The sequence below is a fragment of the Panthera uncia genome (genome assembly GCF_023721935.1).
Source record: "Panthera uncia isolate 11264 chromosome E2 unlocalized genomic scaffold, Puncia_PCG_1.0 HiC_scaffold_19, whole genome shotgun sequence".
Classification (NCBI taxonomy): Eukaryota; Metazoa; Chordata; class Mammalia; order Carnivora; family Felidae; genus Panthera; species Panthera uncia.
In genome coordinates this window covers 12705510-12769876 of record NW_026057588.1, presented here as the reverse complement: position 1 = coordinate 12769876, position 64367 = coordinate 12705510, and the positions used below count along the sequence as shown (strand labels likewise).

At 46.7% G+C, this 64367-nt stretch overlaps 1 protein-coding gene across 2 annotated transcripts; it reads right to left on the bottom strand.

Annotated features, from left to right (window-relative positions):
• Positions 1-27004: 27004 nt before the first annotated feature.
• On the bottom strand, positions 27005-42219 carry LOC125915742 (cytochrome P450 2B11-like). Of its 2 annotated transcripts, none has more exons than XM_049621723.1 (9): positions 41951-42219; positions 38457-38619; positions 38161-38310; positions 36369-36529; positions 34395-34577; positions 33954-34095; positions 32215-32402; positions 31874-32015; positions 27005-28305 (listed from the first exon to the last, which is right to left on the bottom strand). In XM_049621723.1, the coding sequence occupies exons 1-9, from the start codon at positions 42119-42121 to the stop codon at positions 28115-28117; spliced, it is 1491 nt and encodes a 496-aa protein (XP_049477680.1). In that variant the 5' UTR covers positions 42122-42219; the 3' UTR covers positions 27005-28114. The 2 variants fall into 2 exon arrangements, with proteins under 2 accessions (XP_049477680.1, XP_049477678.1); XM_049621721.1 differs by having other exon boundaries at positions 34401-34577; positions 41951-42170.
• Between the last annotated feature and the right edge of the window lie 22148 nt (positions 42220-64367).

The window sequence follows — 64367 nt, the reverse complement described above, 5'->3', positions numbered from 1 at the left end:
CCTCCCTCCCACCCCCCATCAACCCTCAGTTTGTTCTCAGTTTTTAACAGTCTCTTATGCTTTGGCTCTCTCCCACTCTAGCCTCTCTTTTTGTTTATTCTTCCTTCCCCTCCCCCATGGGTTCCTGTTAAGTTTCTCAGGATCCACATAAGAGTGAAAACATATGGTATCTGTCTTTCTCTGTATGGCTTATTTCACTTAGCATCACACTCTCCAGTTCCATCCATGTTGCTACAAAAGGCCATATTTCATTTTTTCTCATTGCCATGTAGTACTCCACCCACACATGGTTATTATTAACCTTACTACATGTTGGGTGCTGTTCTGAAGGATGGAGGTCCACAGGGACCAAAGCAAACAGTTGCAACAACAATAAATAAATCAATGAGAATCCCTGTCCTCATAGCTGTCATTTGGACAGGAAGAGTCATTGATGGCTCCCAAAGTTCTTCAGGCTGGCACTTGCCTCAAGGCTTTTGCCCTCACCAAGGCATTTCCTCTGCCAGGAATGCTTCTCCCCACAGCTTCCCATGGCTGAGTCTCAGAAATCACCTCCTGAAAGAAGCCCTTCCTGACCACCCAATCTCCAGCAGCCCCCATCATTCAGTATCTTTTACGTTTCCTTGCTTAATTTTCTTCATGGTGTTTATCACTGGCTGAAGTCATTGTATTTATTTGGTGTGCTGCTTGCTTTTAGTTGGCTGCACCTGCTAGAATTTACAGCCTTCATGAGGGGAGGGACTTTGATTTTCATGTTCTTTGCTATACAGCCCCTGTACCTACATTAGCATGTAGTACGTGCTCACTAAAACTTTGTTGATTGGTAAAGACAATAAACTCATGTATAAGGCTCCCCCTGGACCACTAGTGGCTCTATCTGCCTTTCTCACAAGTATTAACTCAGTTAATCTCCACATGCCTTGGAGGAGGGGATTGTGGATGGGGAAAGTGAGACAAAAAGCTTAAGAAACTTGCTCCAAGTCACAGCACTGGATGATTCAAAGTCACATACAAATATGGAATCTAAGAAAACAAAGGTTAAGAACCAGATCCCAAATTATGGTGAATTAACAGAGTAAAGAATATCCACTTCGGGGGCGCCCGGGTGGCTCAGCGGTTAAGTGTCCGACTTCAGTTCAGGTCATGATCTCACGGTTTGTGACTTCGAGCCCCGTGTCGGGCTTTGTGCTCACGGCTCAGAAGCTAGAACGTGCTTCATATACTGTGCTCCCTCTCTCTCTGCCCTTTCCCCACTTGTGTTCTGTCTGTCTGTCTGTCTCTCTCTCAAAAAAAAAAAAAAAGGAATATCAAGCTGGAAATACTTTTAGGAGGGAAACTTCCTTTGTTAGATTTCACCAGAATATTACAGTGCGAGGTGCTGGGGACACAGCAGTGACCCCGGCGGCCCAGTGCCTCCCTCACCATGTCCCTAGTCGGGGAGACAGCTGTGTCCAGGCAGGCAGCCATCTCCCAGGGCCTGGCTCCTGTTGACACATGCTCAGGGACACATACCCCAGCCCCCAGCTCTCCCAGCCTCACATTTCCTGAGTGAGAGAGGCCTGCCTGGGGAGGTTGGGAGTGAACCTCCCACTCAGCTGAGCAGATACCTGTGAGAAATCTGGGGGAGTAAAGAGATGAAGGAGAAGGACAGGCAGGGAGAAGCAGGAGGCAGGAGGGCAGGGAGAAACAGAGAGAGGCTGGTTGTCCAAACTCCCTGAGAGCTTACCATCTGGGTGGTGACCCCCTGCCTGTGTCTCCCAGCCCAGCCCTGACCCCTCTGGACTGTCGCTCTTGCGGGGGGGGGGGGGCAGGTTTGTCTCTCCCACCATGTGCTCTGTGAGGGCAGGACACCTGCTGTCTCAATCTCTGCTGTGTTGCTGCCCCTTGAGAGGCTACTCCACAGGAAATACTAAGGGATAACTTAATAGTAGCAACATTCCAGGTGAGAGGTGCAGCAGAGGCCTGAGTTGGGGCTCTAGAGCAGGGCAGGGGTGAAGGTGGCTGGCCCTCTCTTTTTCTTCTCCCCCTCCTCCTTTTGCTTCTCTTCCCTGCTTCCTCTCACCCTCCCCACCCCCCAACTGCCCCATCCCTCTCACCCATTCCCGACAAGGCCTGACTTCTGATTTCATAATCTAAGTTTTGGCTCCTGCTGTTGAAACTGTTTCCTTTGGAAACAAAACAAGCACCAACCTTGGCCGAGGCTGGCCCCTTCCCCACCCACTCACAGATCTGGCCTGGGAGGCGGCGGGGTGGGTGTGACTGCAGCTCTGGCCAGAGGACCTCGGTGGGGCCCGCCTGTCAAGCGGGTCACCGTGGGGCTCGTGCGCCCCCTGCGGGAGGAGGGGCTGCGAACGTAGGGCCCAGCGGCTGCGGCGGTTGGGCTGGGGCTGCAGGGATTTCCCTGAGGAACAACCACCGTCTCTGCTGTGCGGTGAGGTTTTAGAAGGAAGGCCAATACCCGACTTTTTCCTCTGGGGTCTGCTTCCCCCAAGTGAAAGAGGCTTTGGGTACCAGGGCGGAAGCCGTTCGGTGCCAGGAGGGTAATGGGGAAGAAGCACCAGGTGATGTGACTACTGCAGGACCAATAAGTTTTTTTTTTTTTAACTATAATCAGTTTTTTTTTAATGTTTATTTTTGAGAGAGAGACAGAGACAGAGAGTGAGCAGGAGAGGGACAGAGAGAGAGAGAGAGATGGAGACATAGAATCCAAAACAGGCTCCAGGTTCTGAGCTGTCAGCGCAGAGCCCGATATGGGGCTCAAACCCATGAACCATGAGATCATGACCTGAACGAAGTTGGTCGCTCAACCCACTGAGCCACCCAAGCGCTCCAGGACCCAATAAGTATTTTTTTTTTAATTTTTTTTTTAATTTTTTAATGTTTATTTATTTTTGAGACAGAGAGAGACAGAGAATGAACGGGGGAAGGTCAGAGAGAGGGAGACACAGAATCTGAAACAGGCTCCAGGCTCTGAGCTGTCAGCACAGAGCCTGCCGCGGGGTTCGAACCCACGGACCGCGAGATCATGACCTGAGCCAAAGTCGGCGGCTTAACCGACTGAGCCACCCAGGCGCCCCTTAATTTTTAATGTTTATTTATTTTTGAGAGAGAGAGAGAGACAGACAGAGCATGAGCGGGGGGAGGGGCAGAGAGAGATATAGAAGGAGACACAGAATCCAAAGCAGGCTCCAGGCTCTGAGCTGTCAGCACAGAGCCCGATGTGGGGCTCAAACTCAAGAGCTGTGAGATCATGACCTGTGCTGAAGTCGAACACTTAACCAACTGAGCCACCCAGGCGCCCCTTTTAAAAAAAATATTTATTTATTTATCCTAATAAGTTTTTAATATTTTATTTTTTTATTTTGGCAAAATACACATAACATAAAGCTTGCCATTTCAACTACTTGGATGTGTGCAACTCAGTGACGTTAACTACAGTCACAATACTGTGCGGCCGTTACCACCACCTAGTTCCAGAACTTTTTCGCCACACCAAGTGGAAATCCCATATCTATTAGGCAGCCACCACCCAGTCCCCCTCCTTCCTCCCCAGCCCCTGGCAACCGCTAGTCTACACTCTGTCTCTATGGATTATCTACTCTGGACATTTGGTGTAGATGAAAGCCTATACAGGTGACCCTTCAACAGTGGGTTTGAACTGTGCGGGTCTGCTTATATGTGGATTTTCCCCCAAATAAACATGTGTGGATTGCTTTGGATGTGCTAAGAAGTACATTGAGGACATGCCTACCACCTGCTGGCTGTCTGTTCTGTGTCTGCCATATTGATATGTGCTATAACCACTTCCTACACCACAGAGGGAGGAAACTGGAGAGAGATTCTGAGACCTGGTACCGTTTCAGGAACTTCTAAGGTCTGGGGGACTTTTCAGATGCTGCCAAGTTTCTTTGGCCTGGACTGTGATGTCCCAAGTGGATTCAGGTGAACCCAGGTGAGATTCCAAGGGTATCCCTGTAAATGTATTTTTTCTTCCTTATGATTTTCTTTTCTTTTAAGTTTATTTATTTATTTTCAAGAGAGAGAGAGAGAGAGAGAAATAGAGAGAATCCTAAGCAGGTTCCACACTGTCCACTGTCAGCACGGAGCCCAACATGAGGCTTGAACCTATGAACTGCAAGATCATGATCTGAGAGGAAATCAAGAGTTGGATGCTTAACTGACTGAGTCACCCAGTCACCCCTTCCTTATGACTTTCTTAATAACATTTTCTTTTCTCTAGCTTCCTTTATTATAAGAATATAATATATATTGCATATAACACACCAAATATGTGTTAATCAACTGGTTATATTATTGGTAAGACTTCTGGTCAATAGTAAATATTAGTAGTTATGTTTGGGGGGAGTCAAAGTTAATTATGGATTTTCAACTACAAAAGAGGTCAGTGCCACCTACCCCCTACGCTATTCAAGAGTCAACTATGATATGTGGTCTTCTGTGACTGGCTGCTTCTTCTTCTTCTTCTTCTTCTTCTTCTTCTTCTTCTTCTTCTTTTTAATGTTTATTTATGTTGACAGAGAGACAGACAGACAGAGCACAAGCAGGGGAGGGACAGAGAGAGAGGGAGACACAGAATCTGAAGCAGGCTCCAGGCTCCAAGCTGTCAGCACAGAGCCCCATGTGGGGCTTGAAGTCATGAATCGTGAGATCATAACCCGAGCTAAAGTCAGACGCTTAACCAACTGAGCCACCCAGGCTCCCCTCAATTGGCTTCTTCTACTTAACATGTTTTCAAGGCTTTCAAAATGTTTCAGTGTTGGAGCATGAATCAGAATTTTGTTCCTTTTTATGGCTGAATAATATTTTATTGTATGGATAGAACACATTTTTGGTGCTGATGGCCAATTGGGTTGTGTCCACCTCTTGACTGTTGTGAATAGTGTTGCTACAAACATCCATGTTAAAGTTTTTGTTTGAACATCTATTTTCAAGGACCTGACAATTTTTTAAATCCAAAAGGCTAGAAAAGAGGACCAAACTGCTATTTTGAGGAAGCCCAAAGTTTTCTGACTGTAATTAGCATTAAGACATGTTTTAGTCCTTTTTCTTTAGGGAAAGATGCTTCAGTGAGCCCTTCAGTTGTGCAAAAGGAAAGCCAAAGGCTCATTAAGGATCAAAAACATATAAGCCAATGAAGAGGAAACATGTTCCATAATATTTACCCCCTAGGGGAGTCTGGGTGGCTCAGTTGGTTAAGCAATCTACTTCCACCAGGTCATGATCCCATGGTTTGTGAGTTTGAGCCCCATGTCTGGGTCTTTGCTGACAGCTTGGAGCCTGGAGCCTGCATCAGATTCTGTGTCTCCCTATCTCTCTCTGCCTCTCCCCCACTTGTGCTCTCTCTGTCTCTCAAAAATAAACATTAAAAAGAATTTTTAAAAAATAAAAAATTAAATGAACATTAAAAAAATTTAAAAAATAATATTTACCCCTTAGATGTGGGGATTCCTGTGACCCATGGTGATGGATTAGCTTTGTCGTCCCCACCCTCCTTCAAGGCAGAATTGCAAGCCCAGTGGCTGAGAGTGTCACCGGCCCCCAGCTGTCAGCCTCAGGGTCCACCTCTGCTCAACAAAGAAGGAGACCCTCTGAGCAAAAGGGCATGTTCACCAGGATAGCAAAGATGTTGGCTTTGCATTAAAACTTAAAAACAAACAAAAAAAAAAAGAAAAGAAAAGAAAGAAAAACTGGAAAAAATGAAATTGTATATTTAACTAATGGATGTGTAGAGTAACACTTGTTGGCAGTGACCTTCTGTTGGGTGAGTCAGTGAGTAAATTTCACTGATGTTGACATTAGCCTGTATGGTGTTATTTCAGTGTCAGCTTTGTTTTCTTCTACTTTGGAGCTAATGACAACTGCCCGTCTAGTTTCGAGTGCAGGAAAATAGCACCAATAAATCCCACCTTTTTTTCTTTCTTTTCCAGCATCGTGTTTGTTTCTGTATCAGTTGTGTACAGCACCCCTTCCTGTACGTTGCCTTTTTGCTGGAAAATATTGCACGTTGAATCAAACTTTCTATACAAGTTAGGGGGAGGGTGCACCTCACCCAAGGTCATGCCTTTTCTGGGGCAGCCCACTTCAGCGATTGATGGAGATGCAAGACAATTCTGATGAGCCATATTGCTCCAGAGCACCCATGGAGTTAGCTGAGGCTGGTATGGAATCAGCCACAGAGCTAACTTCTTCCTCCACCCACTCCTGCTTCCTGGTCTCCCTTCTATGGGTGTTGGTTGATGCCAACAACACTCCCTAATAACTATCCTACAGACCAAACTCCATGTCAGAGTCTGCTTCCCAAAGAACCCAACCAGCAACAGCCACGTACTGGATGAAGACAGTCATCTAAGTGTATAGAAGTTAACCATGTGGTGAGCACCCATTGTTGTAGATGTGCTAAGAAGTGCATTCAGGACATGCCTATCACCTTCTGGCTATCTGCTCTGTATCTTTCATGCTGTTATGTGCCACATCCACTTCATACAGAGGAAGAAACTGGAGAGAGAGTCTGAGGCCTGGTACCATTTCAGGAGCTTTTAAGACCTCTGAGACTCTTCAGATGCTGCCAAGTTTCTTTGGTCTGGACTGAGATGTCCCAAGTGGATTCAGGTGCATCCAGATGAGTTGCCAAAGATATCCCTTCTGTGCCGTTTTGTTCTCATATCCTGAGCCATGCAAACTGTAAAGCCATAGTAAATATGAAACAACAGAGACTAGGTAAACTGGGTAGAAATGATACTGGTGGAAACTTTATTTTGGGTCTCTCCTGAGGTTGCTGCCTGGGGCTAAATTGATCCGAAGGCTTGGCTGAGGCTGAAAGATTCATTCCTGAGTCCACTCAAGTGACTATAATACTACAGAATAAGGAATTTATTATAGAAATTAGACCTTACAAAATGGGGGGACTAGCTAGAAAGATAAAGATCTGAACAGGGAATCAAGAACCAGAGAAAGCTCATTAAACAGCCCTGAGACAGATGAGTGAGTCAGAAATCTGGATGTTAGGCACATCCATTGTTAGAGAAAGACCACGAAGGGGGAGGAACTTCTCTAGAAGCTTATTGGCTTTTTGGGCTACCACTTCTGTGAGTTCAAAGTGAGATGGCTGGTGGTGGGTTTGGGGCCATTTTTGATCAGCAGGACCAGCAGTTGGGAAGGACAGTTGTATGTAGAAAAATAAGATCGAGGACAAATCAGAACCCTTCACCAATTCTAAATCTGTCTCCCAATGTCTGTGACTTATGGCAGTCTTCAAAGAAAAATGGCTGCTCCTTGGTTTCCACCTCAAAAATCCCATACATCCTTGCTTCTTGCTAATTCTAACGTGGAGCCAGGCAAGGATGTGAAACCAGGCAGATAAAAAACGCACAACATAGGAACTAAAGCACTCGCTGAAAGTGGCCGGGCAGGAAGAAGGCACCTAAGTCCTTGATTTCATGGTGCCCTAGACACATGGAGCTGTCATCCTAGTCTTGGACTGTTTAAGCTGTGCATTTTTCTTATTTTTAATTTTTTTAATGTCTCTTGGATCTATTTGGAACCCTCTTGCTGCAATCCCAACAAAAAAGGAAAGGACCTAAAGAAACATAACAGACTGATTATGTGACTTTGGAAAAGTCCCTTCTAGATATCTGAGCCTCAGTTCTCCTAAGTCTAAAAAACAGAAAATGTTTCAGTATTAGGAAATGTATTAATGTAAGCCATTACATTAATAGGTCAAAGGGGAAAAAGACCATATGATCTTAGTGTGGGCCAGGCAGTGTTCCAGGCACTACAGATACTGCAGAGAGTGACATCATAGTGTAGAGGAAGTAGACTATAATAAACAAGTCAATACATACACAAGGTGTTGGCTAGTGAGTGGGACCAAGAAACTAAAACAGAGTGGGGCACCTGGGTGGCTCAGTCAGTTAAGCTGCCGACTCTTGATTTCGGCTCAGGTCATGATCTCACAGTTTGTGAGTTCGAGCCCTCCACTGGGCTCTGCGCTCACAGTGCAGAGCCTGCTTCAGAGCCTGCTTCAGATCCTGTGTCTCCCTCTCTCTGCTCCTCCACTGCTTGTGCCTGTGCACGCTCTCTCTCTCTCTCAAAAATAAATAAAAATTGTAAAAAAGAAAAGAAAACAGAGTAAGAAAATTAAAAGTAATTTAATTAGAGGGCTACTTTATTTATTTTTAATGTTTTTAATGTTTATATTTAGACAGAGAGACAGAGACAGAGTGTGAGTAGAGTAGGGGCAGAGAGAGAGGGAGACACGGAATCTGAAGCAGGCTGCAGGCTCTGAGCTGTCAGCACAGAGCCCAACATGGGGCTCAGACTCATGGAGTGTGAGATCATGACCTGAACTGAAGTCAGCTGCTTAACGGACTGAGCTACCCTGGCTCCCCTAGAGGGCTACTTTAAATAAGTTGATTCAATCTTCTAAAGAGAGCATTTATGCAGAGGTCTGGAGGATGAAAGTGAAGCCAGTTGAGAAATAAAGAGGAAAGAGAATCGCAGGTAAAGGGAGCAGCAAGTGTAGCAGTCCTCAACCTGAAAGGACTCCTGAGGTTCAGGAAAGAGAGAGGCCAGTGGGACAGGGGTGTGTTGATTGACAGCTAGGTCTGGAAGCCACAGTAGGGTGTCTGGGTCCTCATTGTTTGCGGCACTCAACCACTCAAAATTCAAAATCCAGAGAGGACTAAGTACCTGGTGGACCTGACTTGGGTCATGTGGCCAGGGAAACTTGCATGGGGCAACTTGATCAACCCCCAAGTAGATTTCATCTAGTGGGGATGTTGAGATACCCAGAGCTAAGTACCGGTGCTGCTATCTGAAGAAGGAGGAGCGGAAGCTGGGAGGGCACAACGAAAGCTATCAATTGTACTACATCAATGGCACAAGAGCTCCACCCCCAGTGAGAACAAAATACATACTTCTTAAGAGGCGCAATTATTGGAAAATGATGTCAATACAAATCTCTGCTTCCTCCTAGCTGTCTGTGATGCTGCCACCTCGGCAGATTTTGTACGTTTGTTTCTCCCTCTGTCCAGGCGCCCTTCCTTTTCTTTCCATATCATTCCTTCCTCTGCTGCGTCAGATGCTTGGAGAGGTTTGTGTGTGTCCCCATTGTTTCAGGGCTGGGAAAAGCAGCCACAGTCCCGAAAGGCAACCACTCATCAGCACCACGAACAGCGGCCCACAAACCTCCTATTCCTATTCTCTCCCAAACCTTTTCAAGGATGTCGTGATGGATTTTAGACACGCCTATAAATGCTTTCACACTCCTCCAGTCAGGGAGGGAGTCTGATGCCCCTTCTCCTGAAGGTCTGACTTCCCCACTTGCTTCTATGTGAGCTGGTGGATGAAGGGTCTGACTGGGCTGGTGATTAAGCCAAGCCCACCCAGGATAATCTCCCTGTTGAGATTGAGTTAAGGAAATGCAAGTAAAAATACAGAAAGTACTTTCATGGAACACATTATGGGAATTAAGGCTGTATCTCTCAATATCTCCCTGGGGACTCATAGCTTCCTGTTTTGCTTCCCTCAACATGCCTACTTGAAGGCTTTTGTGAACCCACAACATTTGGCTTGAATGTGTTTCTGGCTTTCCCTGGCATCGTGACTTACTCGAGCAAAGTGACTTTGGGTTCATAGTGTTGGAAAAGTGAATTGGATTGATCTAAACCATGGATTGACTCCTTGTCCTCTCAGCAGATGAGAAGATTGTCTTTTTGAAGATTGTCTTTAAGCCAAACAACTGTGGACAAGACAGTGAGGTAATGTAGTAAAAATGATATGACTGCCCAAAACATCCCTTTGGAAGGCACCAGGGGTGGGGAATAATTTCAAAATGTCCCTTTGGCCAGATTTTTGTCAATCTCATTGACCACCCATCCAGCCTCTAGAAAGCTGCCTTCTTTTGGTGCAGATGTGGAATCTCTGGACAAGAGAACAGGGTCACATGATGTAAATCACAGAAACTAATGTAGAAGGAATCAACCAGCTCTTTTCTCAAAAGCAGATTCTGAGACTCTGATGGCTTCCTTTCCAGAACACTTTTCCCAGTATCTTCTGGACTCTCTCCTAAGTACTGACTCCTTCAGGGCTCCTGAAACTGTTGTAACAAGAAAGACCTGGGGGCAAGAGGTCTACAAGGATGGACTCTGGCAGAACTCATGTTGCTGAAGGCTTACATGAATGTTTGAATGTGTGGATTAAAAAAATATTAACAACTTGGGACCCCTGGGTGGCTCAGTCAGTTGAGCGTCTGACTTCGGCTCAGGTCATGATTTCATGGTCCGTGAGTTCAAGTCCTGCGTCAGGCTCTGTGCTGACAGTTCAGAGCCTGGAGCCTCCTTCAGATTCTGTGTCTCCCTCTCTCTGCCCCTCTCCTGCTCACTGTCTCTCTTTCTCTATCTCAAAAATAAATGAACATTAAAAAATTTAAAAAAATATTAACAACTGGATGGCTTAAGAAGAATAGATACTCTAAGTAATGTACAGGGCAGAGCTGGTAGAAAGTGTGAGCCCTTGAAGAAGAGTCACTCTAGAGATAAGAAGTGGTAGAAGTGTTTGGTACAGGGGATAGGCATGACTCTGATTCTTAAACAGAGAAAAATGTTTTGGAAAGACATAAATGAGTCATAGATTCCATGGCTACTGTCTCTCCTTCCTTGCCAGTGACTCAAGACTCAAACTCCAAGGAATGACCGCTTGATGAATATAGATTGGATCACATGCCTGACCTCTGGCTATATGGTGACTGGGTAAGGGAAGAACCTTACTCCCTGAGAGAGACTGATTTGTTCCCAAATTTTCACTCCTCTGTTACAGGAATATACACACCCACATTCTTTGCCATGTACCTTTGCAACACCTCCCATTGTGGACAGAATATATAGACCCCTCCATGTTGGACTTGACCATGTGACTTGCTTTAACCAATGGGATGCAAACAGATGCTTTAACTCTGCTGCCCAGGTTTGATAGCTTCTTATGCTGCTGTCATCTGCAGGAGAGGAGCAGGAGAGGAGCAGGAGAGGTAGCTGCTTCCCCATTAGCTTGGGCCCCAGAATGAAGGACTCCAGACTTTCAGTTGGATTCAGGTCTTAACAAACAGATTTTCTGGCATATACATATAAAATCTATTATACACATGCATAATACATATATATACATAATAAATATGCATTATACATTATTTATATTATATATTATTTACATAATATGCATTACCAAACCATACGAACATACCTGCTACATCGCCTGGCACATAAAAGGTCATTTCATTCATTCATTCATTCATTCATTCATTCATTTATTCACTCACTCATTCATTCACCATCTTCCTGAGTGTCTTTGTCACTCTATTACCCACTATTCCCCCTCCTTCTGGTCTTGCCCTTCTTTTCCTTGGCCCCTCCTCCTCTCCTTCTTCTTTCCCTGATTCTTTCCCTCACATACTTCCTTTGCTCCTGTGTCTGTCTCATCATTCATTCGCTGACACCAGTGAGGTGGCCTGTGATTCAATTCCATTCTGACACTGATTGCCTGGCATTCGCGTCAGATTCCACAGGTTTAAGGGCTCCATCCCACAGGACTGTCCCCACTTCAGATTCTACCTACAAATTTCAGGTATCCCCAAGCCATCCACACTTCTGCCTAGCTGGCTACAAATTCAGGGCTTCCTACAGCCCTCTCAGTAGTTCACTAATTCACTAGAACAACTCACAGAACTTAGCAAAACACTATACTTAGGACTATAGTTTTAATATTATTATTCTAAAGTTTTTTAATGTTTAGTTTTGAGGGGGAGGGAAGGGGAAAAGAGAGAGACAGAGACACAGAATCCGAAGGAGGCTCCAGGCTCCAAGCTGTCAGCACAGAGCCTGATGCAGGGCTCAAACTCATAGACCGCGAGATCATGACCTGAGCTGAAGTCAGACACTTAACTGACTGAGACACCCAGGCATCCTCATCTCATTTTCTTATATTTAAAATTTGTCTATTTGTTTCCCATAGGGAGACTGAATAAATAGGGTCCACTGCTGTTCCCTGGTCCAGTAGGAAAAGTCAGTCCCCATCCCAAGACCCTAAATGTGGAGAGTAGATGTGGTCTGCTTACCTCGAGAGAAGGGGATAAAGATGGGATCCTCCTTGAATGTCTCTTCCTCATCGAGGCTAAGAGAGATGATGTCTCACTTCTCACAGCAGTGAAGACATAAAGGATTAAGCTAGGGGTAGAGTATATCCTGGGATTGAGTGATCCTAGGAGAGTTACACATGTCTCCTTCCCAAAGACAGCCTGGCAGAAGACCCTCAGTACACTTTGGTGAACAAAAGAGACTCTCATTGGAATAAAGACCCTCATTCCAAATTTTCCTGGCCCTAGCTAGTCTTGTCTTGGGGGTGAGTTATTGTTGAAACAAAGACTTCTGGGGAAGGCAAAGCACTTGAACAAGGGGAGAGATTACAGGGTCTCTGGATCTCACAAGGAGCAGCTTTAGTTCAGAGATTTTTTTCTTGGTGGCCAATTTCATATGGGTGAGCTGGCCAATCACCTTGTAAACCTCTTTCTGTGTTTCCTCTGGATGAAGTAAGTGTCAGGGAACCTCACTGACAAGGAGCAGCTTTCCAAGAAAGCCTTGGAAGGACTGGTGAATCTGGGAAAATTGGTACTAAACAGGGGAGTCATTCCCATTCCATACTCTAACCAATAGGACCAAAAGCCAGGTCTCAGACATCCACTATTTAGTGGGACCATCAAGTGTCATACGGGTAAAAAGTCCTATATGGACATGACTTTAATTTTTAATTCCAGCTCGTTTTTGTAAACATGCATTGTGATAGAGTGGGGAAGTTGTGAGGAGTCCGGAATCCTGGATTCCAAGTTTTGCCTACCCCATTGATCTCCTTTGAGATATTGGATAACCACCTCCCTTCTTAGATCCTAATGTCTGAGATGTTGGGTTGGTCTAGATAATATCTTCCAGAATCAAGACTAGTTTATGATATTTATTCATCTGCCAAAGTTATTTTAAGAGTCAAGTGTGGGGGCACTTGGTGGCTCAGTCAGTTGAGCATCCGATTCTTGGTTTCAGCTCAGTCTGTGATCTCACTATTCCTGGGTTTGAACCCCGCATCAGGCGCTGCACTGACAGCACAGAGCCTGCTTCAGATTCTCTGTCTCCACATCTCTCTCTCTGCCCCTTCCCTGCTTTCTCTCTGTCTCTGTCTCTCTCTCAAAATAAATAAATAAACTTAAAAAAAAAAAGCGTCAAGGGGCGCCTGGGGGGTTCAGGATGTTAAGCATTCAACTTTGGCCCAGGTCATGATCTTCCAATTCCTAAGCTTGAGCCCCACATCTGGCTGTGTGCTGACAGCTCAGAGCCTGGATCCTGCTTGGGATTCTGTGTCTTCCTCTGTCTCTGCCCCTCCCTTGCTCATGCTTTGTCTCTCTCTCTCTCTCTCAAAAATAAATAAACATTAAAATTTTTTTTTAAAGTCAAGTGTTACGATGACTTCAAAAGTGCTTTGTAAACAGGAAAGCACTTTGTAGACACCCAGTTTGTTGGAGGAAGTATTTTGCAGTGCTCTGTGACTGAAAACCTTTGCTCTAACTAAGCTCCCTGCCTCTTCCTATTTATTTCCTAAGTTTGTCAATTCTGCTCTCTCTTCATAGCGCTTATCACTGTCTGCCATGATTTTGTTTTTTTATTTTCTCCCCCACTTGATGGCAGTTCCACTAGGGCAAGGACGTCTCCCTGGTTTGTTGCTTAACCTTCACCTTAGCACACTGTCTGCTCCAGGTAGGCACCAAATGAACATTTATCAGATGAAAGCTGGAAGGCTTATAAACTACTCCCCAAGTGCTTTGGAAACATTTAAGCCTTCATCAAATGCTGTTCTATTTTGACCTGTTCTATAGGTAGAAGGAAAGCCCTTCGTGAATGGCAGCTTTTTTGTGAATGTTACAAAGGAATTAATAAATATGAACTCTGTAAAATGGAAAATCACTTCATAACAATGCACCCTGCCATTCTGTTGAGGTCTTTTGTAAAGAGAAAATGTTTTTGTGTGTTACCAAATGCTGTGCAAACCACATACAGTGTTTACAAATACTCTTATCACTTGGGCCATTTGGAATCTTTGTAAATGTTAAGGTGCTTTGTAAATGTCAAACTATTTTTAAAAACTACAAAATGCCCTGTAAACAACAAGGCATTCTGTATACTACAGAATACTCTGCAAATCTCAAACAGTTTTGCTGAAAGCAAAGAATATTTTTAAACGCAAAATGATCTGTCCACGTCAAATTGTTTGGTAATTAATTACAAAGTGCTCTTATACTGCAAAACACTTAATAATTTGGAGAGATAAATACATTGCTATATGCTTCATAATAAATTATTGACAAGAAGCAAAGTCTCTTACACAGTGTAAAGTGAGGTGGGAAACAAAGGCAAAAGAAAAAAAATTAAGTATCCTTACAACTTACAGCCAACGGACAAGTCCTTGAGACAGGCAGTGACCTTCATCTGGGATCTCAGCTGCCTGGATGTTGACCCTTTGCTAAGGGTAAGCGGCAATCTTAGCTTAACATTATCCAGACCCCTGCCTCAGGGTCCTGTGTCTACTTTATTTTTTTTTTTTTTAAACGTTTATTTCTGAGACAGAGAGAGACAGAGCATGAATGGGGGAGGGTCAGAGAGAGGGAGACACAGAATCCGAAACAGGTTCCAGGCTCTGAGCTGTCGGCACAGAGCCCGACGCGGGACTTGAACTCATGGACCATGAGATCATGACCTGAGCCGAAGTCGGCCGCCCAACCGACTGAGCCACCCAGGCGCCCCCCCTGTGTCTACTTTAAACATAATAGAAATACCTTTGAAAACATCCTTTATCTCTACCTTCTCTAACAATCATTCTCCAAGCATATGGCCCACTGATACACATCTGAAGGGTCTCATAATTGAGATTTTACTAAACATTCATAAATGACCTTTTCCTAACTATAGCTAGCCCCCTCAGAGTCCTGGAAACCTTGTTTTACAAATACCTTCGAGGCTTGTGATGTCCCTAACCCTCTCCCAACTTGAAGGCACATAATTGCCCTCACAAACCCCAGTGCAGCTCTTTTTGCCCATAGGTCCTGTCCCCGTGCTTTAACAAAACCACCTTTTGCACCAAAGATGTCTCAGGAATTCTTTTTTTTTTTATTTTTTTAATGTTTATTTATTTTTGAGACAGAGAGAGACAGAGCATGAACGGGGGAGGGTCAGAGAGAGAGGGAGACACAGAATCCGAAACAGGCTCCAGGCTCTGAGCGGTCAGCACAGAGCCCAACGCGGGGCTCGAACTCACGGACTGTGAGATCATGACCTGAGCCGAAGTCGGACGCTTAACCGACTGAGCCACCCAGGTGCCCCAGGAATTCTTTCTTGACTGTTTGCTCCAAACCCCGACATTTCCACATCATAAAGTACTGAGCACACTAGATAACAAAGTAATTTGTAAATATCTGCATGTTTGTTGATGGTAACCTGCTTTGTTATGTGTGTGATTTGTTGGCTATCCAATGTCCTTTCCTTCCCTTCCTCTTGAACCTGGGTGGAATTCGTAGTTGCACTGGCCAGTAGAATGCAGGGGAAGTGACACTGCCAGACTTCCAAAGCAAAGTCCTAAAAGGCAAGAGTTTCCCACCTGGCTCTCTCTGTGCTCCACCCTCCATTCTCTGATTCCCCGTAAGACTGGTGCCAGGAGCCCTGATCTTGCCCCTGCTGGAGAATCCCTGGACTGTTCCCTCAGCCCCTCCCAAGAAACCTCAATCCCACACAGCACAGCCATGGGCCAGAGCCCTTGGAGGAAAGATCAATGCCCTGTTTTCCTCCTAACATTAGAGTATAGCTTCCCCAGCTTTCCTTCTGGCCACCTGCTCTGGTTGAGCCTGAGTCTTGCTGTCTGGCACTCCAATAAGGAAGGGAAGGAACATAGGTTAGCTCCATGTGTGACCTCAACCGCGACCTATCCCTCAGCTGTGAAGTTGTAGCTCAGACTAAGGATCGTAATCTGAGATGTAGTAAGTCTCTCACCCACCTCAGACCCCCAGCCTCCCTTGTCCTGAGCACTGGGACCAAGCAACTGCCTGGGGTTGAGGCAGAGAGGATGGAATGGGAAAGGGGGGTTACTTTTCCTGACTGGAACCCCCCTACCCCCACATCTATTGTCTCAAACATAGGAACTAGCTACCTACAGGCCATCTCTCTCCATGGCACCCTTGGGAGTCGTCAGGCTCCTATGTGTCCAGCTCTGCCCTCAGGCCAGTGACTTTGCCTCCTGGAGCCTCAACTCGAAGGTGAGGATTTATTTACATGGCAGTCACTTCAATAACACTCATTAGATGCCAAGCTCCTCTGTCAGTATGGTCTCATTCAATCTTCAGTACTGCCTGGGTCTTCACAGACACCCAAAGGCAGAGAATGAAAAACATCTGCTTTTCATTCCCGATGAAAAGTAAAACAAATGCAAGGCCACCCTGTATTCAGTGTCCACAGTGGCACCGTTCACATGAGCCAAAAGGAGAAAACAATCCATGTGCCCATCACTTGATGAGGGGATAAACGTTGTGTGAGCATGAAATTAACTTGTTGGCCTTAAGCCAAGATGTTCAGGTTGTTCATCACAGCCTCACACACCCTAACATAGGCCACAACTTTCTGCGGGGCCTCGGTCAAGTCCCCTGCCCTCCTGGGCCTCTCTTATTCCAGCTCTAGGGGACAGCATGATTCAACACTAAGACACCTACTATTTTTTAGACAGATCAAAGGAGAAAAATAATTTGACCATTATGACAGGAGCTGAAAAGATATTTAAGAATACTCAAACTAAGGGCACCTGGGTGGCTCAGTCAATTAAGCATCCGACTCTTGATTTCCACTCAGGTCATGATCTCATGGTTTGTAAGTTCAAGCCCTGCATTGGGCTCCGTGCTGATGGTGCAGAGCCTACTTTGGATTCTCTCTCTCCATCTCTCTGCCCCTTACCCACTTGCACTCTCTCTCAAAATATTAAAAAACAAAAGAATACCCAAATCAAATCCTGATCAAAATGTTTAAAAATGAAGAATCTGATGTAAAATACAGGGGAGCAAAGGTCTTTCCTTAATTTGATTTAAAATTGAGAAAAATAATTTGGCTATTGTTGAAAGTGCTGCTATAAACATTGGGGTACAAGTGCCCCTATGCATCAGCACTCCTGTATCCCTTGGGTAAATTCCTAGCAGTGCTATTGCTGGGTCATAGGGGAGGGCACCTGTTGGAATGAGCACTGGGTGTTGTATGGAAACCAATTTGACAATAAATTTCATATTAAAAAATAAAATAATAAAATAGAGAAGAATATATAATAGAATAACCATAAAATATATGGAAAGGGTCATAGACAGCATTAAGCTTAACAGAGAAAAAGAAAATATTCTTTTTTTTTTTAAGCTCATATATTTATTTATGAGAGAGAGTGTGCACATGAGCAGGGGAGGGGCAGACAGAGAGAGTCCCAAGCAGGCTCTGTGCTGCCAGCACAGAACCTGACCTGGGGCTTGAACATACAAACTGTGAGATCAGGACCTGAGCTGAGATCAAGAGTCAGATGCTTAACCGATTGAACCACCCAGGTTCCCTGAGAAAATATTCCTTCTTAAGGTTCAGAACAGTCAAGATTTCTCACTATCACTACTATTATTTAACATGATTCTGTAAGTGCTAGCCCATGACATTAGGGAAAATCTTATGTTATGATTTAACATAAGAAAAAATTAAGTCAAAATATCATTATTTTCAGACGTTAACACCAAGAGAATAAATTTAAAAAAAAAGTATTATAGATAAAAGTAATATAAAGAAATTGCCCAGTTTTGACAAAAATATCCTACCCCCCAAAAGCCCACTGAACTTCTGATATACTAATTAAAACAATTTAAAATACTATGTTAAGGGGCACCTGAGTGGCTCAGTCAATTAAACATCCCATTTTGGCTCAGGTCATGATCTCACAGTTGGTGGTTTGAGCCCTGCATCAGGCTCTGTGCTGATGGCTCAGAGCCTGGAGCTACTTCAGATTCTGTCTTCCTCTCTCTCTGCCTCTCCCCCATTCATGCTCTGTCTCTCTCTGTCTCTCTCTCTCTCTCTCTCAAAAATAAATAAACATTTAAAAATTTTAAATACTATGTTAAAAGAGTGCTACGGCCTGAATTGTGTCTCCCCCGCCACACCCCCAAATTCATATGTTGAAGCCTTACCTCCCAGTGTGATGGTATTTGGAGAAGAGGCCTTCTTCTTCAATGAGGTCACAGGGGTAGGGCCTGTATGATGGGATTAGTGTCCGTGTAAAGAGAGGAAGAGACACCAGAGACCAGAACTCTCTCTCTCTCTCTCTCTCTCTCTCTCTCTGCCTTGTGAGGACACAGCAAGGAGGCAGCTGTCTGCAAGCCAGGAGAAGAGGCTTCATGAGAACCCATCCATAGTGACACCCTGATCTTAGACTTTCAACCTCCACAACTGTGAGAAAATAAATGTCTGCTGGGTAAGTCCCCCACCCTGAGTTATGTCTATGTCATCCTGAGCTCGGTAAGACAAAGAGGCACTTTGAACTATAGCCCCAATCTCCTCCTGTGTTTCTTAGAAAAAAACTTCGCAAGAAATATGTAAAACCTAATTAAGAAAATGAAAGTCCCACTTGCCAGCAAATGGTATGACAGTGGCTTCAATGGACACATTACTTTTTTGTTGGGGATATCTCAAATTTTAAAGTTGTCAAAGCTATCTAAATTAATCTGCAAATTTAAATTCATCCTGGTAAAACCCTAGTGGGATTTTTTGAGACCTTGACAAAATCATTTAAAAGTATACTTGGAAGAACAATGGGGTGCCTGGATGGCTCAGTTGGTTAAGAGTCCAACTTCAGCTCAGGTCATGATCTCGCAGTTTGTGGGTTCGAGCCCCACATCAGGCTCTGTGCTGACAGCTCAGAGCCTGGAGCCTGCTTTGGATTTTGTGTCTCCCTCTCTCTCTGCCCCTTCCCAACTTGCACTGTGTGTCTCTCTCTCTCAAAAATAAACAACCGTTAAAATTTTTTAAAAAAATTAAGCTTGGAAGAACAAAATGTGTTACAGGAACCATATAACTATCTGAGAAAAAAGAGGAATGGAGGGGGACTAGCCCTTGTAAAATATTAAAAGATATTATATGGGTATAATAATTCAACTAGTATTGTAGCGCTAGAAAAGACAGATCAGTGAATCAGTGTCAATATGAGTCTGTATAAATAAGCACAGAATAGACATAAGGAGATTTAAAATTTTAGCATATGATCAATTCCAAGTCAGTGGCTAAAAGTTGAACTGTTTGATAAGTGAATCAAAGCACTTGTACAACCACAAGAGTTAATATCCCTTATATTTTTATGCCCTAAGTCCTTCCTGGGCCTCATTCTAGTCTGGGGCTTGGATTTTAACTGGCTCATAAGAAGTAAATCAACTAATTTTCCTCTTTTCCCTTCCCTACTGTTCTCTTTTTCATCTTACCTTTCTTTTATATACCTATTTATCTATCTATCCATCCATCCATCACCTACCATTGTGTGTGTGCATGTATTTCATAAAAAATTTGGATTATCTATCTATCTATCTATCTATCTTCTATCTATCTATCTTCTATCTATCATCTATCTATCATCTATCTATCTATCCATCCATCCATCCAACCATCCATCACCTACCTTTGTGTGTGTGCATGTATTTCATAAAAAATGTGGAAGGACATCCTCTGTAATATTAACACATCTGGTTTTTTAGAGCTCCTCTCTACTTGCTAGATGGGATTCTTCCCAACTCATAAATCAGTTAATAAAGCCACTTAGACTTTTTTTAAGCCTGATTTTGGTAGTGAATTACAGATGATTTTCACTTTCAATTTTATTGCTTCCATGTTGGATACAAATTAGAAAAAATAATAAAGTTATTTTTATTTTGAAAGAAAAGCTCAAATGCCTTTCTCAGTTCCTGGTACATAGCAGGTCCTCAATAATGGATCATTCATGTGTCTGCTCTTTGTCTGTACATGTGTGAGCATGTGTGTGTGTTTGTCTTTCACCTAATCTCCATCATTAGTTTAGTCTCTATCTTCCCCATTGTGCTCCCTCCTTTTCCTTCCCTCTCACACTGCCTCTGTCCTTGGATATTTCTTGCTTTCTCTTTCCTTCAGAATCCTCATCGTTTTCAAAAATGTTCACCCGGTGTTTGGAGCTGGACAAAGGTAGAAAGTCACACAAGGGAGAGGTGGAGAGCAGGTGGGGATGGGCCCAACTTACCTAGGGAGAATGGAACAAAGGTTTCTTGCTTCTTGAAGTTGCCCTCTGCATCCAGGAGGTGGCCAGGGTGGAAGGCTTCTGGCTTCTCAAAGTGGAATGGATGATGGAGGACAGAGTTCAAGATGGGATACAGGGTTGTGCCCTAAGAGGGTGTCAAAGTCAAGAGGACCCAAGTGGGTATCAACAAGGAGTGGCTGACTCACTTATGGTACATCCACAGTTGATAATAAGCCTCATCCACTCATGGCTCTACAGTTAGTGGTTGATCTATCGAAATAACGTTGCCCTATTTGGCTAATAGTTGTGTCCCGATCCCTCTAGCTATCCTCGAAGACTACCCTCTTCCCCAAATCTCTTTGGACTTCTCTATAACCCATCAACTAAAAGATTCACATCTGGATCACCAGAAGCCTCCAAAGACCCAACTCAAATACAAGAGGCAGGATCTACAGACATACCTTGGAAATATTGCAGGAAGGTGTATGCAGTATGTATTCATATAAACTTAAAGAAATCGTGGAAAGAGAAACATCAAATTTTGAATGTCTTCTCATGAAGGAGGAAAGTAGGAGAGATGACAAAATAGCTTGTAAAAAAAGACAGCTCTATTGTACAACATATTTCAAGAGGTATTTTTTCAGTCTTCCTGACATCTAATACAGTAAAAAAAAAAAAAAAAGCACAGAAGAGAGAGGACATTTCTACATTTCTAAAATCTCCCTTCTTCCCACAGAAATCTGGAAATAAAAATTCTCGTTATAGTCCAACAACCAGAGACATGAATCATAAGACTGCATCAGGATTATCAGGATCCTGCCTGTCTCAGATGGTATCTCCAGAAGTGAGTGTCCTTGATGACAGAGCGGGGGATGCCAAGGGGCATGACGTCACCGAATCTCTGAATTTTGCAGATGACAGCATCTGTATAAGGTATTTTTGCCAAATCTTCCAGGGCTAGAAGCGGTGTGAGTCAATCACTCTGTCAATCTCCACCGGACTTTCTCTAAAAATGATGAGAGTGGTAGGGTGGGTAATATCAATGAATGACCTTAATAGTGGGTTCAACCAAGTCACCCAAAACATGACCTACAGACTGTGGGGGGAGGGTCTTGTGAACTTTTCTTAAGGTGTTATGTTATTGTTCCTTCTCAATGAAAGCATGGAGAAAGAAAGTCAATGGCCTTGTTGTAGGGAAATCTTGTCTGATGTTTCCACTCTAGTTATGAGTGGGGATCACGTGGGTAATGATGGGTGGGTGGAAATTCATTCAAACTTTGGCCACTTTTTTTTTTTTAACTAAAGATGGATTATGGCTGAAACTGGTGTCATATCCTTTTGTCCCAGTGATTTGCTATGTGATTTTTAGATAAGCCACTTCCCCACTCTGACCTTGAAATTGATTACCTGTGAAATAGGGGAATTTGATTAGATGAGAATTTCTCCAAGTCTGATCTGCAGACCACCAACATGAGAAACAATTGAGGGGCTTTTTAATTAGTAAATCAGCAAGCTGCTCCAAAGAATCAAGTTCTTTGTCAAGTTCAAAGTGTCAATCTCAAAGCGTTGTGTCAAGAGCCATGTGCTTTAAGGGGGCACCTGGGTGGTTCAGTCCATTGGGCGGCAGACTACAGCTCAGATCACAATCTCTCAGTCTGTGGGTTCAAGCCCCGCTTCGGGCTCTGTCCTGAGAGCTCAGAGCCTGGAGTCTGCTTCCAATTCTGTGCCTCACTCTCTCTCTGCCCCTTCCCTGCTTGCCCTCTGTCTCTCTCTGTCTCTCTCAAAAATAACAAACAAAAAAAAAATGTTTTTTAAGAAGTTTAAAAAAAAAGAGCCATGTGCTGTTTTAGACTGCAAATGCTTTGTCAATAGTACTCTTTGTGACTGGGGCAAGCTTCATTAACCAGAAAGCATTTTACAACCACCTTACGTATTTCATAAGTACGAAAGTACCTTTCAAACCATGGGTTGCTTAATTGAATGAAAAATATTTTGTAAACTAAATTATGCTGTCAACTTCAAAGTGCCTTGTTAGCAACAAAGCTTTATCATAAGTTACCAAACTTCACAGGGGTGAATCTTATTTTTTGGACTGACCAGGCTAGAAGTTGTATGTCTTACCCATCACGTGACCACCTTCCAGCATGGCTGCAAGACCCTCCACCCTTTCTGGCCCTCAACCACCATAAGCCCAGCTCACCTAAAACATCGGGGTTCTTAAGAAGGAGTAGAATCCCAAACTAGAGAGTGGTGCTGGAGCTCTCTGTGCCAGCAAACAACAGTAAGACCGCTGTGTAGACGAGATTCTTACAGTGGAACTCACTCTCAGGATTCAGGAAATCCTGGGGAATAGCAAAGGACATTACTTAACATCTCCCCTTGCAAAGATACCCAGCTTCTGGGTCTTCTTTTCTTCTCACCCACTCCCCTGTTACTCTGTGCCAGTTTTTCTATTTTTCTTATTTCCTTTTCTCTCTATCCGAGGTCAACAATGTAGCAAAAAGTGTGGGCTTTGGAACCAAACTGCCTAGGTTCAAACTCAATCCCTACCATTCCCTGGTTGGGTGTCTTTGGATAAGGAACTTAACCTATCATGTAGTTCATCATCTGGGGTTATTTTGATACTAGGTATGTAAGTACTCAATATATGTTAGGGATTGATATTTTTTGGTTTTCATCTTTTCTGTCTCTGGGTGTCTTTGCTTTCCTTGCAGCTGCCCATCCAGGAGTGATATTGAAGATGTTTAACAACCAGTATGACACTTGCCAAACCAATCAGAATATACGTGGGCCCCTGACCAATCAGAACAGACATGGACCTCCGACCAATCAGAACAGACAGGGGCTTCCGACCAATCAGAAAAAACATGGACCCCTGACCAATCAGAATATACATGGGTGTCTGGCCAATGGAGCAGACACGGGCCTCAAACCAATTAGAACAGACAGGGGGGTCTGGCCAATCAGAACAGACATGAACCTCCGACCAATCAGAACAGACAGGGGCTTCCGACCAATCAGAATGGGAGAAGGTGGAGAAGGGTCTTGAAGACGCCCTGCAGGGGCAGTTGCTATCTCATAACAGGAATTTCAGGAGAGCCTAGGGAAGCTGAGGAGGGAATAGGGGGTGCGAAGGGGGATGGACTAGTGGCTTTCTTACCAACACATAGGAAGTAGTTCAGCATTTGAACAATGCATACATCATATCCAAACATATTAGCTCAATGGCAGTAATGTGCCCATCACCCTCTTTCCCACCTGCCCCCCATCCAGCTCGCCCTTGCCTTGTCCATGTGGACCAGGAAGGAATTAATGAAGTCCTGCGGGGCCCTGGGGTCCAGCCTCTTGATGTTCTCAAGGACAAAATGTTCCATTTCTTGAATTTTGTTGTACACTCGAGTGTGGGTACCAGGAAAGTGTTTCAGGATGCCGGAAAGGAGTTCACACATCTCCAGGGAAGAAGCAAGGAGTTCCAAGAATCTGTTCTCTCTAGGCTGGTGCTACAAGGGTTGAGGCTGTACCTGCACAGCACAGCAATATCCGACAGGCTTAATTCATCCCGTAGACTTCAGGAATGTGCCTCCCAGTTGAGCACTCACACAAATACTCTCAGTGGCACGTGAACAAGTGCGTTGTTACCTCTGCTGGGATTTCTCTCACAGGCCACCCTCTCCTGAGGCCTGATTCCTACCTCCAGTTGGACTCATTGCCTCACTTAGAAGGGTGTAGAGGGTAAGTGTGTGCACAGAAAACCGATCTCGATGCCTTCTTGCCTCAGTGTTAGGAGAAAAAGCATCTTATTCCTTCCCAAGTTCCACCCACCCCAATTCCTGGCCCACCATGGAAACTTTGGCCTCACCTGGTTGTAGAAAGAGCTGGCAAAAGTGGAGAGATCATTCATTCAGTGTAGCAGCCTTAAGATTCTGAGGTCCTGGTACTTAAAGTACTGGCCAAAGATGATGGTACAGATGATGTTGGCCATGGTGGAGTGAAAGAGGAAAGTGGGATCCAGATAGGTCACAGGGTGATGGGGGTGGGCGGTGGGTGGAGGACTGCATTGTCCTTCTGGAAGGCTCTGACCTGGCTGGTGCCTTCTTAGCTTGGTTGGTTTCTTTCTCTTTCTCTGGGCCAGCCTGGCTTTCACTATGTCTCTTATCACACATCTTTCTGGGCATTTTGCACTTTGTGTCTCATGGTTTTCTTGGGTTCTGTCTTGGTGTGACCTTCTTGGTGCACCTGTGTCTTTGTCTGGTCTTGTGTTTGAGTCTTTGTTTGAGAATCAGCCCCTTCTACTCTGTTCTCTCTCTTTCTGTGTCCCGTCTGTCTTTGTGGCCCTGTCCTTGGCCTCACTGTCAGTCTTTGTTTCCCCTGACTCTATTTCTCTCCTTACCTTTTTCTAAGTCTTTTCCTTATAGTTTCTACTTCTGGATTGATCTTTGTCGGTATCCTGGGTTTTTCCTCTGTCTTGCTTTCTCTGTCTGCTTTCTCCACCTCTCTGTCTCCTTCCCTGTTTTCCTCATTATTTTTCTCTTTTTCTGTCTCCTTCTCCCTTTCCCTGAACTTGTCTCTGCATCTCTCTGTCTCTGGATCTCTCTGTCCCACCCTCTGCCTGCCCCTCCAACTCCTGAGCAGTCCCCAGGGCTCACCCTGGGATTTCCTCAGTTCTTCCACCAGACACTGAGCCTCATCCTGGATTCGTTTCTCAATGCTCTGCTTCCCTATCCCAAAGTCCCTCATGGTGACCTGAGAGATTTGTTGAAGGACCTTCTAAGACTTTCCATTAGCGAAGATCATACCTGATTGGTGGGTCATGGATGGAAGATTGGGAGGACACGTGGGATGTCCCCTCCTCTTTTCCCCAAACCCACCCCTATGCCCCACTCACCTCTTCCCCTGAGGATGGGATCAATGACGGCGATGTGCCCTCAGCCAGGGAAAGCTTAGCCTGACCCACCAGGGCCTCCCTCACTGCCTTGTACCCACACAGGTTGATGACTGGCCGTGGTCCCAGGTAGATGGTGAGGGCATCCAGTACTTCACCCGCAGCTGTGGGGGCAGGAGGCAGATCTCACTCTCTCACTCCAGAGAAGAGTGAGGAAAGAGTCTCCACCCTCACACCTGGATCACATGTTCCAGCCTAACCTAACCACCACTACTCCCTCCCCACTGCATCCTTATCAGGGAAGCATGGACACTGAATGCTGTGGCGTACTCCAAGCCTCGCTCATGTGCCCTTGCCCCAAATGTCCTCCTCTTTCAGCTTTTACAAGAACTCTGCCAGGTTTGAATTTTAAAAATTACAGAGAATCCTCACACATAAGCTCTAGTACCTCTCCCTTCCCACCCCAGCAGAACCAGAGCTCAAAGCCTCATGTCTATCAGAATTTTCTCTCTCTGGTTTACCTTCCCTGCATTCCTTCTTATAAGAATTCCAGAAGCTTCTCTCATGGGCCCGATCCCAGCTGGGAGAAGTCAGTCCCCAAGCTGGCCTGCGAAGTCCCCCCACAGTTTGACCCTCAAGTGCCTTCGTGCCCTTGAGCTGTCTCCTGTCCACCCACCTCCTGCATTCCACCCGCTTTCCCCATCCCATCTCACTGCCTGTAAGGACTTGAGAAAGCCCTTGGGGTTTATTTGCAAAAAGTTCCCCAGGAAGGGCAGAGGCCACAGTCCCAGAGGGACTTGACTCCGAGAAGCCGGGCGACCCCAGAGCAGCAAGGGGCTGTGACTGCCATGGTCCCGCCTATGTCTTCCTTCCATCCTGCTGTCCCTCTTAAAAGGTAGGCTGCTCTGTTGTGTGTCACCTTCTCTTTTCTGTGATCGTCGGGGCAGATGTGCCAAAAATCTACTTTAGCACAGCTCTTGGTAACTCCCCAGTGGCATCAGGGAACCCAAAGATGGCAGGTGCTGCAGAGGCCAGGAAGTTTAGCCTCTCTATTGGATCCCCAAACTGGCTTCCCATTGGCCCCTGGCTGGCCGGAGGTATCTTAGCAGGCAATGCCCTTGAACCTGGGGTACCTTCTTGAGGGAAGGGCGGTGGTGCCAGCTGGCAGAGCCTGGTGTAGGATGGTCTACTGCAAGGGTGGCTCTTGGCTGATTTTCTTAGAGGGTGGCATTGCATCATGAGGGATTGGAAATCGCTAGAAGACCGAACTGAGGCATCCTGAGATCGCTGGAAAGAAGGATTTGCTATGGGCCTCAGAAGAGAATGAGAAATGAAGAAAAAGATAAGGTCTGATGGGGGAAACCTAGCTCCATGTTGGGCGGGTTTGAGGCTGACTGATGAACCATTCATTCATTCATTCATTCCTTAGCAAATATTTGCCTTCTTGGGCCTGGTTGTGAGGCGAAGAAGTTCTCATCTTCTAGAAGGATCCCTAGTGACCTGACAATAAGTGGGTCTCATGTAAGATGGCATGGATCACCATCTTCCCAGGGGATGTCAGGATTTGGATGTTTGTTTCAGTCTCAGGGGATTTGAAGGGGAATACCAGGGAATCCAAGGCACCAGGGGAGAATCATGCAGCTGAAGGGGCTGAGGAGGCCCTTGCATAGAGGGACGGAAGTAGGGAAATTCAGTAAGAATGGGGATGGCAGTGTACAAGCAATGGTCTATAATGTGGATGAACCCCAAAATATTATGCCAAGTGAAAGAAGCCGGACACAAAAGAGCACGTATTGTATGATTCCATTTGCATGAATCACACGGAATAGGCAAATACATAAAGACCAAAAGCAGATTGGTGGTTGCCAGGAGCTGAGGGGGAGGGGGAATGGGGAGTGACTGCTAGTGGGTACGGAGTTTTCTTCTTGGGTGATGAAAATGTTTGGAACTAGATAGTGGTGGTGGTTACACAACATTGTGAATGAGCCAATGCCACCAAATCATGCACTTTAAAACACTTAGTTCTGGAGTGCCTGGGTGGCTCAGTTGGTTAAGCACCTGACTTTCACTCAGGTCATGCATGACCTCGAGGTCTGTGAGTTCCAGCCCCCTTCAGGTTCTGTCTCCCCCTCTCTCTGCTCCTCCCCCACTTGCATTCTCTCTCTCTCTCTCTCTCCCTCCCTCTCTAAGTAAATTTTTAAAAAGGGAAAACACTTAGTTTTATGTTATATGAATTTCACAGTAATTTGAAAATATATTGGAGGGGGGGTATGACTAGGTGAAGAATTTGAGGTGGAGAGCCAGGGAGAGAGTGTGAACCTTGCTCCCCCACTGCGAGCCATATGATAGGACTTCAGACAACTGATGCCATTGTCTAGCCTTTGTTTACTCATGTGTAAAATGGGCATGATCATTGTATCCGCCCCATGGGACTACTGGAAGGAGGATTCCAGGGAGGTCACGTATGCACAGATCATGGAGCGCAAACATTTGCTAAATGGAGACTGTGGTTGTTCTGAGGAAGGGAGAAGTCCCTGGGGGAAGCTGTGGCCTGGGAGGCACAAATGCAAAGAGCATCTGAGTCAAGTCTCCCGTCTTAGCCCCCAGCTTCTATATATACACCACACTGGGAACTCTGTTAACAAAGGAAAGGAAAACACTTCCATGAGTCTATGCAAGAGCTGCAGAGTGATGGTCTGAGATGAGGCTGCAGAAAGGACTCTCCCACAGAGGCAGCAACCGAGGAGGGGGGAGACACTGGCTTGTGGTGGGTCTCTCAGCAGCAGGAAGACCCAGGGCCAGTCAAGGAACTGGCTTCTGCAGAGCTGGGAATACTTCCTGATCCTGGGATCCTTTGAGGCCCTTCTCTCAGTCCCCTCTGCGGGACCGAAAGCTGATCTGGTATACTGGGGGCACTCTTCCTATGCCACTCTCCTGGGGTGTGAGGTCGATGTCCTCGGGGGCCACAGGGCTGGCCACAGAGAAGTTCTGGAGGATGGTGGTGAAGAAGAGGAATAATTCCATGTGGGCGATGCCTTCACCAAGACAAATGCGCTTCCCTGTGAACACAGAAGATCACCAGTGTGGGCACAGAGCCGATGCACATCCCTTGCCCGGTCACATCCCAAAGCCCAGACATCTGTGTCCATCACCAACAGATTTGTATGGGACTGGCCTTCAACCTGCAATCCAGGGTGGTGTTTTAGGGGGTCCCGAGCCCTTTGAAACCAGGGGCTAACGTTTGGGTGGAGGTGCCTTGCACGTTTTTCCAGGAGAGTTTGTAGCTTCTGTGAGATTTCCAGAGGCTTCAGTGGCCACTTGGAGAACAAACACTCACTTCAGGTTAGATGTGTGTGTGTGTGTGTGTGTGTGTGTGTGTGTCTGCCTCCACATGTGCATGTGTGTGCGCATTTCTGACAACATTTTTAATGTCCTTCATCTCTAATATGAGGAGGATGGTACTTATTTCAAAGGACTATTATGAAGGTAAAGAAATTAATATTTGTACAAATTCTCAGACTAGCACCTGGCCTGTACTAAGGATACTATAGGTGTAGATATTGTTTGTGTTTGTTTCTGGGTGTGTGTGGTAAGAAGTGTGTGTGGGGTGGGGGGGGGAGTGTGTGTCTGGTGGGGAGTGTGTGTGCCTGTGGTGGGGAATGTATGTGTGGTGGGCAGTTTGTGTGGGAGGGAGTGTAGGGGGTGTGGGGGGGTAGTGCGGGTGTGTGTGGGGAGGAAGTGGGGGGAATGTGGAGGGCAGTTGTGTGGGGAGCGTGTGGTGTGAGAGCTGGTCAGGGGTGTGGGGAGGGGTGGGGGCAGAGAGTGTGTTGGCCCGGAGTGGGTAAGGGGGAATGGGAAGGGAATATGGGGGGGGGGACTGTGGGGGGAGTACGGGGGGCAGTGTGAAGAGGAGTTGTGTGGGGAGTGGGGGAGGGCCAGGGTGTGAGGAGGGGTGGGGGTGGGCAGTGTGTTGGGGGGAGTGTGTAAGGAGGAAAGGGAGGGGTAGGAGGTATGTGTGGGGGTGTGTGGGAGGATTGTGTGGTGGGAATGTAGAGGGGAGTTGTGTGGGGAGTGTATGTGGGGGGAGAGTGTGAGGAGGATTGGGGGGCAGGGAGCACATGGGGGGAGTGTGTGCGGTTGGGAGCATGAGGGTGTATCTGGCACTGTGTGTGTTTGTCTATATCTGGGTTGTCATTTTATCTCAGTCCGAGAGCCACGGGCTTCAAAAGTTTGGGGGAAAAACCAAACTACACTTAAAATTGTGAATGGAGCGGGGCACCTGGGTGGCTCCCTTGGTTAAGTGTCTGACTCTTGATTTTGGCTCCCAGGTCTTGATCTCTGCATGAATAGTACGGAGCCTGCTTTGGATTTTCTCTCTCCCTCTCTCTCGGCCCCTACCCTGCTCAGGAGCCCATGCTCACGTGCTATTAAAATAAATAAATGAATAAAAAGAAGTGTGAATGGGTCTGCTTCCTTGGATTCTCAGAGGTGTGAGAGCCTCCAGTAGGTTATGAAGCACGGGCTTGAAGAGAAATAAGCACAAAGGGAGTAGGAACCCCAGGAAGAGGCACCGAAAGCCTCCTTTACCTCAGTGGCTCTTTCTTTTTTAATGTTTACTTATTTTTGAGAGAGCTCTCTCAAAACACAGAGTGGGAGCAGGGGGGTGGGGCAGAGAGAGAGGGAGACAGAATCTGAAGCAGGCTCTCGGCTCTGAGCACAGAGCCTGACCCAGGGCTCGAACTCACCAAGGATGGATCATGACCTGAGCTAAAGCCCCACATTTAACTGATTGAGCCACCCAGGCACCCCACCTCAATGGCTCTTGATCTGCAAGCCGACCACCATGGCAAGGCCATTCAGATATTTCCTAGACCAGTCAAGGTGTCAGACATTATGCCTACGTGGACATCTCTGGGGGAAATGTCTGTATCTTTTTGGCACATCACAAGTTAGGTAACATGGACTTAGAGATACTCAGAGCAGGGCTCTAGACTGGTTCTCCTGTGACTGGTTCTGTGACCCAGTTCTTTCCAGAACAGCCTGACTCCTACTGTCTCCCTCCCATCCTCTCTTCCAATCCCAATCCCTGGGACTGTCCACTGGGACACCCTTCACTATCCCGTTGCCCTAACATCTTTCGGCTTGGTTTGTCGTTCTTTCCACTCTTGGCAATCTTGCATCAGTCTTTTGCTCTGATTGACCTCCCATCAGACATTGCTCCTCTGTCTCCTTCCTCTTTTGCCCACTTTCTTCAACCTTAAGCTCCCTGTCTCTGTCCATTTGGATCTGATTCCATCTGAAACTCTCTCCCTCCCCCTCTCTCTCTGTCTCCTATTCTCTCTTGTTTCCCCTTCCTCACTGTATTGTCTCATTTTGCACTCAGTCTCTGTCACTTGTCCCCTGTCATTATCTCTCTCTGTGTCTGTCTTTGTCCTTCTCTCCATTTTTCTCACTCATTCTTTCTTTGTCTCTCTCTCTCCTTCCCTCTCTACATCTCTGCCTCTCTCTCTAACCTTAGAACAGGACTAGTGAATGGGATCATGGGCCCCACCCCACCATCCCACAAGTCCCCCAACTCTCACTTAAGATGAAATGAGGGAAGCCATAGCACTGGGCAGAGCCAGGGGATCTGGGTCACTGGGGTCACTGATGGAACTCAAGACTAGGGTCTTGGTTCGGGGGTCCTCCTTTCTCCCAAAGGATGAGGATTCTGGGCACTGGGGTTTTCTCAAGACGGGGCCACATAGTGCAGAACGGGGAAAGAGACAGGTCAGAGCATGTCAAGACCCACTCCTGGCTCCCAGTACCAGCAAGATAAACCCAAACTCCCCCCAGCTTCCAAGGCCCTCCAGCTGAGATCTTCACCCTTCTCCCCTTTTAGAATCCACACTCCAGGCTCCCTGGGTTTGTTTCTCAAAAACGCGATGCTGTCTCCACCTTCGGGCTTTGACTTGCTGTTCCCTCTGCCTGGAACACTTCCTAGTGGCTGATTGATACTCACCCCTGAGGTCTTAGCTTAGAAGCCAGTGCTTCGAGGAAAGCTTTTCCTCACTGAACCACCAAGAGTAGTCCGTATTTCCTCTTTGTGTTCCCAAAGTCCCTTTCACAGAATTTATCACAGTTATGATTACTGATAATAATCATCATCACATCCATGAGCACCGACTTTGTGCCAAGCAGTTCTAAGCACATTGCAAGCATTAATTAAGTTTAATTAGGTACTATTTTGTGGTCAAATGATAAATGCCCATCTCCCCTGCTGGGCTGTAAATTTCCCAGGGCAGAGACTGTGTCTCTATGTGACTTGCCCAGTGCATCATCTTCAGCCCTCAATAGAGCACTGAGCTCAGAGTAGTGCTCACCAGCTATTTTATACCAAGGTGTATCTCTATACCAAGGCAAAGAGAGGTTAAAATACTTTCCCAAGGCCCAGCTTACTGAGATGTGCCTTTGGGATGTGGTCTTCTTAAGCCCTGTCTAGGGTTGCAGGGAAGATGAAGTGGGTTAAAGGTAAAGCAAATGGCATATAGTAGCTGCTCAATGAACCAAGATCTCTCCTGGACTGTCTCAAAGAGAGAGTGGCCTTTCACTCTGGTGTCTGGGAAAGAGAGTGCAGGCCTGGCTTACCCATGGAGAAGGGGATAAAAGCGTCATTCTTCTTCAGTGCCCCATTGGCATCCAGAAAGTGGTCAGGGTTGAAGGCATCTGGTTTTTCAAAGTAATGTGGGTCATTGAGAGCAGAGTGCAGGAGGGGATATACTTCAGTGCCCTGAGGGAGAGTCACAAGGTCAACAGATACTGCCATTCCTTTCCTCAGCCCACCCTTAAAAACAAAACAAAACAAAACAAACAGACAAACAAAAAACCAAGAGGGCCCTAGTGATAAAACCAAAAACAGGTCAAGTGCAGAGATTAAGAGAACCCAGGATGCCCACACAGGAAAATTGTGGGAGCCCAGCTGGCCTCACCTTGGGCATGAAGTACCCTCTGAAGTGAGTGTCTTTGGTGACCATGTGGGGAATGCCAATGGGGAGGAGGTCACTGAATCTCTGAATCTCATGGATGACTGCGTCAGTGTATAGCATTTTGGCTCGATCATCAAGGGATGGAAGGCGGTGTGGGCCAATCACCTGGTCAATCTCCTTGTAGACTCTCTCTGCACAGAAGAGTGGGACCAGGGAACCTCATTGTAAAGAGACATTTCAGCAGGGACACTGCTTTGTGTGGGCTAATGAGCCAGGAAAAACCTGTAATAAAGGATTAGGTCATTGACACCCCTCAGAGCAACCAGCCTGGAGGAGGGGGAGGTGAGGTGGGGGGGGGGGACAAGAATTCTCACCCTTTGAAATCTATTGAATGTTATGAATCCTCTTACCACAGGCACATGTAAACACACACACACACACACACACACACACACCACAATTTTGCACAGAATTTCACATAAGAACTCAAGGCTATAAACTTGTCAAAATTCTCCCTCTAAAAAGACTGGAGAGGAGCCTGGGTGGCTCAGTCAATTAAGCGGTTAAATGTCTGACCTCGGCTCAGGTCCTGATCTCAAGGTTCATGACTTTGAGCCCCACATTGGTCATTACAGAACCTGCTTTGGATTTTTTGTCCCCTCGGTCTCAGCTCCTCCCCCATTCACCCTCTCCCCTCTCCTCCTCTCTCAAAAATAAATAAACATTGAAATTTTTAAAAACAAAAAGAGTAGAAAATGACCTAATATTTATTGTGTGTGTATTATAGATGAGACACTGTGCTAGGTACTCAGGAATATAACCATGAAATAGATCAACAGATTAACCCACAAACACCTGGATAAATGAATACATAAGCCAGTCGACTTATGAATGGAAAGAGTGACGAATGGAAGAACATTAGTGAATGGATGTGTGTATTTGTTTACCAATCAATATATGAATTATTGGGTCATTAATTAATAAATGGCCCACAGACAAATAAGTGAACCTGATTAACCAGGAAATCAATTGCATAAATGAATGGATGACTAGATCTATAGAGCAATAAATAAATAAATAAATAAAGTAGTGAAATAACAGGTATCAAAAAGTGATGAAATAGGTATAAAAATAGATAAAATAAAATAGGTATAAAAAGGAACAAGTAGATGGAGGGACTGAATGACAGATAAATAATCAGTGATGAATTAACTGAATTAAATGCATAATAAATGGATGAAGCGTGGATTGAAAGACCGATGGAAGAATTAAGGAATGAAATCTAGTTCATAGGGCAGATGGATGCATGCATGGACAAACGAGCCAATGAATCAATGACAAGTACTTCATTCATTAATCCCTGTTTCAAAAGATCAACAATTGAATCAATTAATGCAAATAAATAATGGAAACTAGGTCCTTGAATCAATCATAGGTGAAAGAATCTGAGTATACAGGTAATAAAAACAGGTAACAAATAAAAGGATAGACAAATGGATGGATGGGTGGGCAGAGAGAGGAGTCTGCCTTTACATGATGGGAGAACACACCGACAGATTGTTCATCCATCCACCGGCGGGGCTGCCTTAGGGGCTCATTCAAAACCTGCAGCGCTCCTGGTATATATAGGAGGTGAACACTTCCTCCCTCATTCAGGAAGGATCCCAGCTGCACTTTTGCAGCTCCCAAAGGGATGAGAAGCCCCCGCCCCCTGCCTCGATCGGTGGTCCCCGCCCACCCACCTGTGATGTGAGGGTACTTGAGCATGAGCTGGAAACCATAGCGGAGCGTGCTGCTGGTGGTCTCCGTGCCGGCGAAGAAGAGGGAGAGCACCGTGCAGATGAGGTTCCGATGGTGGAATTCGCTGTTGGGGTCGGACTTCTCCTGAATCCGAGCGGTAGGGGGCGTGTCAGGGGAGCGGGGGGGGGGGGGGGGCTGTGCGGCACGCTCTTGCCTGGGGGGGCCCTCCCCTGCTGCTGGGTCTCACAGCCCCTGTACCTCTCTCCCTCTCTCCTCCCAACTTTCCCCCTTTTTCCTCTTCCCCTCAGTTTGTTCCTGAGTCTCTCCTCCCTTTCCCAATCTCCCTCCCCTCTTCCCCACTCCCTTCCCCCTTTCCCCGCCCTTCTTCTCATCGCCGCCATCTTTTCCTCCCTCCCTGCCCCCTCCTGTTCCCCTCCGCCAACCCCCACTTTGTCCATGCGGATCAGGTAGGCATCTATGAAGTCCCGAGGGGTGCTGGGGTCCAGGGTTTCACGGTGCTTCTCCACAGCGTCCTCAATGAAGGCTATGATTTCCTGCACGTTTTTGTAGATTTGCTTGTGTGTACCTGGAAAGTACTTCAAGAAGTTGTAGAAAAGCTCGAACACCTGCAGCAGAGAAGGGGCTGTGAGGTCCTCCTGGGGTGGAGCCAGGGAGTCACAGGGAGGGGAGCCCTCCTGGGGCCTGGGTAGGGCAGAATCTCATCTTGCTCTGCCTCTCTGTTTCTGTCTCTGCCTCTCACTCACTGATTCTAAGTCTCCTTTGATCTGTTGTTCTCCCAGTTTTCTCCTTCTGTCTCTTCCTCCCTCATCCTCCCGTCCTGTTTTGGTTGCTGCCACACCTCTCTCCTTGGCGCCTCTCCTTACCCATGTGTGTCTCTTCTCACTTGTCTCTCTGCAGCTACTTTTTTCTTTTAAATCATCTCTACACCCAGTGTGGAGCTCGAACTCACGACCCTGAGATCAGGAGTCGCCTGGTCTACTGACTGAGTCAGCCAGGTGGTTGGCTCTCTGTGCTTCTATTGCCTATTTCGCCCAGTGGATCTGTTTGGCTCGGACCTCTCTGACTCTTTCCACCCCTCACGTCTCCTTTGCTGCACCAAACATTGATACCGTGATGCATACACAAGATGAGCCTACTGCCTGCTTAAGACTATTTATTTTGGAACATATTTCTACTGGATTGTCTAGGATTAATGTAATACCTACCTGTTGCAAATAATTGCAAATAAAAAAAGGTGGAAACAGAGAGGGCAATGCAAAATTCTTTGTTAATTAAAAAAAAATTTTTTAAGTTTCTTTATTTCTGAGAGACACAGAGAGAGAGAGCACGCCAGCATGAGTAGGGGAGGAGCAGAGAGAGGGAGACACAGAATCCAAAGCAGGCTCCAGACTCCGAGCTGTCAGCACGGAGCCCGATGCGGGGCTCAAACACTTGAACTGAGAGATCATGACCTGAGCCAAAGCTGGACACTTAACCAATGGAGCCACCCAGGCACCCCAATCTTTCTTAATTTTTAGCGATAACCATTGATAAACTCTCTAGTCAATCTCGTTCTAGATTTTTCTCTCCCTGTGGTTGTCTGTGGGAAGAGAAAAGTGAAATCACCTGCTGCACCTGTTGCAAATATTCACTCTGGGCCCCATCCTAGCTTTTTGGATCAGACTGTCTAGCAGGAGGTCATGGGAGTTTGTGACTAACCATTAGGAACAGTCCTACACACAAATCTGACATACACTCCTGGGTACGAACCATAATGAGGCATACTGTTCTGCAGTTTAATTTTTTAAACTTAATGTACAATCGGGGTATTTCCAGATTCGTTGAGAAAGAGAAACCACACTATTTTGTTTTAAAAGAGGAGCATATTACTTTATAATCTGGGAGATATTTTTACAAAGACCAAAAGTGGGCGGGGAAATGGGGAAAATGAAGAAATGTGGTCCCTTATTTTCACGTATCCTTGAATTTCTTCAGTTGAGGAGATTTGCCAAAGACAGAGGTGAAGATTTGCAGGAATCAGGAACAGAAGAATAGAGAGCCTGACAGTCTGAGTCCTATTCTCTCCCTCTGTCTCTGCCACTCTGCCTCTCAGAGTCTCTGATCTCTGCTCTTCCTCATCCCTTTCGCCCTGTCCTTCTCTCTCCTCCTCCAAACCCTCATGTCTTGGTCTCTCTTGCTGACTCTCTGACTCTCCATCTCTGTCTCCTCATCCTAGCTCCCCATCCCTGTCTCCCATCCCTCCCGCCCTCTACTGCTCAGTGTCCCTGTCCCTCCCTGCTGTCTGTGCCCCCCTTCCAGCCCAAAGCTGCATTTCTGGGACACCAAAGCAGATCACCCCTTTCCCTGTGCCCTAGACATCCACCTCACACACCAGCCTCCCACACCAGCTCCCTGACCTGGCTGGAGAAGGAGCTGAGGAGCGTGAAGGTCTGGTAGAACAAGTCCAGCAACCGCAGGAACTTGGGATCTTTGTAGCTAAAGCGTGTTCCAAAGACAATGGTGCAGATGATGTTGGCAGTCATGGAGTGGAAAAGGAAGGTGGGGTCCTGGAAGGCTCCTAGGAGGAGGAGGCACAGGTCATGGGACACGGACTCAAACAAAGGCCTTGGGGGCACTTGACCACTGCCCCATCTCCATGTGACTGCCCTCCCTGGCTCAGTGGTGACAAAGAAGCAGGAGCAGGAACCGCTAACATTCACTAGCCCAGATAATGGGCCAGCCAGGTCCTGTTCTAAGCACTTCATGTATTATTTTACTAAATTCCCACCACAACCCTGGGGGGAAAGTGCCGTTCTGTTATTGGGTCGTCAAACTATGGAGGCTGTGTGGTGGGTCCCTCTCAGGCCTCAGCTCTGACCCTGGGGGCAGGTAGTTAAGTCCCAGGGGCAGATGGGTGCAGGGCTGGTGTTCAATCACATGTGCAAGTTGAAAAGCTCTGCTCTCCCTGTCCCTTGTCTGTCATCCCCTCCCTTCATCTCTTCTCTCCACCTCCAGGGCTCTTTGGTCTCCATGGAATCGTTCTGCACTTGACAGCCGATGTCTGTATACATCCTGACCTCCCTGGATGGGAGGGGAGCAGGGACTGTGCACCCACCCAGAAGTGTCATGGCATCAGCCTCTCTCTGCGGGTCTCACCTGTCCATCTTCTCTTGCTCCCCTGCACACCCTTTCCTGAGCTTGTCTGTCAGTCTCATTTTCTCTACCTTGGTTTCTGTCTGCCTTGGTTTCTTTTTGCTTCTCCCGGTCTCTTCCAGTCTCTCTCTTTGTCTTCATCTCTCCATCTGTGTCTCTTTTCCCTTCCCTATCTCTCTCCATCTGAGTCGCTCTTTTTCCACCTGAGTCTGTCTTCATGGTCTGCTGCCCCTAGTCCTCTATTGCTCCCTATGTCTCTGCCTCTGCCTCTCCCTCCCAGCCTGTACATTTACGTCTCAAAATCTCTTACGAAAGGACCCTGTCATCTTTATGTCTCATAAACACCCTTATATGGAGAATCCAAAAGTAAGTAGAAGTGCTTCTCTCTTTTTTTTAAGTCTATTTATTTATTTTGAGAGAGAAAGAGAGAGAATGAGTGGGGGAGAGGCAAAGAGAGAGGGGGAAAGAGAGAGAATCTGTGCTGTCAGCGCAGAGACGGACACAGGGCTCAAACTCACAAACCGTAAGATCATGACCTGAGCCGAAATCAAGAGTCAGATGCTTCACCGGCTGAGCAACCCAGGCCCCCCTCAGAAGTGCTTCTTTGACAGCCCATCCCAGCTGCCTGAGGGCAGGACGCCCCAGCTGCCCATCTTGCTCGCTGACAGCTTGTCAATAGTCCACTCAAGAAGAATAAAAACCCACTTTGGCATTTTCAAAGTGTCTATCGTTTTCCCCTTTCTCTCTTTGCCTGCTTTTATGTAAGTGTTATTTTTGCCTTTGCAGATACAATTCACCCATGGGTTGGTTTCCCTGAACCCAAGTAAATAGCGTGCTAATACATAACCAAGTTTATGTCCTTGAGTTACTCTCGACACTATACACCCCACATCTCTTCTGGCTCCCTGTGTTCCATTCCTACCCATCTCTGTCTGTCCCTCTGCTGGATGGTCTCTCAGGGTCATTCTCCATCTCTGCCTCTCTTTCTCTGCCCACAGATACACCTCAGTCTTTCTGTTGCCACACACCCAGCATACCCATTCCCCGGGGACTCACCCTGGGTTTTCCGCAGTTCCTCTACCACACACTGAGACTCCTCCTGAATCCGCTCCTCTATACTCCGCTTCCCCATCCCGAAGTTCTTCATGGTGGCCAGAGAGAATCGCCGAAGGAGCTTCCAGCGTTCCCCGTTGGCAAAGATCACACCTGCAGGTGTAGGGAAGGCATGGATTGCCAAGAGGGTTGTAAGGGGACTCTGGGCCCCTCTGCGCCCCTTATCCCCCCTTCCCAGACTCACCCTCCCCAATTTCCAACTTCCATCATTCCCCTCCAGGTGCCTTTGAGGTCCTTACCATGTCCTTGGAAGATTCGTTCTACGGTAGAGACTCTCCCGCGGCCAGAGAAGGCCTCAGCTTGGTCCACCAGGGCCTCCCGTATGGTCTCTATCCCACACAGCATGACCACAGGCCTTGGCCCCAGGTACACCGTGAAGACATCCCCGTATTTCTCTCGGAGCTGTGAAGCATATCCACGCCCAAGGTTACTGTTAGCCAATGTGCACCCATGTGGCCATCCCAGTTGTTAAACCATAAAAACACTCATGTATAGATTGGCAATTAGCTACTGAGTACCCCAAGACCCTCCACCCCAGGGTGCCTTCCCCTTCCCAGGACCCAGCAACTAAAGGATTAACCCATGACCCAGACAGAGTCTGCATGGTTGGTGCCCTAAGCAGTACAGATGGTTAAATATCTCTTACTTCTGCCTATACCCTTGAGTCGAACCAAATCTCCCCAGCATTGAAACTGAAGGGTCATCCTTCCTGTGACCCAGCGTCAACCTGCTGTCTGCCTCCTGACAATGTCCCCAGGGAACTACCCTAAACCGCTTGGTAGACATGAAGAGAAAACAACGGCTTCGGGGATGATTGTGACATAACATCAGCACAGGCATTTGCAAAACTGCTCCGTGGTATTTACTGAAGCTAAACACATGTATATTCAATGACTCATTAACTTCACTCCCAGATGCACGCCCAACCAAAATGTGTATGTAGGTTCACCAAAATACCAACAACCTGATTCGCTGAAGGATTTTTAAAAAAAATTTAATGTTTACTTGTTTTTGAGAGAGAGAGACAGAGCGTGAAGAGGGGAGGAGGAGAGAGAGAAGGAGACACAGAATCCGAAGCAGACTCCAGGCTCTGAGTGGTCGGCACAGAGCCCGATGCGGGGTTTGAACCCACAAACCGCGAGATCATGACCTGAGCCGAAGTCGGAAGCCTAACGGACTGAGCCACCCAGGCGCCCATTGAAGTTTTTCAAATAAAATTCTCAGCAACACTGATAGAGAATAAATATATGGCGATATAGTCATGCCATGGAATAATTATGCAGCAATGAAAAAGAACCCGTGCTACAGCCAAGACTTGAATGAAACTCACAGGCGTAGTGTTGAGTGAAATCAACCAGACACAAAAGTGCCATATGTCCTAACTCTATTTCTATGAAGTCAAGATAGTGAGAGGGTGGTGACTGGAAGGGGACTGGAGGGTGGTTTCTGGGGACAGGACGTGTTGTTACTTACCTATATGTCAATTACATGAGTATGTCCGCTTGAGAGAATTCGTTGAGCTGAACGTTTACGACTTGTGCACTTTTAGGGGTCATGTTAAGCCTCACTAAAAATTGACTTAAAATCATGAAAAGATTAAGTTTACTGCAAAATCTCTCCCACTGATCTCTGCAGAGCCTCCTTACTGGTGTCCCTACTGCCATTCCCATCCTCCTATAATCAGCTGGCCACCCACCTCACCCCAGTCTGAAGCCAGAGTATTCCCTATGAAAATGTAAATTAATTAATACCCCTAACTGGCTCCAAACCCTCCAATACCCCCCACTGCGCTGAGGGTAAGATCTGAGGTCTCCACCATGATCCACATCGCCCTACATGAGGTGACTACGTCACCCCTCTGCTTGTCCTCCCCCTCGCCCTTTCCCTCCCTCAGATCCAGCCTCCATGTTGTCCCCTAAACACGCCGAGCTTGCTCTCACTTCAGCGTTCTTGCACTCACACCTGCCTCTCTATGGTGCTTTGCTCCTGCGTCTTGCAGGGTGTCTGCTCACAGACACAGCGAGACTGAGCCTCTCCCCCACTATTCAACCTAAAGTAGCTCTTCCACTTTCTAAAATAGCACCTGGCTTTCTTTTAATCATAGCTCTTGTCTACCTAGTATTTCCTTATTTGCTTAACTTGTATGCCTTGTCCAAAGCCACATCGTCAATGCCTAGAATATTCCCAGGACACAGAAGGTGCCCTGTAAATGACTGTTGAATGAATGGATCAAAAGAGCTGCCATTTAATGAGCACTTACTATATACCAGGCTCTCTATGCAGTATGCCACCCAGTCCTCATTAATGTTATGAGACACACATTCTTACCACCATCTCATTTTAACAGAGGAGGAAACTGAGACTCAATGAGTAAGAGTTGACTCTGGAACACAAAATCCAAATCTGTCTGACTCTAGAAAGATCTGGGAGCATACTAAGGAATGGAGGAGGAGCGGGGCCACCTTCTCCAACCTGTCCCATCGTGACACCCCTTAGTCCATTCTCTCCCTTCCTGCTCCAAAGATGCAATAATAATGGAGGATCATGGACCCCTAAAGAATCCTGGAAGTTCCATGGAAGAACTTGAGGGGATCTGGAACTCTCAAAATTTTACGTAAAAATCTTTGTGGACATTTGGAGGGGAGAGAGCCCACAGCTTAACCAAATTCTCAAAGGATTTGTGATCCCCAAATCATTAGGTAGCTTTGGCCTAGGAGGGCATTGGAGATGAGGACACCTCTGTGCCAGACCCCAGCTTTCCCTCCATGAAGTCCCAGCTGTGTGACTGAGGACAAGTGTCTTCCCCAGGCTGAGCCTCACAGTCCATACCTGTGAGATAAGGATAGCACCTCACCTCCCCCGCAGGCGTGTGGTAAGCCAGACCTGATGAATTCCCACAGCGATACAGATAAATCCTAGCCATGTAATTCTGAGCAAGAAATCAAGTCCAGGAGTTTACAGGAAAGCATGGTGCCATTGCGATGCACTGAAGTAAAAAGTACTCGGGGCCTGTGCATACCCATCCCTCCACTTGTGGGAAAATTCTCTCTCTTAAAAGCAAAGGGATGACAAACCCAAGATTCAGGAGTGTGGTGGCCTTGGGGTATGTAAGCTGGCAGTTATGTCGGTGACCCAGTTCTTCTGTTGCCACGAGGGTGCATCAGTGTAGATTACATTATTCATAAATAAATTGATAATCACATGTAAAATCATGCCTAGAAAGCAGTGAGACAGAGTCTGGTAAACACTCCGGTGTCAGCCATTACCGCACATTTGTGACCGTTATTGGTAAGAACCTTGTGCTTCCTCCCGTCTTCCTTCTCCTCCTGGCATCCACCTGGGCCAATTGCCGCTCTCTTTTCTTGCCAGAGGAGAAACTTACAGTTGGTGACTCTGCCCCTTCTCTCTCTTCCAGGGCCGGGCAGGCGCCCAGAGACTCCATAGGCGGTGGCAGAAGAGTATGAAATTCTATACCCACGGCTTGCGCCCAGATACCTCCGTGTGCCCACCCACCCACCCACTCCGGGGCCAGTGCCCACACACTTCAACTGAGCAGGGACGCCTCTGACCATCTGACCACCAGCTACCACGCTTCACCTCCATGCACCTTCCTCGCCAACCTTCATACACCCCACCCCCGGAGCCTGAAAGGATGCCTTCACTCCTTCTGGGGAGTAATCCCCAGGTCCAGGGGCAGTGAGTCACCCTCAGACCCCATGCATCGGCATCTCACCCTCAGGAAGGATTTGAGTAAGCCTCTTCTGTCCATCTGCAGAATATTCCCCAAGAAGGCCAGAGGACGGGGGCCTGGCGGGAGGCGGCCATGGGCCTTCGGGTGGTCCCTGGCCAGCAGAAGCAGGAGTCCCGTGAGGACAGCAAGGAGGAGAACGACGCTGAGCTCCATGGCCCGGCCCAACTGTCTTTGTCCCAACTTCAGCCTTGATTGAGCTGGGCCTTTTATTCTGAGCTGGCTGCCCTACCCAGTTATGTAACTGCATTCACTCCCTGCCTCCCCTCTCATCAGGTCCAGGAGTGTGAACTTAAAAGGGTGGTATGTTTTTCAAGTATGGGAAGTCCCATTCTTCTGGCTCACACAACCCTGTACATGTTGTCAGAGACCAGGTGGTAGCGATTCCAAAGTCCACAAGAGTGCATGTGCCTGGTGCTCACAGGCTGTGTTTGTTTTGCGGCTATGGGTGAGCATGCGCGTTCGCCTTGAAGTGCTCGGGCTTGCGTACGCCCCACACCTCCTTGCGTCTGTGCCTGTGCTGGTATGACTTTATATGCAGAGCGCTGTTGTATTCACGTGAACGTGCTGGTGTGTTTCTGTGTATGCGTCTGCATGAGGTTGCGTACATGTTTTTGCCTGTGTCAGGGCTTACATGTGTGTGCATCTGGGCGCAAGTCCTCCCCCCCACCCCCCACCCCCGTGCGTGAGTCTGGGTGTGCCTGCGTGTTTGTGCGTCTCCCAGTCCCTGTCTCTGTGGGACCTTTAGGTGGCTGGTGTCTACCTCCAACCCCCTATTCCACCCCCTTCCCCTGGTGACAGCCACTGATGAGAGGATGGGAGGACAGGAGGAAGGAGAGGCACAGAAATAGGGAGACTCAGAGAGAAAGAGAGACAGAGACAGAGGCCTGGCGGGTGTGGCGTTCAGTTCCCTCCCCATCCCCAGCTCTCTGATTGCTCTGAGCAGTGCCTGGCACTTCTGTCCCCACCTCTGGCTCTGCCTTCACATTGCAGGACGTTTCTCTGACCCTCTCAGACAGTCTTGTGTGACTATCTCTCTATCCTTTGCTATCTCTGTCTTGGTGTCTCTGTTTCTGCCTTTAGATTCTGAGCTCCAGGAATGCAGGGACTGGGTGCAATTTGATTGATGTCCCTTGCGCTCATGTGTGTCTCCATCATCAGGCCCGGCCTCCAGCAGGCTCAGTCCAGATTTGTCCAGGACGTGAATGAATGTGGCCACATGCACCCGTCGTGCCCTGGGCCTGGGTTTCCACCTCACTCTGTCTCTCTCCCTCAAAAGGGAGTGGGGGAATATGAGGCAACATCATCTCTCTTACAACGTTGGCCAACCCTTTGCAGGTCGCAGGACTATAACCCCAGAGGTTGAATCATACCCTCCCGATCCAGGAGAAAAGGACTGATAGTCCCGATATCTTGAATTCAGGGGTGGAGCCTTAACTTTAGTGATCTGGGAGAGGTGCCACCATGGACTTTACTGACCCAGGTCCTGGCCCCTGCTGTGCTGTGTATCTGGCACTGAGCCATGGCCCCATTCGAGCCCCGGGTGTCACTGAAGGAAAGCCATAAAGTGCTTTACACAGAGTAACTCACTCAGTCCTCACCCTTTAAGGTAGGTACGGTTGTCATCCCCACTTTATAAATGGGGAGAGTGAGGCAGAGAGAGGTGGACAGTTTTACCGAGAGACACAACGGCAGGTTAGAGCTGCATCATTCAATATGGTAGCCACTTGCCACATGCAACTGTTAAGCACTCGAAACATGGCTAGCAGAAAATGTGAAACTTAATTTTAGTTAGAAATTGATACTCACTTCAGTGGTTAGAAAACTTACAAGTACATTTGGAGCAACTTGGGTATGTGAACCTAGTTTTTCAGTTACAAATTTCATGAAATCTAAACACAGATTAAGTATTTCTGAAGAAAAGTCAGGGTCCCAATCAAGGTGTTGTGTAAGTGCGAAATACACACCAGATTACAAAAAAAGATATGCTGAGAGTCAGAGGCAGGACAGGGAGAGGCCAAGAAATAGACAAGGAATATAGTGTAAGGATGGAGGCAAAGGAAGGGAAGGGACAAAAGAAACAGCAAGAGAACAGAAGAGCAAGAGAGAGGCAGAGATACAGAAACACGGGGACAGTCTGCAGGGGGCACAAGTGGGGCTGCCAGCTGTGGAAGAGTTGGGGTTTTTGTTCGTTTAGAAGAATATTTTTTCATATTTATTTAGTTTTGAGAGAGAGAGGCAGAGCATGAGGAGGGGAGGGAGAGAGAGAGAGAGATACAGAATCTGAGGCAGGCTCCAGGCTCTGAGCTGTTTGTTAGCACAGAGCCCAACGCGGGGCTCAAACTCACGAACTGCAAGACCGTGACTTGAGCCCAAGTCAGATGCTCAACAGACAGAGCCACCCAGCCACCCCTTCTTTGTTTGTTTAATGTTTATTGTGAGAGAGGAAGAGCATGCGTGGGGGAGGGGCAGCAAGGGGGAGAGAGAGAGAGAGAAGGGAGGGTGTAGAATCCTATGCAGGCTCTGCACTGTCAGCACAGAGCCTAATTCAGGGCTCAAACCCATGAGATCATGAACGGAGCTGAAATCAAGAGTCTGACTCTCAACGGACTGAGCCACCCAGGTGCCCCAAGAATTGGTTTTTACATATGAAAAGTGTTTGTATTTTTAAACAGCTTTACTGAGATATAACTGACTACAATAAACTGCACAAACAAGATGATGAACATACCATCACCCCGAAAGTTTCCTCATGATTTTCTGTAATGCCTCCCTTCCCCATTTTTAAAAATTTTTATTAAAAAAATTTTTTTTAAGTTTATTTATTTGAGAGAGAGAAAGCATGAGTGGGATAGGGGCAGAGAGAGAGAGAGGGAGACACAGAATGGGAGGCAGGTTCCATGCTGACACCGTGCAGAGCTCTATTATGTCACTTCACATACCGTATAAGAACCTGCCCATAAAATATTCTGGAGCTCTGGGCTGCTGTTTTCACATGGATTATTTTCACATATGCTGTAAGCTGCACACTACATTGTAACTATCTTATTTAAACATTCAACTATCTCTTTTTTTGAGTTTTTAAAATATTTGGCAGTTTTTATTTATCTGTTTTATAAGAAGTTCAGAAAAGCTGTTTAGAATGATGTGAACTTCAAATCGCAGATTTGTGGACGTGTGACTTCTGAAAACTACTCATTGATAAATGCATATATATTGAATAGGCTTACATAAGTGTAATATATAGTATTATATATGAAAGATGGAAATGACTAGGACTTAGGCTGCTGTCTCTGCTGAATTTTTTTCCAGAATTTTTTAATTTTATTTTTTTTAATTTACATCCAAATTAGTTAGCATATAGTGCAACAATGATTTCAAGAGTAGATTCCTTAATGTAAACATTCAATTATCTTTTTAAACGATTTAAATAATTGGGGGGGGGACATCTTACATATTGCCCATGCAATTACTGTTCCCAGGTTCTTCATTCTTTGGTGTAGATCCCGACTTCCATTTGACATCATTTTCCTTCTGCCTGGGGGACTCCCTTTCACGTTTCTCGGGGTACAGGGCTGCTGGTGAGGAATTCCTTAACGTTGGTGTATCTGAAAACATCTGTATCTTGTCTTTGCTTATAGAAGATTTTTAGCTGCATGTAGAATTCTAGACTTAGAGATTTGTCATGTCGGTATTTTAAGATGTGGCTCCAGGGTTTTCTTAGCTGTACTGTGTCTGATGAGAAATCTGGTGCCCGCTTTATTGCTCTCTACATCATGTGTCTTTCTTCTGTGTCTGCTTTAAGATTTTCTTTTTTTCTTTTCTTTTTTTTTTTTTAAGAAGACTCCATGCCCAGCATGGAGCCTTATGCAGGGGCTTGAACTTATGACCCTGAGCTCAAGGGTCAGACACTTAACTGAGCCACCCAGGACCCCAAGATTTTCTTTTTAACACTAGTTCTGGGGCACCTGAGTGGCTCAGTCGGTTGACCATCTGAATTCGGCTCAGGTCATGATCTCACAGTTCGTGGGTTCGAGCCCCACATCAGGCTCTGTGCTAACAGCTCGGAGCCTGGAGCCTGCTTCAGATTCTGTGTCTCCCTCTCTCTGTGCCCCTCCCTGCTCTGTCTCTCTCTGTCTCTCAAAGATAAATAAATCTTTAAAAAGTTAAAAAAAAAAAAAACTAGACCTGAGAAATTTGATTATGACGTGTCTTGGTGTAGTGTTTTTTTTTATAAGGTGTGTGTGTGTGTGTGTGTGTGTGTGTGAGTGTGTGCTTGAGTTTAGTTAAGATTCTTAGACCTATGTTTTTTATCATTTTTGCCATATTTGGAACTTTTTTGGCCATTATTTTTTCAAATTATTTTCCATCCTCACCTCCCTCTGTCTCTGCCTGGCTATCAATCCTTCTTTCCCTCTCTTTTAAAATTTTTTTTAATGTTTATTTATTTTTGCAAAAGAGAGAGTGGGGGGATGGGTAGAGAAACACAGAATCTGAAGTAGCCTCCAGGCTCTGAGCTGTCAGCACAGAGCCCAACACGGGGCTCAAACCCACAAACCGTGAGATCATGGCCTGAGCCAAAGTTGGACGCTTAACCGACTGAGCCATCCAGGTGCCTGTTTTCTCTTTCCTTTAAAATGGGGAACCAGCAGTTTGTTTACAAAGCTAAACAAGCCACCTGCCAGCAACAAAAATCCTGATCTAGGAGGTGAGGTGGCTGAGTCACCCCACATGCATGAGGGGGAGGCAAGGTTATGCTTTATCTGAGTCTGAAAGTCAAAACTGCCAGGCCCAGCTTCACCCCATGCACCTCTAACCCAACAGGAGGGCACTGATAATCCTGATACTGTGAAATCAGGGGTGGAACCTGTACTTTCCTGACCTTGGAGAGGTGCCACTGTGGACTTCCCTGCCCTAGCGAGGTCTTGTTTCCTGCTGTCCTGTGTGATCTAGCACTGAGCCTGGGGCCTCATTTCAGCCTCAGGAGTCACTGATAGGGAGCCATGAAGTGCTTTGCACAGAGTAAGGTACTTAATCCTCACCCTCTGAGGCAGGTATTGCTGTCATCCCCATAGATGGGGAGAGTGAAACCCAGAGAGCTTAAGACCTTGCCCAAGCTCACATAGCAGTCTAGAAGTAGAATCCGGTGTCAAATCTGGTCTCGTTGCAGAACCTGCTATTCAACCACTTCCCTCTGCTGCCTTTCTGAGAGAGATACAGAGACACAGAGACATGGAGAGAGATAGCAGACAGTGAGAAGCAGAGAGAAAAAGTCAGAGAGGACAAGAGACAGAAGAGAACTGTAAATTCTGGGGAAAAGGGATTCTTTGGAAAAATTAACTAGGGAGAGATTGGATTGAAAAGGGCAAGCAGGTTCCTTTCTTGCAGGACTTCTCAGGGCCTTTAGAATGCTAATTTGCACTGTTAATAGCCCAGCAAGAGGGCAGGAGGGTCAATAGCAGCTCCCCAGCACATCTGAGAGTCTAGGGACTCTGAGGGAACACATTCTAGGAAGTGTTCATACGTGAAAATAAAGCACTAATTTTGAGTCAGGCAGACTCAGTCTCAAACCTCAACCTTGTCATGTATGTATCGTGTCAGAGACACCTAGACAAGCGTCAGGTTTCTCCCTCTGGAAAGTGTGAGTACCTACCCTATGGGGTCACCGCGAGGATGGAGAAGAGACCCAATGTGCATGGCTTGGGACACACTAAGTGCTCGGTGAATGCGCAGTGGCCACAGGAGAGACCCAGAGACCCAGAGGCCAAGGCTAAAGGGAGTGGAGGATCAGACAGACCCTGAAGGAGACTCGTCATGTGACAAGATGGTAAGAGAATGAGAAGCCCGCTGTCCTAAGACAACAAGACACGTGGTAAACACTCATTCATTCATTCAACAAACATTTATTGGACACCTGTGTGGAGGCGCTATTCTAGGCATGGGGGAGGCAGCAATGAACAGGACAGGTAAATAAATACTGGCTCTTACAGAGCTAACATGCTAGTGGGAGGGACAGACGACAATAAGACAGAAATCAATATAGAATGATTCAGAGTGACAGGGCAATATTCAGGCATCCTGCCCTCGGTTGTCCTTCCTGGTGGTTTCCCCTCCAGCACCCGGTGTGGTCCTCAGTGGCTGCGCGTGTTGAATGGAAGGTAGCGAGACCCTCACATTGGAGAGCGGCACGTGTCACTATCAGGGCAGAAGGTACAAAGATGGAACCATGACACCTGAGGCTGTGAAGGTAAATTTGGCACAGAGGCAGGTGGAGAGATGAGGAGGTGGCCAGAGAAATGCGGGAGCCCAGAGACTGAGGACAGACAGACACACAGACCCATGGAGATTGAAGTCTCACTGAGAGGCAGAACAGGAAAGACAGGAGTGCTGAGGGACTAGTGAGGTGCAGGGGGAGTTAGTGAGGGGCTGAGGGACTAATGAGGGGCAGGGGGAGCTAATGAGGGGCTGAGGGACTAGTGAGGGGCTGAGGGACTAGCAAGGTGCAGGGGGAGCTAGTGAGAGATTAGTGAGGGTCAGGGGGCATGAGTGGGGAGCTGGGGCAGTGAGGGTTCAGAGCCAGGCTGAGAGGCTAAGGGGGGAGCCAGTGCATCATGGCCCAGTGGTTAACCACTGGCTGCTAGAACCAGAGGACTTGGGTTCAAATCCCAGCCCCAGCCCTTTCCATAGGACAGCTAGAGGGGTATTTAGGCTCTCTGTGCCTCTTTCCTCATCTGTAAAATGCTCTCTCCCCATCCCCAGGGATGCTGTGAGGTTTCAGTCAGTTATGTGTGTAAAGCACTTAGATAGACCCTGACACATAGTATGTGCTCACTGAACATGTTTCTCTGCTAAAACCCAACTCATGAGACAAGAGGTTTGCTACAAATCCTCTTTGGCCCATTTACGCATTACAGTGCACGATGGTACCATGGGCCTCTTAGGATAATTTTTTTCAACTGCATATAATTAAATTCATGAAATAAGCCAGACATAAAAGGTCACATATTGCCTATGATTGTCTTGATATGAAATGTCCAGAGGAGGCAAATCCACAGACACAGAAAGCAGATCTGTCTTTGTCAGAGACCGGGGGAGAATTAAAGGCGGTGGGGGGGGGGGGGGGGGGGAAACTGCCTAAAGCCACAGGATTTTCCTTTTGGGGTGATGAAAAAGTTCGGGACTAGCTCCAGGTGGGGATGTACAATATCGTGCATGGACTTAATGCCCCTGAACTATATAATTTAAAATAGTTAAAATGGTAAATCTTATGCGCATTTTACCACAATTAAAAAAATTTAATTCACGGGGTACCTGCGTGGCTCAGTAGGTTAAGCATCCAACTTCGGCTCAGGTCATGATCTCACAGCTTAGGTCATGGGTTTGAGCCCTGTGTCAGGCTCTGCACTGACAGTGCAGGACCTGCTTGGGATTCTCCCTCTCTGCCCCTCCCCTGCTTGTGCACGTGTGTGCTCTCTCTCTCTCTCTCTCTCAAAACAAACTTAAAAAATTTTAATTCATTAGGGTGCATGTGCCCACCCCCAATATTTATAGCCATGCTGTCAACAATAGCCAAACTATGGAAACAGCCAAAATGTCCATCAACGTCCATGAATGGATAAAGAAGATGTAGTGTATATATATATATACATATATACATGTATATATATATATATATATGTATACATATATATGTGTGTGTATATATATGTGTAAATACACACACACACACACACACACACACACACAATGGAATGCTACTCGGCAATGAAAAACACTGAAATCTTGCCATTTGCAACAACACGGATGGAACTAGAGTGTATTATGCTAAGTGAAATAAGTCAGAGAAAGACAGATATCATGATTTCCCTCATGTGTGGAATTTGAGAACCACAACAGATGAACATAGGGGAAGGGGAGGATAAATAAGATAAAAACAGAGGGAGGCAAACCATAAGAGACTCTTCAATGCAGAGAACAAACTGAGGGTTTTTGGAGGGGAGGTGAGTGGAGGGATGGTTTAAATGGGTGATGGGCTAAAAGAGGGTACTTTTCGGGATGAGCATTGGATGTCATATGTAAGAGATGAATCACTGGGTTCTACTCCTGAAACCAAGACTACACGGTATGTTAAGTAACTTGATTCTAAAAAAAATTTAATTTGGGGTGCCTGGGTGGTGCAGTTGGTTAAACACCTGACTCTTGATCTCAGCTCAGGTCATAATCTCACAGTTCTTGAGTTGCAGCCCCACATCAGGCTCTGCGCTCTCTTTCTCCCTCTCTCAAAATAAATAAACTTAAAATTTTTCATAATAGAATTCCTATAAAAATTAATTTTGCTGAAAGTTACCAGATTTTGACTTCAGAAAAAAAGGAAGTTATCATATCCTAATTTAAAAATAAATCAAATAGGGTGATATAGTCTTCTTCCTAATAAACACCTTAAATAACAAAATCTGGTGGTCGTCCATAGCACCATATTTTCAGAGTGGTAATGAGTCTAAATGTTGTTTCAAGAGGTAGAGCTGTGGGGCGCCTGGGTGGGTCAGTAGGTTGAGCCTCCGACTTCAGTTCAGGTCATGATCTCCCAGGTGATGAGTTCAAGCCCCGCCTTGGGCTCTGTGCTGGCAGCTCAGAGCCTGGAGCCTGCTTCCTATTCTGTGTCTCCCTCTGCCTCTCCCCCGCTCTTGCTCTCTCTCTGTCTCAAAAATAAAGATAAACATTTTAAAAACTAAAAAAAAAAAAATTTTATTGCCAAGAAATGCTGATCACCACCTGAGCTTTCACCAAGTTGTAATCAGTGACCACAAATCCCCGCACCAAACATAATGGTAATGAAAAGGTCTGAAATCCTACCAAAATGTGACCCAGACATGAAGTGAGCCAAATGCTTTTGAAAAAATGGCGCTGATAGACTTGTATCTCCATGCAAGGTTGCCACACACCTTCAACTTGTAAAAAAGAAAAAAAAAAGCGAAGTCTACAAAGCACAGTAGAGTGATGTGTAATGCAGCGCGGTGTGCCTGTATCAGACAAGAAGGACCCGCAAAATCTCCGCGAGTGTGAGGGTAGGCGGCACCACTCACAGGCAGGCCTCCGGGGGTATGAGTGGGGCCTTTTTCCTCCCCGGGTCCCAGCATTGGTGAGACGGGCCAGGAGGAGAGTGGGTGGTCCGTGGAGTGCCCGCACTATGGTCCTCCGCAGCCTGAAAGTTCCCGAATGCCCCTTGAGCCGGCTGGATGTTTACTTATTCGCCTGACAGCAAAGTGCCCTCACGAAGGGGTTAAAAAATCTGTGACATGCTCAAAAGCAGTCCAAAGAACTATAGATGATCTAGAATAGGGGAATGTTCTCACAAGGGGCTGAAATCTGGTCCTGGGGTCCAAAGTGATGGAAATAATACCAGGGTATCCACGAGGCTTTATGGTGCCTCTCTGTGAGAAGAAAGAAAGGAACCAGTGCACCTGGGTGGCTCAGTCCCTTAAGCGTCTGACTTCCGCTGGGATCATGATCCCACAGTTTGTGGGTTCAACCCCACGTCAGGGCTCTGTGCTGACAGCTTGGAGCCTGGAACCTGCTTCAGATTCTGTGTCTCCCTCTCTCTCTGCCCCTCCCTTGCTAGAGCTCTGTCTCTCTCTCTCTCAAAAATAAATAAACATTAAAAAAAAATTTTAACTTTAAAAAGAAAACAAAGGGACCTCCTCTGGTCAAGTGGCCTATTGAATGCATGGCATGAAGAAGAAGGGCCCTGTTCAGATTTCAGTCCCACTTGTGTGAGGACACACACACACACACACACACATTTTAAATTTTTTCATTTGCTAAAAATAAAAAAACTTTAAAAATTAAGCACAATCCTTCAAATTCTGCATAAAATAAATAGCATGTTTAATTCAAAATAAAAAATATTTTTTTAATTTTTTGAAATGTATTTATTCGGGGGGAGGGGGCAGTGGCAGAGAGACAGGGAGAGGGAGAATCCAAGGCAGAGCCCAATTCAGGGTTCGAACCCACAAACCATGAAATCGTGACCTGAGCCAAAGTCAGACGCTTAACTGACTGAGCCACCCAGGCGCTCCAAAATAACAAATATTTTTTAAATGATCACTTCTGTTATCATTACCGAAAAATTAGAAGCTAGGTAAACACTGGCTAATATTTTTATTTAAACTAGTTTTTAATTCTATATAATGCAAACAGTATGAAATAAATCAAGCAGAATAAGAGTATAAAATGAAAGTAAAGTCTTCCTCCTTGGTCCTATCCTATTCCCCAGATTCTAAGTCCTAGAACCCAGCAAAGAGCACAGCTGACGGTTTCTTGTGTAGCCTTCTAGAATTTGTCTAAACAAATGCAAATGTAAGTACGAAAACATGTGTCTTTTACAAACATTCATTTAACCTCACAGCTTGGGTATTGAACCATTGCAGCATGTAGAGTTCTGGCCCATTCTTCTTCCTCTTCTCCTTCTACTTCTGCTTCTGCTTCTGCTGCTTCTCCTTCTCCTCCTCCTCCCCCTCCTCCTCCTCCTCCCCCTCCCCCCCCTCCTCCTCCTCCTTCTTTTTTTTTTTAGTCTTGGGGTCAGGAGCGGAATGCAATGATTCATCTCTTACGCATGACACCCAGTGCTCATCTCAACAAGTGCCCTCCGAATGCCCATCACCCATTTAGCCCATCCCTCCACCCACCTCCCCTCCAACAACCCTCAGCTTGTTTTCTGTATTTAAGAGTCTCTTAGGGGCACCTAAGTAGCTCAGTTGGTTAAGCATTCCACTTCAGCTCAGGTCATAATCTCACAGTTTGTGAGTTCAAGCCCCGCGTCAGGCTCTGTGCTGATGGCTCAGAGCCTGGAGCCTGCTTCAGATTCTGTGTCTCCCTCTCTCTCTGCCTCTCCCTCACTCGTGTTCTGTCTCTTTCTCTCTGTCTCTCAAAAATAAACATAAAAAAAAAGAGTCTCTTGTGGTTTGCCTCCCACTCTGTTTTTATCTTATTTTTCCTTCCCTCTCCCTATTCTTCTTAATGGGTACCTGGCATTCTATTGTGGATGTACCATAAGGAATGCATGCGTTTCCATCCTGATGGGCAGGTGGATTGTCTCCTGCTTTTCGCTTGGTTCCAGTGTACATTGTTCTGCATAGGTCTTGGGCTACATCTGGAACTATTACTGAAGGAGCAACGTCTTGGATCTCTGGGTCACACCCGTTCATTGAAGAAGCCACTGCCTGATTTTATGGACAGCTATTTACAGACAGAAGGACACAGGCCCAAGGATGATCTAGAGCAGTAGCCACTAATCCACCGTATCCCATCTGACTTTGTGGCACATTTGATACATGATTGATTCTGGGGTCTTTGAAAGCTATAGAACTTCACCTGGGAAGATACCAGAAGTGCCGTGGTCTAGCTCCTCCTCGGATGGAGGAACAGGTTCACTTCTCAGACACTCTCCAAAATGACCACCTAGGACGTACCTGCCCTCACAGGTGGACAAGAGTATGTGGCATCCTGGCCTACAGGAGAAAGAAGGTATATGTTCAAGAAGGAGATCAGGAAGGGGTGCCTGGGTGGCTCAGTCGGTTCAGCCTGCTTCAGGCTGTGTCTCCATCTCTCTCTGCCCCTCTCCTGCTCGTGCTCTGTCTGTCTCTCTCTCAAAAATAAATAATATACATTTAAAAAGTAAAAAAAATCACTTTGATTTTATAGCCCAGCTATCTGGGAAAAATAGATTTAGAGGCTTTAAAACTAAATCATTAACATCATAAGTAGGTCAAATGCTAGAATTGTAGGGTCTTTCAAACAACCAAAATAGCTGGCCTTTATTTTTTTAAGTTATCTATTTATTTTTATTAATTTTTTTGAGAGACAGAGAAACAGCATGAGCGGGGGAGGGGCAGAGACAGAGGGAGAGGAGAGAGAATCCCAAGCAGGCTCCACACTGTGAGGACAGAGCCCACTGAAGGGCTCAAACCCACAAACCATAAGATCATGACCTGAGCCAAAATCAAGAGTCAGACACTTAACCACCTGAGCCACCCAGGCACCCCCACAGTAGCTGGCCTTTATTAATCACTGACTCTGTGCCAGGCAACGTTGTCAATATTTTACAGTCATTAGGTCATTCACTGCTCCCACAGCTTCAAGAGGTGAGTACTGTTCACTCCATATTACAGTCGAGGAAACCGAGGCACAGAGGTTGCCAGCTGGTAGCACCTCCAGACCTCCCCAGAATCCAGCACCAAAAGGATTAACACCCAGCTCAGTCTCCCCACCCTGCTCCTGCCATCTATCAGGTGTCTACTCTTACTGTTCAGGTGTCAGACACTCGTAATAGCACCCCTGCTTGGACCTATCATGTGTCATTTCTGGAAGGAAGTGGGATCTTCAGCCCAAAAATTAACATCAAGTTCACCCAACAGAGGTGTAGAAACACGGGCCAAAGCCAGGGCATCTTCTCAGTAGACATTCTTGAGTGCAAGCCTCATTTGAAACCATCTGTAAGGTCAAATAAATACTCTGGGCAACAGTGCCTTAATCTCCTGAGGAGTTTCTTTCAGAACTAGGTCTGAGGTCAGACCACGTACTCCACTCAGCATTACTGGGGCCTGCCAATATCCTCTGTGTCGTCCACCAAAATGCTTCAGCTATAGGTCCACTCCTTGCAACGAAGGGAAGGACGCGGGCTCCTCTCCTGCTTCTTGGGGCCAACCTTGGCCAACACACCGCATACGCGCCCCTCCAAGGGTCGCCTTCTGCATGGTTGAGGCAGAGGCTGCTAACAAACACCAACACCCACCTCCCCTCCTCTTGCCCCGCGCTCGCCAGGACATTTCCCAGTCTCCCTTGCGGGGAGGCCTCGTCATGTGATGCGTTCTGGCCAATGGGATGCAAGCGGAAGTAGTGTTCTCTGCAGGTTGCAAACTTGCTCTGCAAAAACCTCCCACGTGCAGGGCTCATTCTCTCTCCACCCCAATTGCTGGCTGAGCGGCAAGGATTCTGTGAACCCAGGAGAGAGAGGATGGATCCTCAAGATGCATGGAAACTGGGTCTCTGAATGATCACGTGAAAGTCCACCCACCAACTACATACACCTAATTTACATAAGTGGAAAGTAAACTTGCATTGAGTTAAGTCGACAGGCTTTTGGAATCTGTTACAGAAATTGGTGTTACTTATCCTAATTCAGTATTGTCGGGAAGGTGGCAAAATCACCTCCCTCTCATCTATGAAATAGGAATAATGACACCCACGGGTTGTTGAGAAGATTAAGATGATGGATGAGTATTTCTGAGATGTAGACATTTTAGTTCAATGTGTACTCATCCTTCCCCTTCCTTCCTCTTCTAATATCCCCACAAGAGAAGCTTGTGGAAGCTTCTAAAGGAGGGAACTTCTGACTGGACTCCCATTTACTGGATACAAAGGCCAAGTCAACAATGCCTGGGCTATGGCTTGGACTTTTATCCCAAGCGGGGACACGGTCGGACCTGTATTTTGACAAGAATGCTGTGGCTGCTGTGAGGGAAAGCAGTGTGGGCAGCACGCAGGGCAGAAGGCTACCTTTGGAAGGCTGTGTGAGCCCATTACAGCAGGGGCTGCCATAACCAAGCACCACACACCTGGTGGCCTGAACACCACAGATGTGTTACCTAAGAGCATGAAATCAGTGTCACAGGGCTATTCTTCCCAAAGTCTGTGAGGGAGAATCTGTTCCAGACTCTTCTGTGATTGGTGGGCCATCTCTGGTGTTCCTTGGCTTGTGGGAGCATCACCTGATCTCTGCTTTCTTCTTCATGCCGAGTCCTTCCCAATTTCCTTTAGTTTTTTAAAGTTTATGTATTTATTTTGAGAGAGAGAGAGAGAGCACAAGCAGGGGAGGGGCAGAGAGAAGGAGAAACAGAATCCCAAACAAGCTCCAGGCCCCGAGCTGTCAGTGCAGAGCCCCATGCAGAGATCAAACTCACAAACCAGAAGATCACAGCTTGAGCTGAGATCAAGCATCGGATGCCTAACCGATCGAGCCATTCAAGCACCCCTCAATTTCTTCTTTTTATAAAGACACACTCATGGGCACCTTGGTGGTTAAGCATCCGACTTCAGCTCAGGTCATGAGCTCACAGTTCATGAGTATGAGCCCTGCATAGGGTTCTGTACTGACAGCTCAAATCCTGGGGCCTGCTTGGGATTCTGTGTCTCCCTCTCTCTCTCTGCCCCTTCCCCACTTTTTCTCTCTCTCTGAAAAATAAATAAATGTTAAAAAATAAAAAATAAAGACACACTCATATTGGATTTTAGCCAATTAATGACCTCATCTTAACTCAATTATCTACAAAGATGTCATATCCATATGAGGTCACATTTACAGATACTGGAGGTCATGGTTTCAAGGCCTTTCCTGGAGACACAATTCAACCCATGGCAGTAGTGGAGGTGCAGACAAGTGGAAACATTGAAAAGGTATTTAGGGGGCGCCTGGGTGGCTCAGTCGGTTAAGTGTCCAACTTCGGCTCAGGTCATGATCTCGCAGTTCATGAGTTCCAGCCCCACATCGGACTCTGCGCTGTCTCCCTCTCTCTGTCTCTCCCCTGCTTGTGGTCTCTCTCTCTCAAAATAAAGAAATAAAGTTTAAAAAGAGAAAGAAAGGAAAGGTATTTAGGAGGTAAAATTCACAGGATGTGGCAGTGAGTTGCACCAAGGCAAGAGGAGAGGGCCGTGCCGAGGGTGAGGCTGGAGTTGGGGTTCAGGCCAGGACAGTGGATGGCTGGGAAATCCCCAAACAAAGGACTGGGAGTTGTTCTGGTCTTGTTACTGTTCCTGGCGAGAAGGTTGGGTCTGGAGCATCCTCGTGTCGGGGGGTAGGGGCATGTGTTGCTCCTGGAAGTGTGGGAGCAATGGGAGGTATCCCCACTGCAGACTCAATCTTGGAACCTTACAACGAATTGTCTAAACCTTAAAATTAGAGACTGTGAGATCTTAGAATCATAGATTAGTAACAGATGACATTGGCAGAGTCTTAGTCCATGCAATTTACATTTGTGAACTTAGTGAGCTCTCTCGTCATCTTCTGAGACAACATCCCCATTTTCAAGAGGAGGAAACAGGACAGATGCAGGTGTCCCCAGCCAGGGTGAGAACATGGCAGAAATGGATATGATCCCAGGTCTGCCCAACTCCAAGACTCTTACACAATAAAATTCCTTACACTAATGCCAATATTAATTCTTTTAACAACAACGATGGTCATGAAAATGATAAGAATGCTGTCATTACAGAACTTGCTGTGGGTCAGCACTACTGGCTTTGAGTCACTGAACCCCCACCTCACAGGGGAAGAAACCGAGGCTCAGAGATGCTAAGCTCCTGTTTCAAGGTCACCAGCAAGTAGGTGGCAGAGGTGTGGCTTGAATCCAAGCTGTGTCTGTCTTCCATGTTAGAACAGCGGAAAGGACCTCCTCACCTACTTGGACACTCGAAAATGAAGGAAACGAAGGCAGGGAAGAAAAGGTCTCATGTAAGTTTCGGCCCAGGGAAGAGCCATGGTGACAAAAAGGGAAGTAAAAGTCTTGGATCAGAGCCCTGTGTTTATAGACATTCCTGTGTGCTGTTCTTTCACACCCTTCTTGAGAATGCCCTTAACAGGGGAGACAAAGCAGGCCTGGACCCTTAATCCCCTGAGGAAATTTTTGGAATTCTGTACCAATGCCTCTCCCACTTCTGAGGTAAACTGGTCTAAACTCAATATCTGAACCTGCCACTTACTAGCTGTACAACTTGGATAAATGTCTTGACCTCTCTGTACCACCTCATCTCATGGGGTGTTTTTTTTGTTGTTGTTTATTTATTGATTTATTTTGAGAGAGAGAGAAATGGAATGAGCAAGGCAGGGGCAGAGAGAGAGGGAGAGAGAGAATCCTAAGCGGGCTCTAGGCTGTCTGTGCCCGATGCAAGGCTCGATCTCATGAACCATGAGATCATCACCTGAGCCGAGATCAAGAGATGGACGCTTAACCGATTGAGCCACCCAAGCGCCACTCATGGGTGGTTTTAGAGACTCAATGAGGACAAAAGTGTTCTAGATCTGGCAGATAAGTTCTTCAAAAATTTTAACCTCTCGGGGCGCCTGGGTGGCGCAGTCGGTTAAGCGTCCAACTTCAGCCAGGTCACGATCTCGCGGTCCGTGAGTTCGAGCCCCGCGTCAGGCTCTGGGCTGATGGCTCGGAGCCTGGAGCCTGTTTCTGATTCTGTGTCTCCCTCTCTCTCTGCCCCTCCCCCGTTCATGCTCTGTCTCTCTCTGTCCCAAAAAAAAAAAAAAAAATTTTAACCTCTCCTTAGCCTCATTCTCAATAAATCACATGCCCGCATGGGGCAGGGCGGGGAGGGGGGCAGGGAGGATCTGAGGCACAGGGATAGCTGGACAAGGAAGGGTCCTGGAAGTCCGGGGTGGGCAGGTCACTGAGATGCTCAGATCTGATATGGACTCCTGTGACCCCAGACTTTGGATTTTGTCTGGTACCTGAATGGGCCAGGGCTCAGATATCTCAAAATATCAGCTGATAGCAGGTCAATAAATACTTTGAGAAAATGAGAAATTGACAATCTGAAGCCCAAGCCCCGATTCAGCCTGGGCACTGAGCTGGGTCCTAGTCACTCAGTGAGTTTGACCCTGGTCACACGTTGCTACCCCCATAGTGATCCTGAACACTCCTTGGCCTACAAAAGGCACCTCAGAGAGAAGAGCAAAGACAAGGAGATATGAACCTGTGTGCCACGTTTGGCTGGAGGTAAGTAGGGTGAGTGCTTGGGCCAAAGCGGGTATCAGGGGAAATTTTGGAAAATGGACCCAGAGAGGTCCCTTTGGCCCCCAGCAAAAGCTTTGAAAATCCCACTGAGCAATTCTGACTTTTTTCTTGGAGGGCCTTGGAGAACCACGGAGGATTTTAAGCAGGAAAGGTCACAATCATTTGTGCTTTAGAATAGTCACTGGTTTGGAGACTGGGTTAAAAGGGTGACACAGGTTGTGGGACGTGGGGGAGAGGCAGCCCCCAGGATGGTGTAATAATCAGAGTAGGTAAACTGTTGTAACAAAGATTCCCATAAATCTCAGTGGCATAAGGCAACAGAAGTTTATTTCTCATTCACATCTCATTTGGGTGAGGGTTTGGAGGGTCTCCCCCTAGTGGTGACTTCAGGACACAGATGGGTTTGGGGGTTTTTTGTTTTTGTTTTTTCCTCCATTTTGTGGCTCTTCAATCTTGCTGGTGGACAGAAAGCGTGCAGAGGATTTCACTCTGGATGCATAGTCGCCTTGAGCCAGAAGTAACACGTGTCACTTCTCCTCTCATACTTTGGGGGTGAAAACGGGTCACACAGGTCTCATCGATGTAATGCTACCTGGACAGTGGCTTCTCGTCAACAACTCCAGAAGGCACAGCACAACTGTTTTGGTGGCCGGCTCACTGTGCCTAGGGCACATCACGGCTCCAGTCGTGGAGGCTGAATAGTCAGGAATTGTTTCTTAAGTCAACAAATATTTATAGAGCTCCCGATATGTGCTGGACGCTGTTTTAATTCCTTGGAATTCAGCCAGGAACCAAAGTTCTTGCCCTCAAGGAGCTTAGATGTTTAGGGAGGAGACGGATAATAAACACATATGTGCTATTTTTCTTTCAGTTGCAAATAGCAGAAACTGATCTCAAACCAGTTAAAAAAAAACAAAAAAGAAAGCAAAGGGGCAGTATTGATTAGCTCCCATATTAGTTAATTTGGGTATTCCGGGAGGTTTACCAGCTTCAGCAACTCTTTCACTACCACCACCACCCTTGAGAGGAAAGGTGCTTCTGTCCCTCCCTTTGTGCTATGGCTTCATTCTGGGTCACTCTCACGTTTTTTGGAGGGAAAGTTGTTCATTACCGCCCCCGACCCCCTATTAATTCAAGAGAGACCCTGATTGGCCCCGCCTGAGTCACATGCCCATCTTTGGTCCAATCACCATGAGTCTATGACAGTAGCAGCCAGAGCCATTGTTCCCCCTTGAGGAGGGTGGGAGGGGAGGACAGTGTCTGGTCTTACAGCCCCACTAGGACCAAGTACCTGTGTTGTGGAGGAAGTTCCCCACATCAGGTGATTACCAGGTAAGGAAGGAAGTGAAGGAGCACTCAGATGACAATAAACAGTAGACCTCTCAGTCCTAGTCCACTGTGGTCCATGTTTAGACCAGAATCAAGACACACCCATTTGCTCCTACATGCAGCCCCAAAGCAGCCCCACTTGGGGGCACCTGAGTGGCTCAGTCACTTAAGCGTCTGACTCTTAATTTCAGTTCAGGTCATGATCTCACAGTTCACGGGTTCAAGCCCTGAGTCGGGCTCTGCACTGACAGTGTGGAACCTGCTTGGGATTCTCGCTCGCTTTCTCCCTTGCTTCACCACTCCCTCTCACAAATAAACTTTTAAAAAATGTCCCTGTTCAACACAACAGCAACTCTCCCATACACGACCAAAAATTTCATTTACCCTCTGTCCCCATAAAAAGGCTAATCCCTGAGCCAGGGTCTAACAAAGGAACTCTGAGCAGGGTGTGAGGTGCACACTGTGGCAAGGTGTCAGTCAGATGTCCAAAACCTTTCAGCCCACTGAAACCATGCGCTGTACCCCTGCGGTACAGCCTGTTGACTGTCTACACCACAGACATTCCCATGCTCTTTTTTTGGACTGCAAAGTTTGGGTCCCACAAAAAAGCTTGGAAATACTCATTTTCCCAGCATTCCTTGCAGCTGTGGGTATTCATGTGTCAAAGTTTTGGTCAAAAAGACATAGGGGGAGTTCCTGCTATGTTGTTCCAAAAAAAAAAGATTCTTCCCCTTTAATAAAAAGGGAGTAGGATGTGAAGAAAGTCCTCTTAAGGTGCAGGCTGCTCGCTGCTTGACTTTGGAGACAGCTGGGCAAGGACTAAAAGTCAGCAAAGAGGACAATGGAGCGAGCGAATGAACAGTTTTTTATTACCTTGTGAGTTACCAAATCAGTTCTGGCACTGCTTACCTCCAGACTTTGCTTTGTAAGAGAATTAAATATCCTTATTGTTAAATGCACTGTTGATCCAAGATTTTTGTTCTTTTATGTTTATTTATCTTGAGAGAGAGAGAGAGAGAGCATAAGTGAGCAGGGGAGGGGCAGAGAGAGAGGGAGATAGAGAGTCCTAAGCAGGCTCTGTGCTGCCAGCACAGACCCCAACGCCTGGCCTGATCCCAGGAACCATGAGATCATGACCTGAGATGAAACCAAGAGTCAGACGCTCAACCAACTGAGCCCCCCAGGTGCCCCTGGTCCCAGATTCTTCTTTCACTGTTCACTAGGTGACCAGGCTGTACAGCGAAGGTTAGAGGCAGTTCATGCCACCCAGGGGAGAAACGGCTGCATAATTCAAGGTCACTGAAACAGACAACACACACACCAAGCTCAAGTGATACAGCCTTTACTTACAGCAAGGGAGGAGATCGAGTGCACAAGATCCAGGCCCCCATGACTGGAAGATCTACTCCACGGCCAACACTGGCCATGTAAATGCACACACCCCACTTTATGCTGCGCTCGAAAGACCCGGACCCCTCCCCTAGGGGGTCTGAAATCCAGAAAGCTAGGGACTTGTCTGAGGGCCATTGACACATGCACTTAAGTAGAACAAGGGAGGGGCGCCTGGGTGGCGCAGTCGGTTAAGCGTCCGACTTCAGCCAGGTCACGATCTCGCGGTCTGTGAGTTCGAGCCCCGCGTCAGGCTCTGGGCTGATGGCTTGGAGCCTGGAGCCTGTTTCCGATTCTGTGTCTCCCTCTCTCTCTGCCCCTCCCCCGTTCATGCTCTGTCTCTCTCTGTCCCAAAAATAAATAAAAAACGTTGAAAAAAAAATTTAAAAAAAAAAAAAGTAGAACAAGGGAGTACTGGGGCACCTGGGTGGCTCAGTCAGTTAAGCGTCTGACTCTTCATTTGGGTTCAGGTCACGATCTCCCAGTTCATGGGTTTGAGTCCTGCCTCTGGCTCTGCACTGACAGCACACAGCCTGTTTGAGATTCTCTCTCTCCCTCTCTCTCTGCCCCTCCCCTGCTTGCTCTCTAGCTCTCTCTCTCTAAATAAATAAAAATAATCTTAAGAAAAAAAGAACAAGGGAGTACTTATTAAGTTTGACACAGGGAAAAATATTTCCTCACAAGGCAGTAAGCCCAGCACAAGCTGCGAGCGCTCCTTACCTCTTGATTAGGAATTGTTCCGGGCCCAAGGCGTGTTGTTATGCAACTGAGCGGGTGTGGAAAGACTGCCCACAAGAGACTGACTGCCGTTTCGCAGCAATTCTGCTACTGGAAGCAGAAAGTTGGCATTTAACGGTCAACATCTTGGCAGTGCAGTGACTGCCTTTGACATCCAACATGGCTGCCTTTAATCCTCTTCTCTGACACTTAATTCTCCATCTTGACCTCCAGGTCCAACCTGAAGGGGGTTGAGAGGAGGATTTCCCTTCCAAGGTTGTACTGTTTTAACTTCTGGGAGATGTTTCAATTTCTTGGGAGTTCCATGGAGGTTGCCTGTCACGCCAGGAATCTTGACAAGTCCTGCTTCTTGAATCTGAACTTAGGCTCAGTCAGGTGCCCTTGTGTTAATTAGAAAACAGCTCCCTCCAGATGGATAAATTAGAAGGAAAGAAAAAAAAAAGTATCTCATCCGGCAGATCCATTCATCAGAATGCTACTCTAGATGAGTACCGTTTTTTGAAAAATAAAAAAGTATCTTGGGGTGTCTGAGTGGCTCAACTGGTTAAGCATCGGCCTTCAGCTCAGGTCATGATCTCCCGGTTCATGATATCAAGCGCCGTGTCGGGAGTCTGTGCTGGCAGCTCAGAGCCTGGAGCCTGTTTCGGATTCTGTGTCTCCCTCTCTCTCTGACCCTCCCCCGCCTGTGCGCTGTCTCTGTCTCTCAAAAATGAATAAATGAGGGGCGCCTGGGTGGCTCAGTCGGTTAAGCTTCCGACTTCGGCTCAGGTCATGATCTCCCGGTCCGTGAGTTCGAGCCCCGCATCGGGCTCTGTGCTGACAGCTCAGAGCCCGGAGCCCATTTCAGATACTGTGTCTCCCTCTCTCTCTGACCCTCCCCTGTTCATGCTCTGTCTCTCTCTGTCTCAAAAATAAATAAACGTTAAAAAAAAAATTTAAAAAAATGAATAAATGAAAAAAAAATTTTTTAAAGAAGTAAAATGGTGGGGGTGCCTGAGTGGCTCAGTCCGTTAAGCATCTGACTCCTCATATCGGCTCAGATCATGATCTCGGGTTGATCGGATCTAGTCCAGCGTCCAGCTCCATGCTGACAGCACTGAGCCTGCTTCAGATTCCCTCTCTCCCGATCTCTCTGCTCCTCCCCCGCTCTCTCACGCTCTCTCTCTCTCTCTCTCTCCCAAAATAAATACACTTTTTAAAACAAAAGAGAAAGAGCCTTTTTTCTAGATCATCTAGATTCAAACCTGGCTCCATTGCCTCTCTGAGCCTCAGTTTCCTTATACGTAGGATGGTACCAACTCATAAGCGTAGTTACCACAGGATTTTGTGAGAAATAAAGGGGATCATCTAGTTATTATTACTCTATCTCCCTCTGTGTCTTGCCTCTCCAGCCATTCTGTCCCCACCTCACCCACCCCGCCAGCCCCTCCACCTTCCCACTCAGCCCTTCACCTGGAGCAGACATTCCTGGGCTCGCAGCGCCACCTGGTGGTCTGGAGGGCCTGATCCTTGGGGCAAGGGCAGGCCGAGGTGCCTGTAAACACCAGGGTGCTGGGCTGGAGAGGGTTAGAGAGCCCTGGGATGCTACCTACTATTGCGGGAAGAGACTGTGTGTGGGAGAAAGAGAGTGCCCCTGTGCACACTGTGCTGAGTCTCCCTGGGTCTGGGCTCTGTGAACGCGTGGGGGAATCCATGGAAGGCAGTATGTGAAGGACAGTTGAAAAGTCTGAGACATACCTGGAGGTTTGTGAAAATGAAAGACAAGGTGTGCACGAGTCTCTCCGAGGGGGTGTGTCAAGGCTAGGTCTGGGCCCTAACTGGATATCTGTGTTGTTGGGAGGCTGTGTGTAAGTGTGAATATGTGAATGTACTATATGGACCCCATAGCTCTAACAGTACCTCCCTAAAGACAAAACAAAAATGCAAAAACATCTTCAATGCCTTTCATTAATGATATCATAGCAACATTGATGTTGTTATTCTGAAACCTTTAGATAGATGTAAATATAGACTATGGATATGGATATATAATGTTACCATAGGTATATATAGATGGTATTGATATAGATAAATGATACAGACATATATAGTATAAGATGACATATAGTAGAGATACAAGGATAAATTATGTAGATGGAGATGACGTAGAGGTA

Coding starts and splice junctions, on each gene's coding strand:
- LOC125915742 (XM_049621723.1), bottom strand. CDS start 42,121: ATGGAGCTCAGCGTCGTTCTCCTCCTTGCTGTCCTCACGGGACTCCTG. Junction 34,578..36,368: donor TCAGCTCCTTCTCCAGCCAG/GTCAGGGAGCTG, acceptor TCTCTGCTGCAG/GTGTTCGAGCTTTTCTACAA. Junction 32,016..32,214: donor GAGGGTACTTCATGCCCAAG/GTGAGGCCAGCT, acceptor ACTCTCCCTCAG/GGCACTGAAGTATATCCCCT.